Genomic DNA, 72089 nt, shown 5'->3' on the forward strand with positions numbered 1-72089 from the left:
TGTAAATATTTACACGGAATCTCTATCAACACGTAAATATTTACACAGAATCTGTATAAACATGTAAATATTTACACAGAACCTATATAAACATGTAAATATTTACACAGAATCAGTATAAACATGTAAATATTTACACAGAACGTGTATAAACATGTAAATATTTACACAGAACCTGTATAAACATATAAATATTTACACAGAAACTGTATAAACATGTATATATTTATGCAGAATCTGTATAAACATGTAAATATTTACACAGAACCTTTATAAACCTGTAAATTTTTACACAGAATCTGTATAAACCTGTAAATATTTACACAGAATCTGTATAAACCTGCAAATATTTACACAGAATCTGTATAAATCTGTAAATATTTACAAAGAATCTGTAAAAACCAGTAAATATTTACACAGAATCTGTAAAAACCTGTAAATGTTTACAGAGAATCTGTATGAACCTGTAAATGTTTACACAGAATCTGTATGAACATGTAAAGGTTTACAAAGGATCTGTATGAACATGTAAATATTTACACAGAATCTGTATAAACCTGTAAATATTTACATAGAATCTGTATAAACCTGGAAATATTTACACAGATTCTGTAAACACCTGTAAATGTTTACAAAGAATCTGTAAAAACCTGTAAATGTTTACACAGAATCTGTATAAACCTGTAAATGTTTACACAGAATCTGTGTGAACTTGTAAATGTTTACACAGGATCTGTAAGAACATGTAAATGTTTACAAAGGATCTGTATGAACATGTAAATATTTACACAGAATCTGTAAAAACCTCTAAATATTTACACAGAATCTGTATAAACCTGTAAATATTTACACAGAATCAGTAGAAAGATGTAAATATTTACACAGTCAGAATAAAGATGTAAATGTTTACACAGAATCTGTATAAACAAGTAAATATTTACACAGAATCTGTAAAAACCTGTAAAGATTTACACAGAATCTGTATAAAGACGTCTATATTTACACAGAACCTGTATAAACATGTACATATTTACAGAGAATCTGTATAAACATGTAAACATTTACAGTGAATCTGTATAAACATGTAAATATTTACACAGAATCTGTATTAACCTGCAAATACGTACACAGAATCTGTATAAACCTGTAAATATTTACAAAGAATCTGTAAAAACCAGTAAATGTTTACACAGAATCTGTAAAAACCTGTAAATGTTTACAGAGAATCTGTATAAACCTGTAAATGTTTACACAGAATCTGTATGAACATATAAATGTTTCCAAAGGATCTGTATGAACATGTAAATATTTAAACAGAATCTGTATAAACCTGGAAATATTTACACAGAATCTGTATAAACCTGTAAATGTTTAAACAGAATCTGTAAGAACATGTAAATGTTTACACAGGATCTGTATGAACATGTAAATATTTACACAGGATATGTATAAACATTTAAATACACAGAATCTGTATAAACTTGTGAATATTTACATAGAATCGGTATAAACATGGAAATATTTACTCAGTACCTGTATAAACATGTAAATATTTATACAGAATCTGTATGAACATGTAAATATTTACACAGAATCTGTATGAACATGTAAATATTTACACAGAATCTGTATGAACATGTAAATATTTACACAGAATCTGTATAAACCTGTAAATATTTACACAGAATCTGTAAAAATATGTAAATATTTACACAGAATCTGTATAAACATGTAAACATTTACACGGAATCTGTATGAACAGGTAAATATTTACACAGAATCTGTATGAACATGAAAATATTTACACAGAATCTGTATAAACATGTAAATATTTACACAGAATCTGTATCAACATTTAAACATTTACATAGAATATGTATAAACCTGTAAATATTTACACAGAATCTGTAAAAACCTGTAAATGTTTACACAGATTCTGTATACACCTGTAAATATTTACACAGAATCTGTATGAACATGTAAATGTTTACACAGAGTCTTTATGAACAAGTAAATGTTTACATAGGATCTGAATGAACATGTAAATATTTACAAAGGATCTGTATGAACACGTTAATATTTACACAGAATCTGCATGAACATGTAAACATTTACACAGAATCTGTATGAACATGTAAATATTTACAGAGGATCTGTAGAAACCTGTAAATATTTACCCAGAATCTGCAAAAACCAGTAAATCTTTACACAGAATCTGTATAAACATCTAAATATTTATACAGAATATGTATAAACATGTAAATATTTACTCAGAATCTGTATAAACATGTAAATATTTACCGAGAATCTGTATAAACTTGTAAATATTTACATAGAATCTGTATAAACATGTAAATATTTACTCAGTATCTGTATAAATGTAAATATTTTTATAGAATCTGTATGAACATGTAAATATTTACACAGAATCGTTATGAACATATAAAAATGAACACAGAATCTGTAAAAACCTGTAAATATTTACACAGAATCTGTATAAACCTGTAAATATTTACACAGAATCAGTAGAAAGTTGTAAATATTTACACAGAGTCAAAATAAAGATGTAAATATTTACACAGAATCTGTATAAACATGTAAATATTTACACAGAATCTGTAAAAATCTGTAAAGATTTACACAGAATCTGTATAAAGACGTCTATATTTACACAGAACCTGTATAAACATGTACATATTTACACAGAATCTGTATAAACATGTAAACATTTACACGGAATCTGTACAAACATGTAAATATTTACATAGAATCTGTATGAACATGTAAATATTTACACAGAATCTGTATGAACATGTAAATATTTACAAAGAATCTGTATGAACATGTAAATATTTACACAGAATCTGTATAAAGATGTAAATATTTACACAGAATCTGTATAAAGATGTAAATATTTACACAGAATTAGTATAAAGATGTAAATATTTACACAATCTGTATAAACATGTAAATATTTACACAGAATCTGTAAAAAACTGTAAGTCTTTACACCGAATCTGTAAAAACCTGTAAATATTTACACAGAATCTGTGTAAACATTTAAATATTTACACAATCTCTATAAACATGTAAATATTTACACAGAATCTGTATGAACATGTAAATATTTACACAAAATCTGTATGAACATGTAAATATTTACACAGAATCTGTATGAACATGTAAATATTTACACAGAATGTGTATCAACAAATAAAGATTTACACAGAATCCTGTATCAACATGTAAATACACAGAATCTGTATCAACATATAAATATTAACACAGAATCTGTATAAGGAAACATGAAAATATTTACACAGAATCTGTATAAACATGTAAATATTTACACAGAATCTGTAAAAACATGTAAATATTTACACAGAATCTGTATAAACATGTAAATATTTACATAGATTCTGTATAAACACATACATATTTACACAGAATCTGTGAAAACATGTAAATATTTACACAGAATCTTTATAAACCTGTAAATATTTACACAGGATCTGTATAAACCTATAAATATTTACACAGAATCTGAATAAACCTGTAAATATTTACACAGAATCCGTAGAAACCTGTATTTACACAGACTCTGCATAAACACGTAAATATTTACTCAGTATCTGTACAAACATGTAAACATTTATACAGTATCTGTATGATCATCTAAATATTTACACAGTCTGTATAAACATGTAAATATTTACACAGAATCTTTATAAACCTGTAAATATTTACACAGGTTCTGTAAAAATCTATAAATATTTACACAAAATCTGAATAAACTTGTAAATATTTACACAGAATCAGTAAAAACCTCTAAATATTTACACAGGATTTGTATAAACATGTAAATATTTACACAGAATCTGAATGAACATGTAAACATTTACACAGAATCTGTATAAACATGTAAATATTTACACAGCATCAGTATAAAGATGTAAATATTTACAGAGAATTAGTATAAAGATGTATACATTTACCCAATCTGTATAAACATGTAAATATTTACACAGAATCTGTAAAAACCTGTATATATTTACACAGAATCTGTGTAAAGACGTACATATTTACACAGAATCTTTAAGAAGATGTAAATATTTACACAGAATCTGTATGAACAAGTCAATATTTACACAGAATTTGTATGAACATGTAAATATTTACACAGAATCTGTATGAACATGTAAATACACAGAATCTGAATCAACATGTAAATATTTACACAGAATCTGTATAAACATGTAAATATTTACACAGAATCTGTATAAACATGTAAATATTTACAGAATCTGTATAAACATGTAAATACACAGAATCTGTATGAACATGTAAATATTTATACAGAATCTGTATAAACATGTAAATATTTACACAGAATCTTTATAAACCTGTAAATATTTACACAGGATCTGCATAAACGTGTAAATATTTACACAGAATCTGTATAAACTTGTAAATATTTACACAGAATCTTTATAAACCTGTAAATATTTACACAGAATCTGTAAAAACATGTAAATATTTACTTAGAATCTGTATAAACATGTAAATATTTACACAGAATCTGTATAAACATGTAAATATTTACAGAGAATCTTTATAAACCTGTAAATATTTACATAGGATCTGCATAAACATGTAAATATTCATACAGAATTTGTAAGAACATGTAAATATTTAAACAGAATCTGTGTAAACATGAAATATTTACACAGAATCTGTATAAACATGTAAATGTTTTCACAGAATCTGTATGAACATGTAAATATTTACACAAAATCTGTATAAACATGTAAATATTAACACAGAATCTGTAAAAACCTGTAAATATTTACACAGGATCTGTATAAACATGTAAATATTTACACAGGATCTGTATGATCATGTAAATATTTACACAGAATCTGTATGAACATGAAAATATTTACACAGAATCTGTAGAGACATGTAAATATTTATACATATTGTGTACAGACATGTAAATATTTACTCAGATATCTGCATAAACATGTAAATATTTACACAGATATCTGTATAAACATGAAAATATTTACACTGATATCTGTATAAACGTAAATATTTACTGTTTTCTGTATAAACATGTAAATATTTACACAGATATCTGTATAAACATGAAAATATTTACACAGATATCTGTATAAACATGTAAATACACAGAATGTGTAGAAACATGTATTTATACAGATATCTGTATAAATATGTAAATATTTATACAGATTTCTGTATCATCATACAAATATTTATACAGATATCTGTATAAACATGTAAATATTTATACAGATATCTCTAAAAACGTAAATATTTATACAGGTATCTGAATAAACATGTAGTTATTTATACAGATATCTGTATAAACATAAATATACAGATATCTGTATAAACATGTAAATATACAGATATCTGTATAAACATGTAAATATTTATACAGATATCTGTATAAACACGTAAATATTTATACAGATATATGTAAAAACATGTAAATATTTATAAAGATGTCTCTATAAACATGTAAATATTTATAGAGATATCTCTATAAACATGTAAATATTTATAGAGATATCTCTATAAACATGTAATTATTTATACAGATATCTATATAAATAAATATTTATATAGACATCTGTATAAACATATTTATACAGATATCTGTATAAACACATAAATATTATTTATATAGAAATCTGTATAAACATATAAATATTTATATAGATATCTGTATAAACATAAATATATATAGATATTTCTATAAATATATAAATATTATTTTTATAGATATCTCTATAAATGTATAAATATTTACATAGATATCTGTATAAATATATAAATATTATTTATATAGGTATCTGTTTAAATGTGTAAATATTATTTATTTTGATATCTGTTTAAATATATAAATATTATTTATATAGATATCTGTTTAAATCAATAAATATTTATATAGCCTGGCTAATTATTTGTATTTTTAGTAGAGACAGGGTTTTACTGTAATGGCCGGGATGGTCTTGATCTCCTCACCTTGTGATCCTCTTGCCTTGACCTCCCAAAGTGCTGGGATTACAGGCTTGAGCCAAGATACATATTTTTTAAATGAAGAAAAATTTCGAAGGTACTCTGCTTGGTACAATCATCAAATATATAACTTCAGGAATAAAACATAACCACGAAACATATTTATAACTGCATATGGAAAATACAGAGTATAATTTTTTAAATAACATACTTTGAAAGCATTAACTAGTAATTTGAAGAGTTCGCTTTTGACAGGCCAGTATGAACCTACCTTGAATCCAGCAACACAGGTTCCCCATAAGAAAAATCAAAATCAGGGAAAATGAAACCACAAAGGTTCAATCTGCTCTGACCTTCGAAAAACTCAGCACAGACAGTGGCACTTAGGACCAAGGGCATCAGGTCCCTAATCCCATCACCATGGCGATATGGCATAAGCATTCCAGGGTGAAGGCACAATCCACACTGTGAGGTCCAACTGCTGCCTGGCAGACAGGAGTCCTTTTACATGTACAGGAAGGTCATTGAAGTCTCAGTGTTTTGTTTCAAAAACTGAATACAAAGCCCACACATTATTATGCTGTGCTTCTTAAAAGAAGTTATAAGATGGGAAATGGGGCACACACAAATATATATATATGTTATATATATTATATATATTAATTATATATTTAATATGTACAACATATATATAATTCCCTTTTATGTGATACATCTTATATGTAATATATATAATATATACTAATATATAATTATTAAATATACAAAATGACATACAATATACATTGTATTTTATGACGCGTATGTAATATATAGTATATATTATATGTAATATATATTAAATATTTAATATATATCATATATAATATATATTATATATTATATATAATATATAGTATATTATATATGTATAATATAATATATATCGTATATTTTTTTACATATGCTATATATTATATGTAATACATGATATACATGATATATGATATATATGTAATATAAGATATATAACATATATGATATATAGATATATAATATATAATATATGATACATATGATATATAATATGATATATAATATATAATATATAATATATGATATATCATATGTATGATATATATAATATAATATGGTATATATTATGTATAATTTGTTATATTATATATAAGTATATATTATATGATATATAATTGTATAATATATTTAATTATATGTTCTAAATAATAGATCATAATATATTATATATTATATTATATTATTACATATTATATTATATATTTTATTTTATACAATATGTTACATATATAATTTTTAAATATATATTATATTATCAATTATATATAATATATAATATATAATATATATTATAAAAATATATGATATATATTATACATATAATTATATATTATATTTATATTATATATTATATATAATAATACATATATTTTATGTTACATATAATATAATACTTATATATAATTATCTTATATTATATATAATATATGATATAATATAAAATATACACATATATATCATATATGATATATAATATATGTTATACATTATATTATATATAATTATATATTATATTAAATATAATTATATTACATATTTTCATGTATATAATAATGTATATTATATTATACATTATTTAATATATATAATAAATATAATATATAATACATATAATATGACATATGATATATATTATAAATACTATGACATACAATATATATATTCCATATATTATATAATGTATAGTATATATAATATATATTGTGTATATAGAATTTTTTTTTAGACAGAGTCTTGTTCTGTTGCACAGGCTGGAGTGCAATGTCGCCATCTTGGCTCACTGCAACCTCTGCCTCACGGGTTCCAGCGATTGTCCTGCCTCAGCCTCCCAGGTAGCTGGGACGACACCACACTGGGAGTACGCCAGCTGCCACCACGCCTGGCTAATTTTTTGTATTTTTAGTAGAAACAGGGTCTCACTGTATTGGCCACGATGGTCTTGATCTCACCTTGCAAACCTCTTGCCTTGGCCTCCCAAAGTTCTGGGATTACAGGCCTGAGCCAAGATACATATTTTTTAAATGAAGAAAAATTTCAAAGGTTCTCTGCTTGGTACAATAATCAAATATATAAATTGATTAATAAAACATAACCATGAAACATATTTATAACTGCATATGGAAAATACAGAGGACAATTTAAATAGCATATTTTGAAAGCATTAACTAGTAATTTGAAGAATTCACATTTGACAGGCCAGTATGAACATACCTTGAATGCAGCTACACAGGTTCCCCATAAGAAAAATCAAAATCAGGGAAAATGAAACCACAAAGGTTCAATCTGTTCTGACCTTCGAAAAACTCAGCAGAGACAGCGGCACTTAGGACCAAGGGCAGGAGATCCCTAATCCCATCACCATGGCGATAGGGCATAAACATTCCAGGGTGAAGGCACAATCCACATTTTGAGGTCCAACTGCTGCCATGCAGACAGCTGTGCTTTTACATGTACAGGAAGGTCATTGAAGGCTCAGTGTTTTGTTTCAAAAACTGAATCTGAAGCCTACATATTACTATGCTGTGCTTCTTAAAATAAGTTTTGAGATTGGAAATAGGACATCCCCAAATATTTATATATATATATATATGTTTAATTATACATATAAAATATATATAATACATATAATATATATATCATTTCCTTTTACATCCTGCATCCGTATATTATATATAATATATTATATATAATTTAAAATAATATATAATTATATATTGTATTATATATAATTATATACAATTACATATAATTATATATAATATATAATGTATACTATATACAATATAATATATTATATAATATATAATACATATAATGTACATTATATATAATTTATAATATATATCTATTATATATATCATAATAGAATAAATATATTATAATATATAAGATTAATCATATAAGATATAATATATATTATATAAAAGAATAATATATAATATATATTATTTAATATATAATATATTAAATGATATATAATTATAATATATAATATATTATGATATATAATACAGTATAATATAATATAATTATATATCTTATAATATATAATATATAATATGTACATTATATATTATATATCATATTTTATAGAATATATATGTATATTATATATTATATCTTATACATTACATATCATACATAATATATAATATATATCTTATATTATATGTAATATATATCATATCATATATTACATACGAAATATATTATATATTATATATAATATAATCGTATATCACGTATTATATATCATATATTACATGACATATATGTAATATATATTATATATTATATACATTATGTATTATATATAATATATATCATATATAATATATCATATATTATATATTATATATATATTTATAACATTTTATATACAATAAATTATATATATTTCATATAATATAATATATGTCATATATATTATATATAATATATATGTCATATATAATATATATGTCATATATATTATATATAATATATGTAATACGACATAATATATATTATATATATCATATATTATGACATATTATATATGATATATATTATATATTACGTATATCATATATTTTATATATATATACTTTTTTTTAGACAGAGTTTTGTTCTGTTTCACAGGCTGGAGTGCAATGGCGCCATGTTGGCTCACTGCAAACTTTGCCTCACGGGTTCAAGCGATTGTCCTGCCTCAGCCTCCCAGGTAGCTGGGACTACACCACACTTGGACTGCACCAGCTGCCACCACGCCTGGCTAATTTTTTGTAGTTTTAGTAGAGACAGGGTTTCACTGTATTGGCCGGGATGGTCTTGATCTCCTCACCTTGTGATCCTCGTTCTTTGGCCTCCCAAATTGCTGGGATTACAGGCCTGAGCCAAGATCCATATTTTTTAAATGAAGAAAAATTTCAAAGGTACTCTGCTTGGTACAATAACCAAATATGTAAATTGAGGAATAAAACATAACCATGAAACATATTTATAACTGCATATGGAAAGTACAGAGAATAATTTTTTAAATAACAAATTTTGAAAGCATTAACTAATAATTTGAAAAGATCGCATCTGACAGGCCAGTATGAACATACCTCGATTGCAGGAACACAGGTTCCCCTTAAGAAAAATCAAAATCAGGGAAAATGAAACCACCAAAGTTCAATCTGCTCTGACCTTTGAAAAACTCAGCCCAGACAGTGGCACTTAGGACCAAGGGCAGGAGATCTCTAATCCCATCACCATGGCGATAGGGCATAAACATTCCTGGGTGAAGGCACAATCCACATTGTGAGGTCCAACTGCTGCCATGCAGACAGGTGTGCTTTTACATGGACCGGAAGGTCATTGAAGGCTCAGTGTTTTGTTTCAGAAACTGAATCCCAAACCCACACATTATTATGCTGTGCTTCTTAAAATAAATTATGAGATGGGAAATAGGGCACCCCCAAATATAGCCAATAGTGAGAGTTTCAAATTGAAGAAAGGCACAACTGATACGTTGAGAATAAACAGAGATTCCATTCTGTTTTTTCTTTTTCAAGTTTTATGTTAGATTCAGGGTCTTCACGTGCAGGTTTATTACCTGGGTGTAATGTGTGGTGCTGAGGTTTGGGGTGTGAATGATCCCAACACCCAGGTACTGAACATGGTATTCAGCAGTTTTTCAACATTTTCCTTCCTCCCTCCCCCTCCTAGCAGTCCCTAGTGTCTATTTTCACCATCTTCATATCCATGGGTACTCTGAATTTAGCTCCTACTTATAGGAACATGAGGCGTTTGTTTTCTGTTACTACATTAGTTCACTTCCTGGATTCCAGCTGTAGCCATTTTCCCTCAAAGAACATAATTTCATTCTTTTTTGTGGCTGCACAGTATTCCATGATCTATATGTACCACATTTTTATCCAGTCCACTGTTGATGGGCACCTAGGTTGATCCCATGTCTTTGCTAATGTGAATAGTGTTGCAGTAAACATACAAGTGCATATGTCTTTTTGGTGGAATGATTTGTTTTCTTTTGGATACATATTCGGTAATGAGACTGCTGGGTTGAATGTTAGTTCTGTTTTATGTTCTTTGAGAAATCTCCAAATTGCTTTCCACAGTGGCTGAACTAACTTACATTCCCACCAAAGGTGTATAAACATTCCCTTTTCTCCTTATCCTCGCCAGTATCTGCTATTTTTTTTTTTACTTTTTAAAAATAGCCATTCTGACTGGTGTAATATCTCATTGTGGTTTTGATTTGCGTTTCCCTCGTGATTAGTGATGATGAGCATTTTTTTCATGTTTGTTGGCTGCATGTATGTCTCCTTCTGAGAAGTGTCTATGTCTTTTGCCCCTTTTTAAATGGGGTTGTGTTTTGCTTGTTGAATTATGTTCCTTATAGATTCTAAATATTAGACCTTTTTTGGATGCATAGTTTGTGAATAATTTCCCCCATTCTGTAGGTTGTTTACTCTGCTGATGGTTTCCTTTGCTGTGTGGCAGCTCTTTAGTTTAATTAGGTCCCATTTGTCAACTTTTGCTTTTGTTGCAATTTCTTTTGAAGACTTAGTCATGAATTATTTCCCATAGCCCATATCCAGAATGGTACTTTTGTAGTTTTTCTTCCAGGATTATTGTAGTTTGAGGTCTTAAATTTAAATCTTTAATCCAACCTGAGTTAACTTTTGTATATTGTGAAAAGGTGACCCGTTTTTTGTTTTTTTGTTTTTGTTTTTGTTTGTTTTTTGAGAGGTAGTCTTCCTCTGTCACGAGGCTGTAGTGGAGTGGTGCCGTCTCAGCTCACAGCAACCTCCACCTGCTGGGTTGAAGCGATTCTCCTGCCTCAGCTTCCTGAGTCGCTGGGATTACAGGCACGTGCCACCACACCCAGCTAATTTTTGTATTTTTAGTAGAGACAGGGTTTCACCATGTTGGCCGGGCTGGACTCGATCTTCTGACCTTGTGATCCTCCCACATTGGCCTCCCAAAGTGCTGGGATCACAGTCATGAGCCACTGGGCCTGGCCAATAAGGTGCATTATTAACATCAATAAAGCTCAGGAACCAGCTTTCACCATATTTTTGTTTAATTTACAGTTTTTCTCAGAGTCTTTGGAATAGATTCCTCCCTCCATGAGCCAGAGAACTTACCATGTTCACTGCAGTGTCTTTAAATGTAGCAGTAGCAGCTGTGGGTTGAGAACACAAGTCTTCCACTTTTCCTTTTAGAGCCAGCCATTCACGGTGCTCTGTGTTCTTATTCAGCATTGGGTAGGGGCATCTGGGTGCTGGGCATAGCACCAGTGCCCCATGGAGGAGGGAGGCAGGAAGCCCCTTTCTTCCTTCTCTAAAACCTTTTTTCTTTATGTAGCTCCAAGTTTTTAGCCTATATCATTTTCTTCTCTCTGGATAACTTCTTTTAACATTTTGACAGATCTACTGACAGCAAATTTGTGTTTGTCTGAGAAAGTCTTTATTTTTCTTCACTTTGCAAAGATAATTTTGCAGGATACAGAATTTTAGTTTGGTGGAATTTTCTTGCTTGCTTGCATGGGTTCTGAAGAAAAGTTTGATGCAATTTTTATTCTTATTCTAACATGTGTTAGGCCCTGCTAAAGCCCAAGGTGGTTAGACTCTTGTGAAATGGTTTCCCTGGGGCAGGCTTTTGCTAAGGAGAACGGAACACCCAGGGCATATTTCAAAGTAGTTACTTTTCCCCTTCCCTGTGGGAAGCAGGAGGGAATTTTTCTCTGATGTGCATAAGAGCGTCTGGCAGAGCTCTTGGAGGTTCATGAAAGTGTAGGGGCCCCTAAGACTGGGCTCCCTTAACTCCTAATTCTCAAGTTTACGTGCATGGAGCCTCCAGCGATTTGTTGTTTACATGTAAGTCTTCCCACCGTGGTTCTGGCTCCAGTGGCCAGCCTCTGATCCTGTTAGGCTGGGACTCACTGCCTCTCCAATTTGGGGGATAACGGTTTGCCCTGTTAACCTCAAGTCTCTGACGGATCTAAGAAAAGTTGTAATTTTCAGTTTGTTCAAGGTGTTTTTTGTTGTTGTTGTGAGGACAGGAGTGACAGCTTCCAAGCTGGAAAACAGAAGTCACATTTGGGTTTTGTTTCAAGATATTTTTCCAATGACAGAGAATGATGCCACACACGTTTCCATAGATGTCTTTTGATGCAGATGTGCATGCGTTTCTGTTATCCTAAGAGTGAAATACCTGAGTCCTAAATGTGCTCCTTTCTAGAACCTTTATTCAATGCCAAACACAGTATCCCCTCCAGCAGTGATGAGAGTTCTTGTTGCTCCAGATTCTCTCCAACACTTGGTGTTCTATCTTTTACATTTTAGCCGTTTTGGAGGATGTGTTATCCTGTTGTGATGTTAATTTGCATTTACATGAATATTAAAGCTGAACACATTCAAGTTTTGCTTTTATAAATTACACGTTTAAGTGTTTTACCCATTGTTCTTTCTCTTAGTGATTTTTAAGAGCTGTTTACATATTGTTGATGTGAGCCCTCTGTCAGTTCTATGTGTTCATAGATCTGTTTCCACTCTGCAACTTGTCTTGTCACTTTCTTAGTGGTGTCTCTTAATAAACAGAAATTCTTAATTTGAATATAGTCTAATTTATCAATTTATTCCCTTAAAACTATGGCTCATTGTGATCTGTTTAAGAAATCTGTCCCCATTCATGGTCATAAAAATCGGCTGGGCACGGTGGCTCACACCTGTAATCCCAGCACTTTGGGAGGTCAAGGTGGGCAGATCACCTGAGATCAGGAGTTCGAGACCAGCTGGCCAACATGGTGAAACCCTGTCTCTACTAAAAATACAAACATTAGCCAGGTGTGGTGGCAGGTGCCTGTAATCCCAGCTACTCGGGAGGCTGAGGCAGGAGAATCACTTGAGCCCAGGAGGTCAAGGCCGCAATGAGCAGTCATTGTACCACTGCGTTCCAGCCTGGGTGACAGAGCAGGATGCTCTTTCAAAAATAAACATAAAAGTAAATCTGATGAGCTCTAGGATTTCTAATTTGAAGACAGAAGGAATAAACAAAATGAGAAACCAATATACATTCGTTTTGATTAAAGCAGAGGTCAGCCATAACTCTGAACCTAAAAAGGAGGTCACCTGAAGCAGCTGTGAGTGAGCAGGGTAAGATAGGAAGCAGAGAACCGATGCTCATTGCCAGATCTTAGGAAAAAAATAATAAATTAGGATGACATACTTTTGCAAAATTAAAGAAATCCCCTGAGGTGCTAATACAAAATTTCATTTGTGATAGGACTAATAAAGAAATTCAGCTAGTAGTGGGATCTGTCGTGGACTGAGTTTGATTCCAAGATCAGAAGAAGCAGGACCAGTGAGAAATAGCACAGACATATTTGCAAAAGCAGCCCTCCCACGTTAGGAAGAAGGGATACTTTTGCACAGTGAACAGCACTACAACTGCTCATCTCTTTCATGTACTATCACACATGGAATGACTGAGATAATCCTGTGTTCCACACATAGTCCTCCCTGCCCCTAATGAATAGAGAAACCCAATTTCACCTTGGCTATCTCTAGATCAATTACCTGTTAATAGGTCTGCTGTTTTCTTTACCGTTAGTTTCAAGAAGAACTAAATATCCCTGAATGGTATTTCAGTTTCCACTTAATGAAACCTGTCATCTAAAGCCAGACCCTGGCCTCAGCACAAGCTCTAGCGCAGACCCCAGCACCCGCTCTGCCTGGTCCTGCTCTTCTAGGGCCCTTCCCTGGTGGCCGTGTGGTCAGGCTGCACCCAGTCATTTTGGCCTCCACTGTGGACAGCTACGAGAGATGCAACAAGGGTGCTGCCCGAGTTATCGGGACCCTGTTGGGAACTGTCAACAAACACTCAGTGGAGGTCACCAATTGCTTTTCAGTGTCACACAATGAGTCAGATGAAGTGGCTGTTGACATGGAATTTGCTAAGAACATGTATGAACTGCCTAAAAAAGTTTCTCCAAATAAGCTCATCTTGGGGTGGTACGCTGCAGGCCATGACATCACAGAACACTCTGTGCTGATCCATGAGTACTACAGCCGAGAGGCCCCCAACCCCATCCACCTCACTGTGGACACAAGTCTCCAGAACGGCCATATGAGCATCGAAGCCTATGTCAGCACTTTAATGGGTGTCCCTGGGAGGACCGTGGGATTGTTCACACCTCTGACAGTGAAATACGCATACTATGACACTGAATGCATCAGAGTTGACCTGATCATGAAGACCTGCTTTAGCCCCAACAGAGTGGTTGGACTCTCAAGTGACTTGCAGCAAGTAGGAGGGGCATCAGCTCGCATCCAGGATACCCTGAGCATAGTGTTGCAATATGCAGAGGATATACTATCTGGAAAGGTGTCAGCTGACAATACCATCAGGAAGGTGGGCCACTTCCTGATGAGCCTGGTTAACCAAGTACCAAAAATAGTTCCCGATGACTTCGAGACCATGCTCCACAGCAACATCAATGACCTGTTGATGGTGACCTAACTGGCCAACCTCACACAGTCACAGATTGCCCTCAATGAAAAACTTGTAAACCTGTGAAGGGACCCCAAGCAGTACGCTTGCTGGTCTAGGTCTTAACCCCAGGACTCAGAAGTGAAGGAAAAATGGTTTTTTTGTGGTCTTGAGTCACACTGAGACAGTCAACTGTGTGTGACTCTAATAATCATAGCCTACCTTTTGTAAATTAAAAAAAAAAAAAGAAGTTAGTTTCCTCCCTGGGGAATCAATATCTCTAAATGAGGAGAACCCAAAGTTTCACAAAAGGGAAGAAAAAGTTTGCAAGTGCAAATTAGGCATAATAGTGCAGGGAGCCCCCTCCCCTTGACTTTCAGTTTCATGTGTTTTTGTTGTAAGATAAATAACACTACACGGTGGTCACTGACTCTAAGTTTATACCACACACTGTAGGACAACATCCCAACCTCACTATGTGTTGTTTACCAGCTGGGAGCATTAACTGAGTTACATGATTCCATTCCATCATGTCAGATTCTTCTAGGTGATGGGGATTATGTTGTAAATCCAATGAATTGCACAAACATGAGCCTAATACCATATTTTTTTTTTTGCAGTGAAATGAATTCCTTAGTCAAAAACAATGCTGTATAGGATATCATGATGGTGAATAACAAATTATTTAAGTTCACTCATGGTAGTACCAGCAGAACAATTGCAAATGTAAAAGGTGAGTTCGTACCCAGAATAAGTGTCTATTTCGGTGAGAACAAAATACCTGAGGGATGGGTTTCAATGTCATCAATCAGCAAGTTGACTGGGTAGCCCCTGAGGGAAGGCGGTCATATTAGCCTTAGTTGTTCTACATTGGTCCAGATACAATTTGATTATGTAAAGTCGTGAATACCTTCTATCCTTAATATTATGTGCATTTGTCCATGAGCCCATTGAACAAGTATCAGTTGACTAACATCTATTATATAACATGTCATTGTATGCATATGATTACTCCTCTTCAGTGGATTCCCTCTAATAAGAATTTACTTGGGCTGCAAGTATTTTCATACTTCGTGTCTATTTTAAGAAGTCATCTTCGGCTGGGCGTGGTGGCTCACACCTGTAATCCCAGCACTTTGGAAGGCCAAGGTGGGCGGATCACGAGGTCAGGAGATCAAGAACATCGTGGCTAATACAGTGAAATCCAGTCTCTCCTAAAAATATAAAAAATTAGCTGGGCCTGGTGGTGGGCACCTGTAGTCCCAGATACTCAGGAGGCTGAGGTAGGAGAATGGCGTGAACCCAGAAGGTAGAGCTTGCGAGCTTGCAGTGAGCTGAGATCGCGCCACTGCACTCCAGCCTGGGTGACAGAGTGAGACTCTGTCTTGAAAAAAAAAATCCAACTATTCAAAAGTAAAGAAAAAAATATGTCAATCCACCATGTGTCCACTGCACACCATCACAAATTTTAAACCACGCATGAGCTCACATTTTGAATACAAGGATCTTGGGGACAGGGGACACTAAAAGCCCCAAATATGGTCCTGTGTGGCATAATGGTTTTTTGGTAAATGCTACACTGCATACAATGGTGGTCGCTTAAGATAACAGAGCTGAAAAATTCTTACCATCTAGTAACACTGTGGCCATGATGACATCATAGCACAACGCATTACTCATGTGTTTGCAGTGAGGCTGGTATAAGCCAACCCACTATATTTGTCAGTGGCATTAAAGGTTAGCACATCTAATTATGTACCATATGTCATACTTGGTAATGATAATAAATGACCATGTGACTAGTTTATGTACAGTTGCTCCTTGAACAGCATGGATTTGAAATGCACAAGTTCACTTATAGGCAAATTTCCTTCTGCTTCTCCCACCCCTGAGACAACAGGATCAACTTCTCCTCTTCTCTTCCTCAGGCTGCTCAACATGAATATGCAGACAAAGACCTTTATGATGATCCACTTTCACTTAATGAATAGTAAACATATTATCTCCTCCTTATGATTTTCTTAATAGAATTTTCTTTTCTCTTTATTATAAGGATACAGTATATAATTAACAAAGTATGCATTAATTGTTTATTTGATCAGCAAAGCTTGCAGTTAAGAATAGGCTATTAGTAGTTAAGTTTGGGGATAGCCCAGAGTTATATATGGATTTTCAACTGCACAGGAGCTGGTCCCCTAACCCTTGCACTGTTCAAGGATCAACAGTATTTACAACACTATACATTTTATTCATATTTTAGAGTGTAGTACTTCTACTCATTAAAAATAATTAACTATAAAACAGCGTCGGGAAGGTCTTTCAGGAGTTCTTCCAGAAGAAAGCCTTGTTATCATAGAAGATGACAGCTGCATGTATGTTATTGCCCTTGAAGACCCTGAAGACCTTTCACTGGGACAAGATTTGGAGATGGAAGACAGTGATATTGATTATCCTGACCCTTACAGAGCTAAGCTTGTGTGTGTGTTTGTATCTTAGATTTTAACAAAAATGTTTAAAACATAAAAAATAAAAATAAATAAAGCTTATCGAATAAGGATATAAAGTATTTCTGTACAGCTGTTCAATGTGTTTTTGTTTTAAGATGTGTTATTATAAGAATCAAAAAGTTAAAAAAATTAAAAGTTTATAAAGTTACAATAAGCTAAGATGAACTTGTTAAAGAAAGAAAAATTTTAAATACATTTAGTGTAGCCTAAGTGTACAGTGCATATAAAGTCTATAGTTATGTACAGTAATATCCTAGGCCTTCGCATTCACTCACCAAGTACTCACTGACTCATCAGAGCAACTGCCAGTCCTGCAACCTCTGTTCATGCTAAGTGTCCTGTACTGGTGTACCACTCTGTTTAACTTTTGTAATATATATATATATATTTTTCTTTCTTTCTTTCTTTTTGAGAAGGAGTTCTATTTTGTTGCCCAGGCTGGAGTGCAATGGCACGATCTTGGCTTACTGCAACCTCTGCCTCTGGGGTTCAAGTGATTCTCCTGCCTCAGCCTAATGAGTAGCTGGGATTACAGGCCCACGCCAGCACACCCAGCTAATTTTGTATTTTTAGTACAGATGGAGTTTCTCCATGTTGGTCAGGCTGGTCTCGAACTTCTGACCTCAGGTGATCCGCCTGCCTCGGTCTCCCAATGTACTATGTTTTTACTGTATCTTTTCCATGTTTAGATATTACTATTGTGATATAACTGCCTACAGCAGTGGTCCCCAAAGTTTTGACACCACGGACTGGTTTTGTGAAAGATAATTTTTCCACGGAGTGGGGATGGCTTTGGGCTGAAACTGTTCCACTTCAGATCATCAGATCATCAGGCATTAGATTCTATTTTTTCTTTTTTTTTTTTTAGACTGAGTCTCCCACTGTCGCCAGGCTGGAGTGCAGTGGCACTATCTCGGCTCACTGCAACCTCTGCCTCCTGGGTTCAAGTGATTCTCCTGCCTCAGCCCCCCGAGTAGCTGGGACTACAGGCATGCACCACCACACCCAGCTAATTTTTGTATTCTTAGTAGAGACGGGGTTTCCATGGTGGCCAGGAGTGTCTTGACCTTGTGATCCACCTGCCTTGGCCTCCCAGAGTGTTGGGATTACAGGCATGAGCCACAGCACCCAGCCTAGTTAGATTCTTATAAGGAGCACACAACCTAGATCCCTTGTATGTGCAGTTCACAATAGGGTTTGCGCTCCTGTGAAGGTCTAATGCTGCTGCTGATCTGACAGGAGGTGGAGCTGAGGAAGTAATGCTCGGCTGGCCAGCCACTCATCTCCTGCTTTGTGCTCAGTTCCTAACAGGACACGAACCGGTGCTGGCCCATGGCTTGGGTGTTGGGGACTACTTGCCTACTGTATTTAGCACAGTGACATGCTGCACAGGTGTGTAGCCCAAGAGCAACAGGCTGTAAGATATAGCCTAGGTATGTAGTAGGCTACACTGTCTAGGTTTGTATAAACTACATTCTATGGTGTCCGCACAGCCACAAAATCACGTAATGATGCATTTCTTGGAATATATTACCATTAAATGAGATTTACCTGTATTACTGTCATCTCAGGTTTATTGTCTAGTAATTTTAAAAGTATTTGTATATTATTTCCCAGACACATCATCATACTCCGGTGCATATCTCTATTTTATTCCCTAGACCCATTCTTAATTTTTCTACATTCTGCTTTGTTCCTTAGGAGGCTCACCTGAATTGGATACTGCAGAGATCTCCCTTACCCTCATGCTTTTATTGGGGTTCAGCTAATGGAGGGGGTGGCAGAAGATAGGTGAGAGAAGAGTGTGTTTATCCCCCACCTCTGCCCCTGCAGGGTCAGCACAGGCAGACTGTGTCCCTTTGCTGAAGATCACAGCTTCTGTCTGGTGCCTTCTTGGCAAGCTGGCACTGTCTCTAGTCAGGTGACTGCTTGGCCCCTTACTACTTACACTCTTCTGTCTGGTTTCTTTGTATCTTTCCTGCTGTGCTGTAAGTAGTCCCTTTATAAGAATCCATCCACATTACCCAGTTATATAAAGACAAATAGTTGGTCACTGATCTAGTTCACTCCCTGAGAATCAGCCTTCATCAAAGATCCCTAGCAGTCAGACATTCTGTGGGCCGCTCCATTCCTGCTCCCCATTATTCTAGTTGTGTCTTCCTTGTCTCTAGTGCAATCACAAAGCATAAGCGCCTCCACTGTCACTTGTTCTTTGCAACTCTAGGATCACATTATTCCCCTTGAAATCAGAGAACCCGCAATCACCCCAAGCCCACAAAATTCAGCCGTCACAGTACTTTTCAAGCATGCCAGCAGCCCTCCCCAACAAACGAATCCTTAATTTCTTAGAGAAACATCTTCTGGGGCTTCCTGTGGGACACAGTGGGGGTCGGCTTGGCATGTGGATCACACCTGATATTTTTACCCCCACCTCCTACTATTCCTATTCCTTTGTATGCACCTCTCTTTATTATGCTAGGAAAGCTCTGGCAACACAACCTCAAAATAAGCAGGCCAGTGTGGATTCACAGTTTCTGTCAGACAAACTTGAGCACCCCTTCTAACTTCTTGGGCTAAGACTTTAACTTCAGAATCTCTATGTATCCATGTTGATAAACTTAACCTATGTCAAGATTATATTCTGCATGCCTTAGTCAAACACCATGTAAATCTATGCCTCATATATTCTCTAGGCTTTAGCTGATAGGGATTAGCAAAGTAGTGTGGTTGTTTTGGTCTTTAAACAATGTCCATTTTCTACCAGCTTTCCATTGCACTCTTTTTTTTTTTTTTTTTTTTTTTGAGATGGAGTCTTGCTCTGTCGCCCAGGCTGGAGTGCAGTGGTGCAATCTCAGCTCACTGCAAGCTCTGCCTCCTAGGTTCATGCCATTCTCCTGCCTCAGCCTCCCAAGTAGCTGGGATTACAGGCGTGTGCCGCCACGCACAGCTAATTTTTTGTATTTTTAGTAGAGACGGGGTCTCACTGTGTTAGCCAGGATGGTCTCGATCTCCTGACCTCATGATCGGCCCGCCTTGGCCTCCCAAAGTACTAGGATTACAGGCGTGAGCCACCATGCCGGGCCGACTCCATTGCACTCTTACAGACCATGCTGACAAAATTATAACTGCAACAGTCAACTACAATAGCAATTTTACCTCTCATATACCACTTGAAAAAACACATCATTCCCAATAACCACATTTGATGATTTAAGTAATCACGATACCACTGTACACTACAGATGATCAGGTTTCTGTCTCCTCCTGACAAGAAGGTCAGGAATTCATTCCGACTAAAACGGGTCAGCAAACCAGTTCCAGATTCTCATCTGTAAAGATCTACTTCTAGAGGTGTCCACCTGGAGCCTGGTGAACACTGGACATCAAACACCACGTTGACACTATTTTTTCATCTTCAACAAAAACCACACAAACAAGCTTTGGAGAAAGAACTCCCTCCTCTCAATAGATGGTGCTGGGATAAAATGGCTAGCCAGTTGCAGAAGAAAAACAGTGGGCCCCTGTGTCTCACCATGTACAGAAATTAACGCAAGATGAATGAAAGCTGTAAATGCAAGACCTCAAACTATTAAAAGCCTGCAAGGGAACCTAGGAAACACACTTCCTGACAGAGGATTTGGCAGAGCATGGATATGCCTAAGTCCCCAAAAGCAAGTGCAACTAAAAAAATTATTGACAAGTGGGACCTAATATACAAAAGAGCTGCTGAACAGCAGAAGAAATTACCAACAGAGTAAACAGAAAGCCTAAACAATGGGAGAAAATGTCCCCACATATGCATCTCATGAAGTCTGATATCCAGGATCTACCTCAAAAATGTTAAGCAAATAAATCAGCAAAACAAAAACTCAGTGAAGAAAGGGCAAAGGGCATGAAAACACACATCTCAAAGGAAGGTTTATAGCAACCAACGGACAGGACATTTCTCTACCTCAGTAATCATCAGAGAAATGCAAAGCAAAAGGCCCATGAGATAGTATTTCACACTGGTCAGAATGACAATTATGACACAGTCCACAAGAATGAATGCCAGCGAGGCAGAGGAGGAGAGGATGCTGGTCTGCTGTTGGTAGAAATGCAAACTAGTTCAGACACCATGGAAAACGATGTGGGGATTTCTCAATTAACTTTCTCAACATCACCAATCCTCACAAAAATGTCCACAAAAACCACACTAAGAGTCCATCTCATTCCACTCAGAATGAATACTACCAAAAACAAACAAAACACAAATTTTTAAAGGTGACAGCCAGTGTAGACTTACAGAAGAGAAACCTCTTAAATGCTATTGGTGGGGATGTAAATTAGTATACACACTATGAAAAACAGCTAGAGGTTCCTGAAAAAATTCACAGTACAACTACCATGTCAGCTAGAAGCCCCATCACTGGTTCCACAATTAAAGCACTTGAAATCCCCAGGTTGAAGAGAGTTACCTGCCTTCCCATGGGTACTAAAGCACCCCTAACTGTGGCCATGGTACAAAACCAACCTACCTGTCCGTACACAGCTTCAGGGATGAAGAATCTGCCATACAGATACACCACGGAATATGTTTCAGCCATAAAGCTTTGGGAAATCCTGCCATCTGCAGCCACATGAAGAAACCTGGAGAACATCAGGTCCAACAAATGAGACTGGTAGAGAAAGTCCCATGCCACGTGATCTCAGACATGTAGACTGAAAAAAGCTTTATCTCCTAGAAGTATAAAGTTCAATAGGGATTACCAGAGGCTGCTGGGGAGGTGGAGAGGGTCTGGGAAGGAATCAGTAATGGGTACAAAGTTACTCTTAGATGACAGTAATCAATTCTGGTCTTCTATTCTACAGCAGGGTGACTAGCCTTAATACAAATCTATCATATATTTCAAAGTAGCTAGAAGGAAAGATTCTGAATGTTGTTACCACTCAAAAAGTAGTAACTATGAGGTGAAGAGATGCTAAATAACTTGATTTTTTCATTGCTCAACATATACATGTATCGAAATCTTCCTTGTACCCTCTACTTATATACACTTAGTATATGGCAAATAGTGTTTTAAGAAATACAAAGAAACAATGCCAAAATTTATGTGGAAATATGAAACACCCTGAATTTCTAAAGCAATCCTGAGAAATACAAACCATATGGGCTGCATCACATTCCCTGAGTTCTAATTAAACGAAAATCCCTAGTTAACCATTCCATATGTTACTGGCATACACAGAGAAACACAGACCAGTGAGCAAAATGAGGGCACTCAATAATAAACACAAGTTTACACAGAGTGAACACATTTTTCAAAACACCACCAAAACAACACAATGGGGAAGGTTTCCAAAACTAGATATCCATATGCAAAAGAATAATACAGGACTCTTGTGGTACTAAATAATACAGGACTCTTGTGGTACCAAAAAAACACTTTAACTCAAAAGGATTAAAGATTATTCACAAAACTTGTAACCATAAAGCTCTTATAAACACAACCTCGAGTGTGTGTATATTTAGGGAAACTTGGATGTATGCTCACGGTTTGCAAAAAGTGTGGTACTAAACAATACAAAATGTGTGGTACTAAATAATACAGAAATAATTCACAAAACTTGCCACCATAAAGCTCTTATAAACACAACCACGAGTGTGTGTATATTTAGGGAAACTTGGATGTATGCTCACGGTTTGCAAAAAGTAACAAAAATACAAGGGAAAAATCACTGACAATGGACTGCTTTGGCAGTGATTTTGTTTTTTCTTGATTAGTAAACAATAGCACACTAACCAAGAAATTATACACATGTGGGACCGCATCAAACTGAAGAATTTGTGCCCAAAAAAGGAAAGAACGAACAAAATGAAAAGGCATACTAAAACTTATAAGAAAAGTTTGGGCAAACATACAGTGGATAACAGGTTACTTTTGAAAAGGCACAAGCCAGTAACACTAACAGCTGGCAAAAAAAAACAAAACAACAGAGAAATAACCAGACCAAAATTGGGCAAATAACCTGAGTAGATATTTGTGCAAAGAAGACAGAAAACAGATTCAACATTTATAAAAACGTGGTTAACATTACTACTCATGAGAAAAATGTAGATCAAAACCACTCTCAGATCTTATCTCACTCCAACTAGAATGAACATCACAAAAAGATTAAAATATTTAAAAAGAAAATTCCTAGTATGAATTTCCAGAAAGGGGGACTGTTTGTGGAAATGTAAATTGGTATTAACACTATAAAAACAGTTGGGGGTCCTGCAAACAATAGAAAAAAAAAGGAAATACCATACCATCTAGCAGTCCCACTACTGGCTATACATTCAACCTACCTGTTCACCCACAGATAAAGAGATCAAGAAACTCTCATATACATACACTGGGGAATATTCTTCGGCTATCAGAATAATCAAACAGTGTCATTTAGAGCAACCCAGATGAACCTGGAAAACATTATGTTAAATGTGATGAGCTAGGCCTAGAAAGACAAACACTGCATGATACCACTCATGTGAAATCTTAAGATGTTTATCTTAAAGAAGTAGAAAGCACAATATTGGTTACCAGAGTCCGGGAGACAGAAGGGGAATGGAGAAGGATTGGTTATGGAAACAAAGTTATCTTAACATTAAAAGAATAAATCTGAGTGTTCTCCTCAGCCTGGTGACTGGACTTAACCGTATTACATTTTTCTAAAGAGCAAGGAGAATTTTGAATGTTCTCTTTACACAAAAATAATACCTGTATGAGGGAATAGAGATCCTAAGTACCCTGATTTGATCATTACCCAATTTATATGTATAAAAATGTACCCCTAATTATGGCCCTTTATGTTGTAAAAAAATTAACAGAAATAAATACATAGTGCTAAAAATCACAGGGAACCACAAAAGCAATGAATATCTAAAGGAATCTTGAGAAATACAATCAAAGTGAGAACTCACAATCCTTGATATCAAATTAAATTGCCAAGTTGTAGTTATGCAGTAGATATATGGTACTTGCATAAAAAGAAATACCTAGAGCTATGGACAAAAACAGGGAGGACAAAAACAACACAAATATGGACACAGTCAACTGACTTTGATAAAGAACACCACAACGTGGAAGGCAGAGTCTGATCAATGAATAGCTTTGAGAAAAATGATATCCGGATGCAAAAGCGAGAAACAGGACCCTTATTTTACACGATGTATGAAAATCAACCGCCCCCCCCCATCAACTGAAGGCCAAAACAAAATACCATAAACCACAAAATGTTTTTAAAAACATTACTGTGTTTACTTAAGTAAAACACAGGTTGAGCATATATTTTGGGTCACTTGAATCTCTGCTAACCTTTGCAAAGAGGAAAAGAAACAAACACCCTGGAAGAAAAACCTCATTGACAATTAAATGCTTTGTTACTGATGCATATTTTCTAATATGGGTGACCATTATGACACGCATAAAACGCAAAAAAAAAAAACATATGGGACTACATCAACGTGAAAAGTTTCTGCATAGCAAAGAAAACTACTTTCCAAATAAAAAAGCAACCCATAGATTATGCAAAAATTTCAGGCAATCATGTAATTCACGAGGAGTTGTCAACTAACGTGTACACAAAAAAACACTACAAAGTAGAAAAAGAATCCAATCTAATAATTCACAACCTGAAAAGACAATTCTGCACAGATATAAAATTGAACAACAGATAAGAGATAAGGTCCTCAAAATTAACTATTCATTAGAATACTGTAATTCAAAACCACACGCAGATAATCTCACACTTATTGAATATTCCTAGAAAAAATTTTTAAAAATAGGAGGGTCTGGGAGCCGTGGCTCACGTCTGTAATCCCAGCACTTTGGGAAGCCAAGGCGGATGGATCACCTGAGGTCACGAGTTTCAGACCAGCCTGACAAATATCGTGAAACCCCGTCTCTACTAAAAATAAAAATACAAAAATTAGCTGGGCGTGGTGGCGGGCGCCTGTAGTCCCAGCTACACAGGAGGCTGAGACAGGAGAATTCCTTGAAACCGGGAGGTGGAGGTTGCAGTGAACCGAGATGGCGCCACTGCACTCCAGCCTTGGAGACAGAGCGAGACTCCGTCTCAAAATAACAAAAACAAAAACAAATTGGAATGGGGGTTTGGTTTTGGAGAAAGGGGAACTCATACACTGTAGGTGGAAATGAAAATTAGGGTACACACCATGGAAAACAGTTAAATAGCTGGAAACTCCTCAAAGAACTGAAACTACAGATGTCCCCTGCTCTAGTGAGGTCTCTTTCTAAAGGTCCTGAGGCATAAAAAATAACCCTAGGCCCCAGCTCAGAGGCCCGTGGGGCTCGGAGGGACCCAGTCCAGCGCTTCACCGCCGGCCCTGGGCCAGGGCGCTCCTATAGGCTGGACGCGGGTCGGACAGGGGTATAGCCTTCCCGGCGGGGGTGTGGACGTTGCCGAGGCCAGGATCCCACAACCGCCCCGACGCTGACGACTCGGGCCCAGATGCCCACTTAGAAGTCAGGGCCCAAAAGCAGGGAGCGGCCGAGAAGGAGTAGGGAGACCCAGAGGGTTCCAGGTGGGGTTCATCCCCCTCCACTTACCGCCGAGGCCTGCCACCTCCTCCACCAACAAACGGAAGCCACCACATCTTCTCCGAGACTCGCTCTGACCACGCCGCCGATGCTGCCCGGGCCTCGCACGAAGCGCAGTCTCGGCTTCCATCAGGGCCCGCATGCTGGCAGCCTCCCTGGCGCCAGGCTGAAGCACCACCCCCTCTTAAAGGGGCCGCAGCTGGGACTGGGCAGAAGCAGCTTCGGGTTGCACAGGCTGAGCGTCTGCCCAGCCCCAGGGGTGGACGAAAGGCCCCCAGTCTCTCATACTCCCGGGCTCTAGGGCCCTAGAGGTCGCAGAAGCCCCTCCTGTGACCCCAGCCCCTCAATCGGCTCCCTTTGCCTGAGGAGCGCCCGGGACCTGCCCCTGCCCTCCTCGGGACCTCAGCTTCACCATCCGCAAAGAAAGCGGCCTGGCTGGAGCTCTGGGGTCCCTCAAGCTCGGCGCCTCAGGATCCAGGGTGGGCTCCCCTGCCCCTCTGCAGAGGGGGCCCAATAGCCATGGAAAGCTGGGGGCTGGAGGGACAGTCCCGAGGGCAGCAGGACGTCCTTGGCCTCACCGTCTACATTCGTCCTGTGGGAGCCCAGGGGCGTCGCTAGGGCCCAGACTCCTGCGGCCTCACCAGGGCTGCCTGGGTCACCGGGCTCCCCAGGAGGCAGGCAGGGACCCTGGGGTCCAGCGCTGCCCCCACCTCAACTCCATTCTGCGTCAGCATCCGCGAGGGGGTCCTGCGGACTGGACCCAGACCCACTCCTTCCCGGGGAGCGGGACCCGCATCGGTCTCTGTGACACCCACGGGAGGGGCCGTGCTGACCTCTCCCGGGGATCTGGGGGCGAGGTGGGGGAATCTCGGCCACCTCTTGAAGCTCGCTGAGCCCCCCACCCCAGAGAGCGCTCAGGAGCAAAGGAAAGGACAGAGAGCCCACACATTTTCTATCTTTCATTTCCGTTTTTTATTTTTTCCCCCCTCCAAAATGAAAGACGTGTGTAGCTTTGTCCCCTGTACACCATCCATTCCCCAGGGCCGCTGTGCAGATCCAGCCCGCTGGTTGCCTCTAGGGTCCTGGGCGCCCGGCGGTCCGCATGCAGCCCGGGGACTGCCCAGGTGAGGTCTGCGGCCGCCACAGCGCTGAGGTCCCGCCTGGCCGGGGCGCACGGGCCGCTGGGGATGCTGGCTGCGAGGCTCTGGGGAGGTGGAGCGGGAGGTTGCCCCAGGCCCTGGCTGCAGAGCTCTTGATGTCACGCCTGACACCCTCCATCCACCGCCTCGGGGCAGCGGTTCAGATCCCCGGCAGAGGCAAGAAGTCGATCACTTCGTTCTTCATTCGTTGGAAAAATGGAAAAGCACATTATAATCCCTGGAACAACCACTTCAGAGATAGAGCAAAAAATTAAAATAGGATTGTAAATGACACACTGAAATAAGTTTATTTTAAAAATGGTAGTCAATGGAAAAACAGGATCAGAAGACAGGAGAGACAGGGAAAACAAATAAGTTATCTGACTGAAACAGAATTAGAAACTAACAACAGTAAGAAATATTGGACATCTGAAAATATGTGAAAATTTAACAACCCACCTCTAAATCATTGGATCAAAAAAAAATCACAAGATAAATTGGAAAATATTTTGAGCTGCACTCCAGTTTGGGTAACAGACTGAGACCTTGTTTCTAAGAAAACAAAACAAACTTCAAAAAGCTATAAAATTAAATGCCAATTTTCCCCTTTACCCAAACTCTCCGTGGCTCTCCTTTGCCCTCAGAGTCAAGCCCATGCTTCTCACTGTGGGCTCCAGGACCTAGGTGGCCTGACCAGTGCACACCCTATCACAATCTCCTCCTCTGCCCACTTGCTCATGCTGTCCAGTCACACACACTCTTTATTTTTCCAAATGCCAAGCTCCTGATCACCGCTGGGCCTTTGCCACTGCAGTTCCGCCTGCCAGGACCAGTCTTTCCCTAGACCTTCCCATTCCTGCCTCTTCCTGGCTTGGCTGCCTCTTTCTGGTGCTTCAGGTCTCAGATCAAATGTCACCTCTTCAGAGAGGACTTCATTGAAATCTCTGCCCAGCACAGCCCGTATCAAGGTCAACACTTTTCTCTTTTTAGACTTAGGTTTTGATATAAAGAAGTTTCATAAAAATGACTTGGGCAGCTATCATCTGTTTAAAAGGTCTGACTTTGTTGAAATAATGTGGGCTTTCCTGTTCTTTGAGTTTTGATAAAACAACTGTAAAACCATCTGCCTTTTTAAAAAAAATTGAGATTGATGTATACTTTCTGTTATTACTATTTTTTTACATTCTGTCTCCCAGGCTGGAACACAGTTGCTCATAGGTCATTACAGCCTCAAATTACCTTGCCTTTGTAACAGTAGGTCCTCAATCACCTTTCTCATCCACAGATGTTGGTTTACTTAAGCTTTCTAATTACTTGGAGGTCAGCTTAGCTCAGTGGTTAGCACAAGTTGCTAATAAATGCTCGAGTATGAGGGTGCAAAGAAAGGGGTAGGGAGGTGCAAGACTCTTGGCTTCAAATGCCCAGTCCCCTACTCATCTGCTCAGGCCCCTGTCTAGCCTCTGTATCTAAGCCAAACTACACGCCTCCTCCCCTGAGAAGCCCTCTTGGATTTCTCCTGTCCCGTCTTCCCTGCTCTATCCTCAGGTGAGTGGATCCACCCATCTGCCTCTGTGCTGGGCAGATGCCACTGCTCTCTGCTTTCTGGCTGGACAAGGCAAGGGGGCAGGTGTGTGTGTAAAAGTCCCCCTAAACCTTGGCCTTTGCCTCATGCCTGGCACATTCAACCTTTGCTGACACCTCCACAGAAATACCAACCTCACCAACATCTGCAGAATGGGCCGCCAGTGTCTGTCTGGAGCTTGGGTGGGATTTTCACTTGACTACAAATACACACACATATACCCTAGGCTTCCAGGTCTGCATTCCTTGGCTGGCTCTTCACACTTGAGTCTAAGACAGGTCAATGGTTAGTGGCTGGATTTGCAAGCATGTGTGTTTCTGGGCAGGATATCAGCTGGGGCAGTCTGAGAGGAAGCTGTCAAGGGAAGCTAAAGAGGAGGGAGTCAGTCACGTCTCTCTTCACCTGTTGCACTCTCTAAATTTTACTGTCCACTCCTAGGCCTGATCTAGAGGGCTGTCTAGTCTAGGGGAGACAAAGTTGGATGTAGCTACTGCCAGCCCCATGGGGTCAGAACTACAGGGGAAGGATGGGGACTGTGGGATTCCAGAGGAACAACAGGGAGGGCTTCTTGGAGGAATGCTTGTTCTTGAGCTGAGTTTTTTTTTCTCTGTAGCTCAGTCTGAAATGCAGTGGCACAATCACTGCTCACTGCAGCCTTGACCTTCCGTGCTCAATTGATCCTCCTACTTCAGGGTGGGACTACAGGCACATGCCACCACACACAGCTAATTTTTGTATTTTTTGTAGAGATGGGGTTACATCATGTTGTTCAGGCTGGTCTCAAACTCCTGGGTTCAAGTAATCCTCCTGTCTTGGCCTCTCAGAGTGCTGGAATTGCAGGCATGAACCACCTCATCTGACCTGAGCTGAGTTCTGAAGTGTGAATAGGAGTTGGCTAGGTGAAGAAGGGAGAAAAGGACCTTCTAGACAGAAATATTTGTCAAAGATAGAAAGAAGTAGGCAGGAGCTGATTAGGGCAAGGTGTTTGAATGTCAGGCTGGATGCAGAAATTTTCTCACAAGGCCAATGTGGAACCATGGAGAATGTGTGAGCAAGGGAGGCCATGATTAGAGCTTGATCTCTCAGGGGCAGAGTGGGGGACAGCTTTGTTCTTTGGTGATGGGATCAGGAGAGTTCCAGTGTCATGGGGGGTCAGGAGAGTTAAGCCCTGCATCAACTCATCTGCACCTGTCACCTCGCACCAGAGTTGGTGGGGGACCTCCTGATGTTCTGGAGGCCAAATAAGCCGTGGGATCCAGTGACTTACAGTGTGAGGTACAGACCAGCACAGAGAGGGTACCGCCCCAGGCTCTGCTCAGATGGACACAGCCCTGACCTCATCTCCAGCCTCCTGCCATCTCCACCCCAGCCCTGATAGTCCTGCTTTCCATGGTAGCCATGAGCTGCGTGTTAAAATGATAAATCAGCCCCATCCCTTCTCTCCTCAAAACCCTCTCATAGCTCATCTTTGCTCTTAGACTAAAACCCAGAGCCTCCTGCAGCTCAGAAGGCCCAGTGTGGCCCAGCCTCTGTGGCCTCTTGCCCTCCCCACCCACTCCAACCTCACTGCTGTTTCTCTCCCCCTTGGGATCCTTATACCTGCTGTTTGTTCTGCATGGAATTCACTTCCTGTCTCAGCTCTAGGACATCAGTCCAGAAAGGCCCCCAACTTCCTGCCTCTCGGGGTTTCCCTGTCACGTGACCTCTGCACTAGCCATAGTGTCCCTATAACTAAAATTGAGACAGATTGAGAAAGGGCTTAGTTGAGCCTTCTATGCTCAAGAGACTCAGGCCCAAGATCAGCCCCAGTCCCTGCTCTCATGAGACCACATGCATAGGGGTCATTTGGGGGATTATCTTGGCTCTGGGTCCTGTGGGATGGTGTCACCTCCAGCCTCCAGGGACTCATCCTAGCCATGGGAATGTGTCCAATTCCTGCCCAGGATTAAAATTAGCCCTGGAGATTACATTTAGTAAGTCAAGCTGGAGATCAGGGGCTGGAGCCCACAGCCTGGGCTCTGCAGAGCTGTGGCGGCTCAGAGACTCAGCCCAGAGAACATGGAGGTATGCTTAGGGTCACACAGTGGGCCACAAGTGCCACCTGAGATGTCAGATACTTGTGGGCCTGGGACACCTGGATGATGAAGGGTCCAGCATGGGCTGGAGCAGTGCCAGGGGTTGGGGTTCTGAGAAGCATCTGTGGCCACTCCCAGAGAATGACCTGAATTTCCTGAGAGTTTGTTGCCAGGCCTTGTGGTGGGCGCTTGGCATTTCATGCCTGCCATAGAGGTCTGTTACCTGTCCCATTCACAGAACAGCACACAGAGGCCTAGAAATCAGCCTCCTATGCTGAGAGCCACCTCAAGGGTCATAGAAGAGGCTGGGACCCAAGCATAGGCCCATGTGACTCTGGGGAGTCACTCATCTGAAGCCTTAAGTCATCTGTGACATGGCAGAGGCTGGGAGGTATTCACACGGTTGGCAGAGTGGGGATGTCCCCTGGGGGTCTCAGGGGCCTGGGATGGCATGCCTGCTGCGGAACGGGCAACATGATTTCTTTCTATGGAGGAACCTTGCATGGGGGTGCCGGAGAAAGCCTTGTCCCTGCCGTGGCCCAGCAGCCTCCTGCTTCTGAGACCCCCACCGGGGGATCCAAGATTCCTTGAGGTGGGGTCCAGGGTTTCTCCTGAGTCACCAAGTGGACCCCTGGACCTAAACTCTGGTCTGAGGGCTCCAAGCCAGAGTCTTTCCAGGGAATCCCTGTACTCTCCCACTGGAACAAGGTGGGTTTCCATCATTCTCTTTTCAAAAACAAAAAAAAAATTAGCAGAAATAATTCACTGGTGGTTGGGGGGAATTGGAAGATTCAGATAATCAAAGAGTTAAAACAGGCTGGGCGTGGTGGTTCATGCCTCTAACCCCAGCACTTTGGGAGGCTGAGGCAGGCTGATCACCTGAGGTTGGGAGTTCCAGACTAGCCTGACCAACATGTAGAAACCCAGTCTCTACTAAAAATACGTAATTAGCCAGGTGTGGTGGTGCATGCCTGTAGTCCCAACTACTTGGGAGGTTGAGGCAGCATAATTGCTTGAACCTGGGAGGTGCAGGTTGCAGTGAGCCAAGGTTGTGCCATTGAACTCCAGCCTGGGGGACAGAGAGAGACTCCATCTAAAAAGAAAAAAAAATTGGAAAAGTTGTTGGGAATATAATCCACACAAAATTATCCTCAATCACATTAGAGTGGCCAACATGCCAATTCAAGAAATTTAGAGTACCTTTGTGAAGTACTATACAGGACAACAATCCCCAAAACACAGTTATCAGATTCTCCAAGGTCAACATGAAAATAAAAGCCTTAACGGAGTTAGAGGAAAGGGTCAGGTCACTTTCAAAGGGAACTCTATTAGGCTAACAGTAGACCTATCAGCAGAAACCTTACAATCCTTAAAATCTTAGGAGCCTATTTTCAGCATCCTTAAAGAAAATAAATTCCAACCAATAATTTCATATCCTGCCAAACTAAGCTTCATAAGCAAAGAAGAAATAAAATCCTTTCCCGGCAAGCAAATGCTAAGAGAATTTGTTACCATTACACTAGCCTTACAAGAGGTTCTTTAGGGAAATGAAAAATAAAACCTGCTAACATAAAACACACTTAAATACATAGCCCAAAGACCATGTAAAGCAACTACACAGTTGAATCTACAAAACAACCAGCTAACAAAACAATGACAAGATACAAATCTCACATATCGATATTAACCTTGAATGTAAATGGTCCAAACACCCCACTTAAGAGGGACAGAGTGGTAAGTTGGAAGACTCAACCATATACTGTCTTCAAGACACCTATCTAATATGTAATGCCATCCATGGGATGAAAGGAAAGGGTTGGGGAAAGATCTCTCATACAAATGAAAAACAAAGAGACCAGAGGTTGCTATTGCTATGTCATATAAAACAGACTTTAAACCAACAACAGTAAAAAAAAAAAAAAAAGGCATTACATAATGATGAAGCATTTAGTTCAACAAGAAGACATAAAAATCCTGAAAATATACGCATCCAACATTAGGGCACTCTGATTCATAAAACAAATACTTCTAAACCTGCAAAAAGACTTAGACAGCCACACAATAATAGTGGGGGCGAGTTACTGGGTGCAGCACACCAACATGGCACGTGTATACATATGTAACTAACCTGCACGTTGTGCACATGTACCCTAAAATTTAAAGTATAATTAAAAAAAAATAGTGGGGGATTTGAACATCCCACTGACAGCTTTAGACAGATCAATCATTGTGATGAAAACTAACAAAGAAATTCTCTTTTTTAAAATGTATTATTATTATTATTATTATTATACTTTAAGTTTTAGGGTACATGTGCACAACGTGCAGGTTTGTTACATATGTATACATGTGGCATGTTGGTGTGCTGCACCCATTAACTTGTGATTTAGCATTAGGTATATCTCCTAATGCTATCCCTCCCCACTCCCCCCACCCCACAACAGTCCCCAGTGTGTGATGTTCCCCTTCCTGTGTCCATCTGTTCTCATTGTTCAATTCCCACCTATGAGTGAGAACATGTGGTGTTTGGTTTTTTGTCCTTACAATAGTTTGCTGAGAATGATGGTTTCCACCTTCATCCATGTCGCTATAAAGGACATGAACTCATCATTTTTTATGGCTGCATAGTATTCCATGGTGTATATGTGCCACATTTCCTTCACCCAGTCTATCATTGTTGGACATTTGGGTTGGTTCCAAGTCTTTGCTATTGTGAATACTGCCACAATTAACATACGTGTGCATGTGTCTTTATAGCAGCATGATTTATAATCCTTTGTGTATATATCCAGTAATGGGATGGCTGGGTCAAATGGTATTTCTAGTTCTAGATCCCTGAGGAATGGCCACACTGACTTCCACCATGGTAGAACTAGTTTACAGTCCCACCAACAGTGTAAAAGTGTTCCTATTTCTCCACATCCTCTCCAGCACCTGTTGTTTCCTGACTTTTTAATGATTGCCATTCTAAGTGGTGTGAGATGGTATCTCATTGTGGTTTTGATTTGCATTTCTCTGATGGCCAGTGATGATGAGCATTTTTTCATGTGTTTTTTGGCTGCATAAATGTCTTCTTTTGAGAAGTGTCTGTTCATATCCTTTGCCCACTTGTTGATGGGGTTGTTTGTTTTTTCTTGTAAATTTGTTGGAGTTCATTGTAGATTCTGGATATTAGCCTTTTGTCAGATGAGTAGGTTGCAAAAATTTTCTCCCATTCTGTAGGTTGCTTGTTCACTCTGATGGTGGTTTCTTTTGCTGTGCAGAAGCTCTTTAGTTTAATTAGATCCCATTTGTCAATTTTGGCTTTTGTTGCCATTGCTTTTGGTGTTTTAGACATGAAGTCCTTGCCCATGCCTATGTCCTGAATGGTATTGCCTAGGTTTTCTTCTAGGGTTTTTATGGTTTTAGGTCTAACATGTAAGTCTTTAATCCATCTTGAATTAATTTTTGTATAAGGTGTAAGGAAGGGATCCAGTTTCAGCTTTCTACATACGGCTAGCCAGTTTTCTCTGCACCATTTATTAAATAGGGAATCCTTTCCCCGTTGCTTGTTTTTGTCAGGTTTGTCAAAGATAAGATGGTTGTAGATATGCGGCATTAATTCTGAGGGCTCTGTTCTGTTCCATTGGATTATATCTCTGTTTTGGTACCAGTACCATGCTGTTTTGGTTACTGTAGCCTTGTAGTATAGTTTGAAGTCAGGTAGTGTGATGCTTCCAGCTTTGTTCTTTTGGCTTAAGATTGACGTGGCTCTTCTTTGGTTCCATATGAACTTTAAAGTAGTTTTTTCCAATTCTGTGAAGAAAGTCATTGGTAGCTTGATGGGGATGGCATTGAATCTATAAATTACCTTGGGCAGTATGGCCATTTTCATGATATTGATTCTTCCTACCCATGAGCATGGAATGTTCTTCCATTTGTTTGTATCCTCTTTTATTTCATTGAGCAGTAGTTCATAGTTATCCTTGAAGAGGTCCTTCACGTCCCTTGTAAGTTGGATTCCTAGGTATTTTATTCTCTTTGAAGCAATTGTGAATGGGAATTCACTCATGATTTGCCTCACTGTTTGTCTGTTATTGGTGTATAAGAATGCTTGTGATTTTTGTACATTGATTTTGTATCCTGAGACTTTGCTGAAGTTGTTTATCAGTTTAAGGAGATTTTGGGCTGAGACGATGGGGTTTTCTAGATATATAATCATGTCATCTGCAAACAGGGACAATTTGACTTCCTCTTTTCCTAATTGAATGCCCTTTATTTCTTTCTCCTGCCTGATTGCCCTGGCCAGAACTTGCAACACTCTGTTGAATAAGAGTGGTGAGAGAGGGCATCCCTGTCTTGTGCCAGTTTTCAAAGGGAATGCTTCCAGTTTTTGTCCATTCAGTATGATATTGGCTGTGGGTTTGTCACAGATAGCTCTTATTATTTTGAGATACATCCCATCAATAACTAATTTATTGAGAGTTTTTAGCATGAAGGGTTGTTGAATTTTGTCAAAGGCCTTTTCTGCATCTATTGAGATAATCATGTGGTTTTTTCATTGGTTCTGTATATATGCTGGATTATGTGTGTTGATTTGCTTACGCTGAACCAGCCTTGCATCCCAGGGATGAAGCCAACTTGATCTTGGTGGATAAGCTTTTTGATGTGATGCTGGATTTGGTTTGCCAGTATTTTATTGAGGATTTTTGCATCGATGTTCATCAGGGATATTGGTCTAAAATTCTCTTTTTTTGTTGTGTCTCTGTCAGGCTTTGGTATCAGGATGATGCTGGCCTCATAAAATGAGTTAGGGAGGATTCCCTCTTTTTCTATTGATTGGAATAGTTTCAGAAGGAATGGTACCAGCTCCTCTTTGTACCTCTGGTAAAATTAGGCTGTGAATCCATCTGGTCCTGGACATTTTTTGGTTGGTAGGCTATTAATTATTGCCTCAATTTCAGAGCCTGTTATTGGTCTATTCAAGGATTCAAGTTCTTCCTTGTTTAGTCTTGTGAGGGTGTATGTGTCGAGGAATTTATCCATTTCTTCTAGATTTTCTAGTTTATTGCATAGAGGTGTTTATAGTATTCTCTGATGGTAGTTTGTATTTCTGTGGGATTGGTGGTGATATCCCCTTTATCATTTTTTATTGTGTTTATTTGATTCTTCTCTCTTTCCTTCTTTATTAGTGTTGCTAGTGGTCTATCTATTTTGTCGATCTTTGCAAAAAACCAGCTCCTGGATTCATTGATTTTTTGAAGGCTTTTTGTGTCTCTATTTCCTTCAGTTCTGCTCTGATCTTAGTTAATTCTTGCCTTCTGCTAGCTTTTGAATGTGTTTGCTCTTGCTTCTCTAGTTCTTTTAATTGTGATGTTAGGGTATCGATTTTAGATCTTTCCTGATCTCTCTTGTGGGCATTTAGTGCTATAAATTTCCCTCTACACACTGCTCTATATGTGTCCCAGAGATTCTGGTATGTTGTGTCTTTGTTCTCTTTGGTTTCAAACAATATCTTTATTTCTGCCTTCATTTCATTATGTACCCAGTAGTCATTCAGGAGCATGTTGTTCAGTTTCCATGTAGTTGGGCAGTTTTGAGTGAGTTTCTTAATCCTGAGTTCTAATTTGATTGCACTGTTGTCTGAGAGACAGTTTGTTGTGATTTCTGTTCTTTTACATTTGGTGAGTAGTGCTTTACTTCCAACTATGTGGTCAATTTAAGTATAAGTGAGATGGGGTGCTGAGAAGAATGTATATTCTGTTGATTTGGGGTACAGAGTTCTGTAGATGTCTCTTAGGTCCACTTGGTGCAGAGCTGAGTTCAAATCATGGATATCCTTGTTAACTTTCTGTCTCGTTGATCTGTCTAATGTTGACAATGGGGTGTTAAAGTCACCCATTATTATTGTGCGGGAGTCTAAGTCTCTTTGTACATCTCTAAGGATTGGCTTTGTGAATCTGTGTGCTCCTGTATTGGGTGCATATATATTTAGGATTGTTAGCTCTTCTTGTTGAATTGATCCCTTTACCATTATGTAATGGCCTTCTATGTCTCTTTTGATCTTTGTTGGCTTAAAGTCTGTTTTTCCTGAGACTAGGATTGCAACCCCTGCTTTTTTTTGTTTTCCATTTGCTTGGTAGATCTTCCTCCATCCCTTTATTTTGAACCTATATGTGTCTCTGCATGTCAGATGGGCCTCCTGAATACAGCACACTGATGGGTCTTGACTCTTTATCCAATTTGCCAGTCTGTGTCTTTTAATTGGAACATATAGCCCATTTACATTTAAGGTTAATATTGTTATATGTGAATTTGATCCTGTCATTATGATGTTAGCTGGTTATTTTGCCCATTAGTTGATGCAGTTTCTTCCTAGCATCGATGGTCTTTACAATTTGGCATGTTTTTGCAGTGGCTGGTACTGGTTGTTCTTTCTGTGTTTACTGCTTCCTTCAGGAGCTCTTGTAGGGCAGGCCTGGTGGTGACAAAATCTCTCAGCATTTGCTTGTCTATAAAGGATTTTCTTTCTCCTTCACTTATGAAGCTTAGTTTGGCTGGATATGAAGTTCTGTGTTGAAAATTCTTTTCATTAAGAATGTTGAATATTGGCCCCCACTCTCTTCTGGCTTGTAGAGTTTCTGCTGAGAGATCCGCTGTTAGTCGGATGGGCTTCCCTTTGTGGGTAACCCGACCTTTCCCTCTGGCTGCCCTTAAACTTTTTTCCTTCATTTCAACCTTGGTGAATCTGACAATTCTGTGTCTCAGGGTTGCTCTTCTCATAGAGTATCTTTGTGGTGTTCTCTGTATTTCCCGAATTTGAATGTCGGCCTGCCTTTCTAAGTTGTGGAAGTTTTCCTGGATAATATCCTGAAGAGTGTTTTCCAGCTTAGTTCCATTCTCCCTGTCAATTTCAGGTACACCAATCATAAGTAGATTTGGTCTTTTCACATAGCCCCATATTTCTTGGAGGCTTTGTCCATTTCTTTTTACTCTTTTTTCTCTAAACTTCTCTTCTCACTTCATTTCATTCATTTGACCTTCAATCGCTGATCCCCTTTCTTCCACTTGATCAAATCGGCTACTGAAGCTTGTGCACGCATCACGTAGTTCTTGTGCCATTGTTTTCACCTCCATTTGGTCATTTAAGGTCTTCTCTATGCCGTTTATTACAGTTAGCCATTCATCTAATCTTTTTTCAAGGTTTTTAGCTTCCTTGCGATGGGTTCGAACATCCTCCTTTAGCTTGGAGAAGTTTGTTATTACCAACCTTCTGAAGCCTACTTCTGTCAATTCATCAAAGTCATTCTCCTTCCAGCTTTGTTCCATTGCTGTAGAGGAGCTGCGACACTTTGGAGGAGAAGAGGTGCAGTGGTTTTTAGACGTTTCAGCTTCTCTGCTCTGGTTTCTCTCCATCTTTGTCATTTTATCTCCCTTTGGTCTTTGATGATGGTGACCTACAGATGGGGTTTTGGCGTGGATGTCCTTTTTGTTGATGTTGATGCTATTGCTTTTGTTTGTTAGTTTTCCTTCTAACAGATTCCTCAGCTGCAGGTCTGTTGGAGTTTGCTGGAGGTCCACTCCAGACCCTGTTTGCCTGGGTATCACTGGCAGAGGCTTCAGAACAGCAAATATTGCAGAAGAGCAAATGTTGCTGCCTGATCCTTCCTCTGGAAGCTCTGTCTCAGAGGGGCACCTGGCTGTATGAGGTGTCAGTTGACCCCTACTGGGAGGTGTCTCTCAGTTAGGCTACTTGGGGGTCAGGGACACACTTGAGGAGGCAGTCTGTCCATTCTCAGAGATTAAACTCCATTCTGTGGGAACCACTGCTCTCTTCAGAGCTGTCAGACAGGGAAGTTTAAGGCTGTAGAAACTTCTGCTGTAGAAAGTTTCTGCTGCCTTTTGTTCAGCTATGCCCTGCCCCTAGAGGTGGAGTCTACAGAGGCAGGCAGTCCTCGTTGAGTTGTGGTGGGCTCCACCCAGTTCAAGCTTCCCAGTGGCTTTGTTTACCTAGTCAAGCCTCAGCAATGGCGGATGCCCCTCCCCCAGCCTGTCCGCTGCCTCCCAGTTCGATCTCAGACCGCTGCGCTAGCAGTGAGCAAGGCTCCATGGGCGTGTGATCCTCCGAGCCATGTGCAGTATATAATCTCCTGGTGTGCCATTTGCCAAGACTGTTGGAAAAGCACAGTATTAGGGTGGAAGTGTCCCAATTTTCTAGGTACCATCTGTCATGGCTTCCCTTGGCTAGGAAAGGGAAATCCCCCAACCCCTTGTACTTCCTGGATGAGGTGATGCCCCAGCCTGTTTCAGCTCACCCTCTCCGTGGGCTACACCCACTGTCCAACCAGTTCCATGTACTTCAGTTGGAAATGCAGAAATCATCTGTCTTCTGTGTTGATAGTGCTGGAAGCTGTAGACCAGAGCTGTTCCTATTTGGCCATCTTGGTGCCTCCCCATGTTTTTTTTTCTGATTTCAACTTGACAGCAGAACTCAACCATGCTGATGGTGCAGATGCATGTTGGTGGGAACTTTTCATTGTTTGATTCTGACATTTATGATAAATGGATTCACTTACTAAAGTTTTGTAGAGAGAGTAATAACCATGTAATCACCTAGATCATATTTTCTTTATAAAATCAAACATACCTGGTGGTTTTAGAGCAATATTTTTTACCTCAGTCACTTGTGTTTATTAGACAAGAATACTAAGTGTCAAGATGTTTGCATTGCCTTTCATATTTTTATTTAGGGGACAGTGTAATGATAAATGACTTTGAATATATAACCAGACACAACTTCATCCCCCCCAAATCTGTGCTAATTTACTGTTTTTTATATTTCATGCATGAAGCTAAATTGTTTTTACCCATGGATTAAAGCAAAATGATACAATGATACCTGAATCCTTGCCAAATAACATGAAATGGCAACTGCAAAATTGTTCTGCAAAATTTTACAAGGTATTATGGTATTGAGGATATCCCAAGAAAACTTGAGAGGCATTATCTTTCTCATTGGAGACTGACATTCCTGTATCAAGTAAAGTCTCAGGAAAAAGAACCATGTGTGACTATCTTAATGCAACCTCTTGGTTGAAATAAAATGATTAAAAGTAGTGTTTATCTTGTTGATAACTGAGAGGCAAATATTAAAAATTTTGTTCTGAGATGAAGAGAGTTCACATGATAAGTCTCTGGGATGTGAACTAAACTGGGAAAGCACCAGGACCATTTCTAAGACATACAGTTAATTTGGGTTTGGATAAATAGAATAATGTTCCCCACTCCCTAAAAAAGATATTTACATCCAAGTTCTTAGATACTGGAAATACATTACAATTCATGGCAAAGAGAATATAAGGTTGCAAATGGGATCAAAATTGCTGATATGCTGATGAAAAATAAGAAGACTATTATGAATTATCATGGTGGGCCCAGTAGAATCATAAGCATCAAAAACCATGGAAGAGTGAAGAATAAACCATATCAAAGTGATTGATCGTGAGAAAGACTCAATTGGATATATTTTTAATTGTTTGCTTTAGTGAGTCTTTCCACTTTAGCATATATTTTATTCAATTCAACTGTGCAAATGTGATTCATTTTATATGCCTGTTACTGAATTGGGTGCTAAAAATAAAATGAGAGAACACAAAATAACAAAAATTGATTTCTAAAGATGGAGGGCAAAGGGCATTAGGAATATAGATAGTGTGCACCCTATACAGGCATGATTGTAAATGTATTCATTATATAGAGAGAGTAATAATTATATATTTATAATTATATATATATATATAATTATTTGGCTTAGAAAAGAGTGCAGGGGGTACATTATCAAGAATTTAGCATCAAGGTTAATCAAGAATAAGTGAGTAAAATAAAAATAATAATGATGGTAATAATTTCAAACACTGAAGAAAGAACATTGATGATATGAAGTCATTTTTTTTCAGATCTACAAAATATGTTTCTTCTATGCCATTAGGATGAACACAGTTTTCACTTATGTTATCTTTTAAAAATGCCTTTAGTTGTCAAGCTAGCATTAGAATCTCAGCCAACATCTTCCATCTTCTCTTCCACAATTTTACATTCTTTCAGGATCACAGGCCTAAGACCCATGACCTGGTCACCTGTCATTTGGCCTTTGTCACCTGTGGACAAAGTAATGCTCTTCACTGCAATGGAGTTTTTGTCTCCAGACATGTTTGAGTCACTGAATTTTCAGAATAACTTTAGACGTAAAGCTTTCTTTCTTTCTTTTTTTTTTTTTTTGGAGACGGAGTCTCGCTCTGTTGCCCAGGCTGGAGTGCAGTGGTGCGATCTCAGCTCACTGCAGGCTCCACCTCCCGGGTTCACGCCATTCTCCTGCCTCAGTCTCCCAAGTGGCTGGGACTACAGGCCACCACGCCCGGCTAATTTTTTTTTGTATTTTTTAGTAGAGACGGGGTTTCACCGTGTTAGCCAGGATGGTCTCGATCTCCTGACCTCGTGATCCACCCGCCTCGGCCTCCCAAAGTGCTGGGATTACAGGCATGAGCCACCGCGCCCGGCCTAAAGCTTTCTTCTATTTGCACAAGGTGATGAGGGGCCTCTCCATCTGCACCACCTGCCTCCTGAGCACGCTCCAGGCCATTACCATCAGCCCCAGCACCTCCTGGTTGGTGAGATTTAAACATAAATTTACAAAATGCGATACCCTGGGCTTATCCGTTTTTTGGTTTAGCAATTTGTCTTTCAGTAGTGACATGATAATCTACACTGTAGGTTATTCCAATGACCCAGATGATTTTGAATATCAGCAAATATTGCACATTTTTCCCAATGAATGTCCTCATCGGGGCGCTATTTCTTATGCTGTCATTATCCAGAGATGCCTTCTTCATAGGAATCACGCTGCTCTCAAGTGTATACATGGTCATTCTTTTGTCCAAGCATCAGAGGCACTCCCAGCACTTTCACAGCAGCAGCCTTATATTAAGGACCTCTCTAGTGAAAATGGCCGCCAAGACCATCCTGATGCTGGTGAATTTCTTTGTGCTGATGTACTCAGTGGACTTCATCCTCTCATCATCCACAATGCTGTTATGGGTAATTGGCCCTGTCACCTATGGTGTCCACAAGTTTGTGGTCAATGCCTATGCCACTGTCAGTCCTCTGGTGCTAATCAGATCTGATAAAAGAATCATCAATATTCTGCAAAAGTTTCAATGGAAGTGCCATCTATTTTTAACAAGTTGGTGATAAAATTTTCTAAAAATTATTTCTTTGTAATCAATTAAATTATACAAAAAGCACATAATTTTCTTTCTGATTTAAATAAAACATGTGAATTGTACTTTTATAATATCTCAATATCTTTTAATTTTTTGGTGCCAAGAACTGTGTGCTTTCCTCAGTTCAATGTCCACTATGATTTTGTATTCTCAAGGTCTGTCTCTCACCCCTTCATTTTAATTTTACCTTCATACAGGAAAATGTTATTTTCTTCTTGAGTACACTCTTATGCAGCTCCTATTGGCAAGCAAATCTCTTAGTTTTAATTTTTGAAATTATTTTAATTTTTCTTATTTATTGAAGATATTTAGCTATATTCAAATTCTAGCTTGAATAAAAAATTTTTTAAGCATAATTTTAAAATTTGTTTTTAATTGAAAATAACATTGTGTAAGTTTATTATGTATGTTTTGAATTACATATAGATTATAAAATGATTAAATCTAGCGAAGTAACAAATGCATGATCTAAAAGTTATTGTTTTTTTGTGGTGAAAACACTTAACATCAACTACCTTTTCATTTTTCAGGACTGCAATATATGATGATTAAGTATGACTGCCGTGCTGCATAACAGATCTTGTAAAATATATTTCTTCTATCTAATAATAATTATGTTTCCTTTGGCCAACATCTTTCCATCCTGTCCTCCCCACTAACCACCGCAGGCTCTGGTAACCACCATTCTACTCTCTACTTCTAAGAGATAAGCTTGTTTAGATTCCACATTTAATAAATTCCTGTGTTATTTGTCTCTCTATGTCTGGCTTATTTCACTTAACATAATGTCCTTCAGGTTCATCTATGTTGTCTTAAATGGCAGAATTTTATTCTGCCATTAATTTTATTATGCCATATATTTGTGGCCAAATAGCATTTCATTATGTTTACATACCATGTTGTCTTATCCATTTATTCTTTGATGGGCACTGTGATTGATTCCATATCTTGGCCATTGTCAATAGTGCTGTAATAAACATGGGAGTGTAGCTATCTCTTTAACATACTGATTTTATTTCTTTTGGCTATATGCCCAGTTGTGGAATTGCTGGAACATACAGTAGTTCCATTTTAGGTTGAGAAACTTCCATACTTGTTTTTCATAGTGGCTGTATTAATTTGTATTCAAACCAACAGTTTATAAGAGTTCCCTTTATTCCACATCCTTGCCAACACTTGTTCTCTTTTGTCATTTCGATTATGGCCATTCTACTTAAGATAAGGTAATGTCTGGTATTGTTTTGATTTGCATCTCCCTGGAGGTGATAAATGCCAAGACAGAGAAACTGGGAGATACAAGAGGACAGAAACGACTCAGTGATAGACACCATGGAGTCTCATCCACAATCGGCACACTCTGATCCTCTAACCAAATCACAAGCCACAGTTCAACTACTCCTTTTAAAGAAAAATGAGAAAAAAATCTCTAAAATCAAGGACAGGCAAGGAGAGTGTCCCCCTTTGGGCACCCCAGCTGGTTTTATGTGTGATAATTATAGCACCTCTTCTTGCAAACATTTATGTAAAGGGAGGATTTTACTAAGGACGACCAACATTTAAGGTTCCCAAAGTGAAGAACTTTAAATATTCCCAAACTGGTCTTCTGGTATGCTAAATTAGAGAAGTTAGGTTTCTGCATCAAGGAAAATAAATGAGTTTTGTATTTTAGCTGGCACCTAAAAACATCCAAAAGTAGAAATGATAAACTTATTTCTTTCCAGAAAGGTAACAACAAAATATTTGAAACTACCTCAGAATTAAAGAAAAGTAGCAAAATCAGCTTCTAAAATCAGGAAGCTGCCAGAAACTGTCTCTTCTTTTTCTTCTCCTAAACCTCTGCTTTCTAAACTTCCTTGCCTGGATGATTTCATTTTTTTTCTCTTTCTCCTCCCTGTATTCCTTCTTAAACCACAAAGGGTCCAGAAATGGCTACAGGAGAAGACAAAATAGTAGTCATTTCTTTTAAAACAAAACCCACAGGAAGAGTGGGTTCAAACATAAGATATACACCTTACACCAAGTCAAAATTAAGTGCTCTGATGTTTGGATTTCCTGATCTGACTCAAGACACCTTAGGTTTGCCAAGGAATTCCAAATAATGCTTAAGACCTATGATTCAGGGTTTTCAAACCAATATCAGCTAACTGATTTACTAGTCCTCCAAAACAAAGCCAAAGAATGCTACAAAGTAGTGAATTAGAAACAGCTTTAGCAGATTTTAACAAACTAAAGTGCAAATGGGAGAGAGAAGTGTAGGGAGTTTTGCAACTGCCTCTGTGGGAATTTACCACAGCTATTCCCCCTAATCCTATAGACTAGGCAAAATACAACAATGTAATATATACCCCGGCAAAACCATACCTGATTATTATATCACATTTATTTTTATTTTTTGTGGGTATACAGTAGTTGTGTGTATAAATGGGGTACATGAGATACTTTGATACAGGCATGCAACGTGTAACAATCACAGCATGGTAAATGGGGTATCCATCTCCTCAAGCATTTACTCTGTATTACAAAAATTGAATTATATGATTTCAGTTATTTTAAAAGGTACAACTAAATTATTATTGATTATAATAATTGTCAATTATTGACAATTGCAGTGTTGTGGTATCAAGTACTACTGTTGTGCTACCAGTACAAACTGTGTTATCAGTACAAATACTACTGTTGTGCTATTAGCACAAATACCCTGTTGTGCAATCAAATAGTACCTCTACCTCTTATTCATTCTTTTTAACTATTTCTTGTACCCATTAGCCATCCTCACTTCCCTCCATGGCCCTACCAAACTGCCCCCTTACTATGCTTCTCAGCCTCTGGTAACCATCCTTCTACTCTCTATCTCCGTTGAGTTCAACTCAATGGGATCCTTAGCGCCCATAAATAAGTGAGAACATGCAAAGTTTGTCTTTCTGTGCCTGGCTTATTTCATTTAACATAATAACCCTCATCCATGTTGTTAAAAATGACAGAATCTCATTCTTTCTTTCTGGCTCCACTGTGTATACATACTACATTTTCTTTATCCATTCATCTGTTGATTGACACTTACGTTGCTTCCAAATCTTGGCTATTTTCAACAATGCTGCAACAAACATGGGAATGTAGACATCTCTTCAACATACTGAGTTCCTTTCTTGTGAGTATATACTTAGCAGTGAAATTGCTGGATTATATGGAAGCTCTAGTTTAGTTTTATGAGGAACCTCCAAGCTGTTTCCATAGTGGTTGTACTAATTTACATTTCCACCAACAGTGTACCAGGCTTCCCATTTCTCCACATTTTCACTAGCATTTGCTGTTGCCTGACTTTTGGACAAAATTCATTTTAACTGGGATAAGATGATATCTCATTGTAGTTTTGATTTGCATGTTTCTGATAATATAACTGCTTGCAATTCATATGCCTTCTTTTAAGACATGTTTATTGAAATATTTTGCCCATTTTAAAGATCAGATTACTAGATTTTTTTCCTATACAGTAGTTCGAGCTGCTTATCTGTTCTAGTTATTAATCCTTTGTCAGGTGAATAGTTTGCAAATATGTTCTCCTATTCTGTGGGTTGTCTCCTCACTTTATTGATCATTTCCTTTGACATGCAGAAGATTTTTAACTTGATGTAACTTCATTTGTCCATTTTTGCTTTGGTTGCCTGTGCTTGTGGGGTATTACTCAAGACATTTTTGCCAAGACCTGGAGAGACTTTCCCCAATGTTTTCTTGCAGTAGTTCTTTAATTCGAGGTCTTAGATTTAAGTATTTAATCCATTTTGATCTGAATTTTGTATTTGGCAAGAGTTGGGGTTATAATTTCATTCTTTTGCATGTAGATATCCAGTTTTCCAAGCATGATTTATTGAAGAGATTGTCTTTTCCCTAATTTAAGTTCTTGGCACCTTTGTTGAAAATGAGTTCAGTGAAAATGTATAACATTTTTTTCTGGGTTATCTGTTCAATTCCATTGGTTTATGTGTCTATTTTTATGCCAGTACCAGGCTGCTAGAGTTACTATAGCTTTGTAATATAATTTGGAGTCAGTTAATGTGATTCCTGCATTTAATCTGTGAATTGCTTTGGGTAATATAGACATTTTAACATACTAACACTATCAATCCATGAACATGGAATATCTTTCAATTTTTGTGTCTTCAATTTATTTTATGATTGTGTTATAGTTTTTGTTGTAGAAATCCTTTACTTCTTTGGTTGATTTCTATGTATTTAGTTCTATTTGTGGCTATGATAAATGGTATTTCTTTTTAAATTCTTTTTCAGATTGTTCACTCTTGGCATATAGAAATGCTACTGATTCCTGCCGGGTGCGGTGGCTCACGCCTGTAATCCCAGCACTTTGGGAAGGTGAGGTGGGCAGATCACAAGGTCAGGAGATTGAGACCATACTGGCTAACACGATGAAACCCCATCTCTACTAAAAATACAAAAAAAGTTAGCCAGGCGTGATGGTGGGTGCCTGTAGCCCCAGCTCCTCGGGAGGCTGAGGCAGGAGAACGGTGTGAACCCAGGAGGCGGAGCTTGCAGTGAGCCAAGATTGCACCACTACACTCCAGCCTGGGTGACAGAGCGAGACTCTGTCTCAAAAAAAAAAAAAAAAAAAAAAAAAGCTACTGATTTTTATATATTGATTTGTATCCAGAAACTCTACTGAATTTATCAGTTCTAGTAGTTTTTGTGGAGTCTTCAGGTTTTTTACAAATATAAGATTATATCATCTGCAAAACAAGGATAATTTGTCTTCTTCCCTTTAGATGCCCTTTATTTCTCTCTCTTGTCTGATTGCTTTTGCTAGGACTTCCAGTACTATGGAGAATAAAAGTGGTGAAAGTGGGCATCCTGGTCATGTTCCAGATCTTAGAGAAGAGGATTTCAGTGTTTCCCTTGTCAGTATGATACTAGCTGTGGGTATGTCATATATGGCTTTCATTATGTTAATAATGTTCTTTCTCTACCCAGGTTTTTGAGGGTTTTTAATCATGATGGGATGTTGAATTTTATCAAATGCTTTTTTAAAATGCCTTAATTTAAATGATTATATAATCTTTTCCTTCATTTTGTTGATGTGATGTATCATTTGGATTTATTTGCAACCATTCTTGCATCCTTGTGATAAATCACACATGATCATGAAGAATGATATTTTTAATGTATTGCTTAAAGGTTTGCTAGCATTTTGTTGAGGATATTTGCATCAATATTAGTTGGAGATATTGTAGTTTTCTTTTTTTAAAGTGTCTTTAATTTTGGTATAAAGGTAATTCTGGTGTTATAGAATGAGTTTGGAAGTATTCCCCATCTCTATTTTGTGGAATAGTTTCGGTAGGATTGGTGTTAGTTCTTTAAATGTTTGTTAGAATTCAGTAGTGAAGCCATAGAATACTGGGGCTTTTCTTTACTGGGAGACTTTTTATTACAGCTTTGATCTCATTATTTGTTATTGGTCTGTTCATGTTTTGTATTTCTTTGTGTTTCAATTTTGGTGTGTTTCTTGGCCCTAGTCTGGTCCACTCAGACCTGCTCCATGCTCACCATCAGGCAGCTGGTAGTCCTTCTTGAAGAGTGAGTGCAGCAGGGACCAGTGGTTGGGCTGAAGCCCCTTCACCTCATGCGGACTCTCCAATACTCATTGAACTTCATGGTGAGGGACAGAGGACCCACCCTGGCTCTCAGCGGGAGAGCAGGGAATTCTTGTTCAAGGAAGCCCCTGGGGCAGCCGCAGGAGGCAGCCCTTGGGAAAAAGCGCCCAAGGCCCCCCTCAACCGGCCATCCTGCCTCCTCTGCAGGACCTTCTCTTTCCCTCTTTCCCTCCCTCCTGAGGTGAAAAGGAGGGGAGGAGACCACGGAGCCCACTGTGTCAGGGAAACCTGGCCCTTCCTTTTGAGCGTCCAGGGGACTCGCATGGGTCTCGCCCCTTCTCCAGGACCTGGAAGCTTCTCTCTCTGAAGAGCCCTGAGTTCCAGTCTCAAGTGTCTCATTCCCCATTGCCTCCTGCTTCTTCTTTCATCCCCACCACCACCACCTGGGGCTCACACTCCCTGCCTTTGGGCTTCAAATGTTGTACTACGTGCTTGACCCACTAGCCTGCTTAATCTTCAAAATCGCTCTATCAAAAAGACATTTTAGGCTGGGCATTGTGGCTGAAGCCTGTAATCCCAGCACTTTGGGAGACCCAGATGGGCTGATTACTTGAGTGTATGAGTTACAGACCAGCCTGGGAAACATAACAAGATCGTGTCTCTACAAAAATAGAAAAAAATTAGTGGAGTGCTGTGGCACATGTCTGCAATCCCAACTACTTGGGAGGCTGAGGTGGGAAGATTGCTTGAGCCTGGGATGTCGAGGCTGCAGTGAGCTGAGATCACGTCACTGCACTCCAGGCTGGGCAACAGACTGAGACCCTGTCTCAAAATAAAAATAAAAATAATTTTAAAAGCGAAATTGCCAAAATCATTCATTTAACCAATAAGATGAGCACCTACCTATCAGGGACAATAAAAGTTTAAAGGCGCCAACAATTATGAAGGCAGTATTGAATTCACTTGAAATATGAAGAACACCACATTGGGTGAATTTAGATAGGAAGGCCAAGGAGATATTCCTAGGAATATCATTATATATGGAAAACACTGAAAAAAGACACTGCAGTGTTTGAGAAAATAATGGCCATAGAAAGAGATTTCATGGACCTTCCAGCTTATGAAAAAATCAACTGAAATTGCTCGACATTAGGTTAGAACATTAAAAAGGAAAAATAAGCCATTATAGAAGGAGAGAATTGGAATAGGGGACAGGAATGACCCATTTCCCAGTCTCTGCCTAGAACAGGGCTGGGGAAAAATCTGTGGTCATCACATTCACCATTGCATAAACACATATTCTTTCTATATGTCAGCAAGGAGCAAGTGCTACCAAGACAAGGCAAGGAAAAGGAATAGAGAATATTGCTGGGTGCTTTTCTGTAGGGTGATCAGGAAAGGCCTCACTGAAAAAGAGACATTAGAGCAGAGCAAGTGAGAGAGAGAGAGTCATAGAGAGATCTGTGGGAAGAGCATTCCACGTGAGGGCAACAGACACTGCAAAGGCCCTCAGGCAGGGAGTGCTTGGCATGTCTGAGGAGCCAGAAAAAAGCCAGTGGGGCTGGAATGGAGTGAGTGAGGAGTAATAGGGGCAGAACACATATGGCCTTGGAGATCATGGCTCTAGGTGTTTTGTTTTATTTTCCAATTTTTAAAATTGTGTTAAAATACACATAACATAAGCATCTGGGATCCCGCAGGACGCTGGCCCCAAACGGGCCAATTTGTCCCGTCTCTGTGGGATTTCTTGGTTCTAGAAGATCAGATTTGTTCTGGGTCATCCAAATCTGTCTGTATCCCAGCCTCCACTGTCTGCTCTTACCTCCCTAGGTGCTGGCTCAGGTACTGGGCAAACATTACCAGGAATATATACATTGTGTGGAATTTCTTAGCTTCCATTTCAACAAAGTTGAAACTTGGGGGAAATGATTTGCCAAGGGTTACAACTTGGGGAAAATGATGATAGTTTGCTTTACAAATTGCTCTAGTTACCCAATAAAAGTATGGCATGCGTACCCAGGCACAGTGGAATTCGAGGTAAACAGCAGAACAGATGCATGCTCAGGTACATTTGAGTTGGAGATAAACAGCAAAACAGATGCGTGCTCAGGTACACTTGAATTCGAGGTGAACAGCAGTATGCATGTGTGCCCAGCTACACTTGAATTCAAGATAAACAGCAGAAAAGATGCGTGCCCAGTTACACTTGAATTTGAGATAAACAGCAGTATGGATGCATGCTCAGGTACACTTGAATTCAAGGTGAACGGCAGCACGATGTGTGCCCAGCTACACTTGAGTTTGAGGTAAACATCAGCACGACGCATGCCCAGATACACTTGAATTCGAGATAAACAGCAGAACAGATGTGTGCTCAGCTACACTTGAATTCAAGGTAAACAGCAGAACAGATGCGTGCTTAGGTACACGTGACTTCAAGGTGAACAGCAGCACGAAGCATGCCCAGATAACACTTGAATTCGAGATAAACAGGAGAACAGATGTGTGCTCAGCTACACTTGAATTCGAGGTGAACAGCAGTATGCATGCATGCCCAGATACACTTGAATTCAAAGTAAACAGCAGCCCAGGTACACTTGAATTCAAGGTAAACAGCTGTATGCATGTGTGCCCAGCTACACTTGAATTTGAGATCAACAGCAATATTGAATTTTCTACCAAAAATGCATATGCTCTATCTCTGAATAAATGTGCAAGAAATGAAAGTTCTACATGCTCAACAACTCTTTGCTTCCATTTCCTTACAGTCACGAAGCCACACCTGCCTGGAGCTACTAATCTATTTCGTGAGCATCAGAACCCTCTTGCTCATTTGGGGAATCCATCTCCCTGCAGTTGACCTGTGGACCTCCAGCATCCCTGGGCAGCGTGAGGACCCTAAACCCTGTAGTTCAGTTTATGACACGCATGCTTGGAGGAATTTCCCTCCATAAGGCTGCTGTGAACTCCCACGCCAGGAGAAATTAAAATTTGTAATACAGCGGAGATCCCTGAATGAGCTTTTCTCCCTGATACATGTCAGTGAACTCAGCTTGTCTTTGGAAATCTGGAAACCTCCTTTTCTCAGTTCAGGCTGCCTGCATCATGCTGGTTTGCTTCCTGCAACAAAACAGATCATCCAGACACCTCTCTGTTTTCCTTCGAATATTCCCCACGCTACCACGCCATTCGTGGGCAGGACCTCAGTGCCTGAGGTCAGAATAGAGACACCTCTGACATCCCATGGCTGTACCTGCAAATAACCCTTCCTCGGCAGTCGCTGAAGCCACACCTTTACACAGCTGTCTGTTGTCTTACAGTGGCATAAGCATAAAACAGACTTTTTTTTTGACATGTATTATAGCACCTGCTGGCTTTATTTCCCTCCCTTATACCATAATATTGCTTGTTGATTTGTATCAACGGATTTGCATCTTCTGCCCGCCACACACACACACACACACAGAGACACATCCACCCCACTCCCCCCACTAGTGACTAGGTACACTTGAATTCGAAGTAAATAGCACACACAAGAGATATGTCCAGCACGTGATTCTCACAGGCCTGATTTCACAGCGGTGCTGGAGGCAAACCTCGCATCCTCCAACCTGTGCAGACCGCATCATGACAAATTGTATAAATATGTGCAAATTGTCCAAATGATGTCATGTGTGCCCCGGCCTGCTCTCCAAGCGGGCAGAACGCTTCAGCGGAAGGTCAGGGCAGGCCTTGCTCTGAATTCAATTGAGGTAATTGCATTCAATTTGCTTAAATGTATCACAGAGAAAAGCCCTGTCTGTTGATCTCAATCATATTAAGAAGTTTATTTTCCGCCGGGGCTGGACTCCACGGCCTCACGGAGAGGAAGCCTTCTCTCGGTTATGTCCTTCTTTCTCCTGCTTGATTCCAGGTCCTGGGGGCAGCCCTGGGAATGCCAGAGAGGGCCCCCCGCCCCCGCCACAAGAAATACCTTATGGCTCTCTCCCTAGCCACCTGCAGGGCTCGGAATGGCTGCAAATAAGCATGAGGATTTCTGTGCTTAGGAAATAGTTTGCCAGCTCTTTGCAGGTGTGGTTTGACGACGCCAGTGAGTGAACAGAGCCTGAGGTTTCACCCCAAAGGATCGTTCTGTGGTTTGCCTACCATGATTCAACAGCCCAGGATCTGCTCGGCACAGACAACCTGAAGTGTAAAGAGGCTCCTGAGAGCCGGGTCCTAGCTCAGCCCCAGACACCCCCCCTGCACCGACCCCATGAGCCCCCAAAAGTCATCTCTACCAGAGGATCTCCTCATTTCTGAGAAGAGGGAAGCAGGGCCTATGCGTTTTGAGGTTGCCTCTGGCTCCAACGCGGTGTCACGCAATGCCAGCCTCATGAGGGTGAGAGTCCTCTGAATGGCCCATGCTCTCTTGTGACAATGCCACTTGTCTGTGAAGGAGAAGGCCAAGCTGACTCACACGCTGAGTGCCCCAAGGATGGAGGGGGTCCCCGGAGTGGGTACCGCACCTCCCTCTTTGCAGACAAGGAGGGGGCGACTCTGAGACCCACAGGGATGTACCAGAGAGTGCGTGTTAGGCAGAACCGAACCTCCCCAGGAAGGGAGGGAAAAGCAGGTGGCTGATATCTGCAGGGTCCTCTTGTACCTGAAACTCCAAAACTTTACACTATTTTCAGAATAACAGCAGCAGCAGATACAAAAGAACTCATGAGGGTTATGTCTTATAAAATAACAGAAAATATCTTAGGCAGACTGGGGAGTTTCTGTCTATCTATTACCCATCTATCATCTATCAACCTATTGATCTATTTATATATAATCTATCTAACATCTATCATCTATCTATCAATCATCTATCATCTACTATATATCCATCATCTATCATCCATCCATCCATCTATGTATTTATCTATTGAATCTATAATCTATGTATCAATTGTCTATCTACCTATCATCTATCCCTGTAGCTATCTATCGAGTTACCTATCTACCTATCTATCCATCTAATGTATTATGTAATCTATGTATTTATCTATTGAATCTATAATCTATGTATCAATTGTCTATCTACCTATCATCTATCCCTGTAGCTATCTATCCAGCTATCTATACATCTATCTATCCATCCATCTAATGTATTATCTATGTATTTATCTATTGAATCTATAACCTATGTATCAACTATCCACCTATTATCTATCTGTCTGGCTAGCTAGCTGTCTATCTACCTATCATCTCTCTACTATCTATCTATCATCTACTATATATCCATCATCTATCATCCATCCATCTATGCATCCATCCATCTATCCATCTATCTATATATGTATTTATCTATTGACTCTATAACTTATGTATCAATTATCTACCTATCATCTATCCCTGTAGCTATCAACTTACCTAATTACCTATCTAATGTATTATCTAATCTATGTATTTCTCTATTGAATCTATAATCTATGTATCAATTATCTACCTATCATCTATCTGTTTGGCTAGCTAGCCGTCTATCTACCTATCATCTCTCTACTATCATCTACTATATATCCATCATCTATCTATCATCCATCCATCTATGCATCCATCCATCTATCCATGTATCTATATATGTATTTATCTATTGAATCTATAATCTGTGTATCAATTATCTATCTACCTATTCTATTTATCTATCATCTATCCCTGTAGCTATCTATCAACTTACCTATCTACCTATCTATCTAATGTATTATCTAATCTATGTATTTATCTATTGAATCTATAATCTATGTATCAATTATCTACCTATCATCTATCTGTCTGGCTAGCTAGCCGTCTATCTACCTATCATCTCTCTACTATCTATCTATCATCTATTATATATCCATCCTCTATCATCCATCCATCAATCTATCCATCTATCTATATATGTATTTATCTATTGAATCTATAACCTGTGTATCAATTATCTACCTATCACCTATCCCTGTAGCTATCTACCTACCTACCTATTGATCTATCTATCCATCTAATGTATTATCTATTTATCTATTGAATCTATAATCTATGTATCAATTATCTACCTATCATCTATCCATCTAGCTAGCTGTCTATCTACCTATCATCTCTCTAGTATCTATCGTCTACTATATATCCATCATCTATTATCCATCCATCCATCTATCTATATATGCATTTATCTATTGAATCTGTAACCTATGTATCAATTATCTATCTACCTATCATCTATCCCTGTAACCATCTATCCACCTATCTATCTAATGCCTTATCTATCTGTTGAATCTATAATCTATGTGTCACTTATCTACCTATCATCTCTCCATCTAGCTAGCTAGCTGTCTATCCACCTACCATCTCTCTACTATCTATAGTCTACTATATATGCATCATCTATCTATTATCCATCCATCTATCCATCTATCTATATATGCATTTATCTATTGAATCTGTAACCTATGTAACAATTATCTATCTACCTATCATCTATCCCTGTAGCTATCTATTCATCTATCCATCTAATGCATTATCTATCTATCTGTTGAATCTATAATCTGTGTATCACTTATCTATCATCTCTCCATCTAGCTAGCTAGCTATCTACCTACCGTCTCTACTATCTATAGTCTACTATATATCCATCATCTATCTATTATCCATCCATCTACCCATCTATCTATATATGTATTTATCTGTTGAATCTATCATCTATGTATCAATTATCCATCTACCTATCATCTATCCATCTAGCTAGCTAGCTGTCTATCAGCTCTCTACTATTTATCATCTACTATATATCCATCCTCTATTATCCATCCATTTATCTATATATTTATGTATCAAATCTATAATCTATGTATCAGTTGTGTACCTATCATCTATCCCTGTATCTATCTATTTGCCTATCATCCCTCTACTATCTGCCTATCTAGCTCTCTATCATCTATGCATCTATCCAGTTATCTCTCTATATGTCTGTCATATATTTATCTACCTATCTCTATCATTTATGTAATCTAACTCACCTATTCCTATGTATTAATAATATATCTGTTATCTATCTATCATTTATGTATTTACCTAGGTCTATCATTTAATTGTCCTAATTTATGTCTTTTCTATTAATTATATACCTACCATCTATCTCGTTTTAACAGTTATCTATTTCTATCTAGTTTAACCTATTTAGTTTATTTCTTTCCATCTGTAATAGAATATGTCTATTGTCTATCTATATATCCTTTTTTGCTTTTTTTGAGACAGAGTCTTATTCTGCCACCCAAGCTGGAATGCAGTGGCATGATCTCAGCTCACTGCAACCTCCACCTCCCGGGTTCAAGTGATTCTCTTGCCTCAGCCTCCCGAGTAGCTGGGACTACAGGCCCAGCCAATTTTTTACAGACCACCACGCCCAGCCAATTTTTGTATTTTTAGTAGAGACGGGTTTTCATCATGTTGGCCAGGCTTGTCTCAAACTCCTGACCTCAGGTGATCTGCCCGCCTCGGCCTCCCAAAGTGCTGGGATTAGCGGCGTGAGCCACCGCGCCCAGTCTGTCTATATACCTTTCTCTCTCTCTCTCTCCACACACACACGCACACACATAATTGTTTTTGTAAGCGTCTGGAGAATACGTCTAATCATCTAATCTCCCATTTCAATTTGGGATCCATTACTTCCACAGTCAACACTATCCAATTAGCAATAGCCACTTAAACACTTCAGGCATCTTGGAATGTCTATTTTTCTAAGCCAAGATCTAAAACCTTGGATGTCAGATTTTCCAGATCTCCTGTTTTGGGGACTGGTGTGAAAACGTCATTCGATGACAGGCCGACCCAGGTGGCCCCTGCCTTAACATCAAACGCCATCAAACTCTCCGAACACGCTTCTGGCTCCAGGCAGGTGCCGTTTTTCTCCCCACAGAAAGGTCAGCTAGAGTCACCCTTAAAATAATGCACTTGTATATTTTTTATTGTGCGGACAAGAAATTGGGAACAGGTTCAGGCTGCTCAGAAAAACGTGTTAAGTTTATTTTTGAACAGAGGTTTATTAAAAAAAAAAAGCCAAGGAAAGTCATGCATGGTTTTGAGCTTCTGCCTCGCAGTACCTGGTAGATGCTGGTGTTGCAAAGTGGACACAGCAATTTGATCCCTTCCCTGGGTCACCAGGGAAACCTGTGCCCCACACTTGTCTCAGCTGTAGATGTGTAAAAGCGGCTGAGATGGTTTCTTCTAGAAGTGAGTTAAAAAGGACTGTAAGGGGCCGGGCGCGGTGGCTCATGCCTGTAATCCCAGCCCTTTGGGAGGCCGAGGCGGACAGATCACAAGGTCAGGAGATAGAGACCATCCTGGCTAACACGGTGAAACCCCATCTCTACTAAAATACAAAAAAAAAAAAAAAAAAATTAGCCGGGCGTGGTGGCGGGCACCTATAGTCCCAGCTACTCAGGAGGCTGAGGCAGGAGAATGGAGTGAACCCGGGAGGTGGAGGTTGCAGTCAGCCAAGATCGCGCCACTGCACTCCAGCCTGGGTGACAGAGTGAGACTCCATCTCAAAAAAAGGAATTAAAAAGAAGAAAAAAAGGGCGACACAGTGGCTCACGCCTGTAATCCCAGCACTTTGGGAGGCCGAGGCGGGCAGATCATGAGGTCAGGAGATCGAGACCATCCTGACTAACACAGTGAAACCCTGTCTCTACTAAAATACAAAAAAACATTAGCCGGGCGTGGTGGTGGGAGTCTGTAGTCCCAGCTATTCAGGAGGCTGAGGCAGGAGAATGGCATGAACCCAGGAGGTGGAGGTTGCAGTGAGCCGAGATCGCGCCACTGCACTCCAGCCTGGGCGACAGAGCGAGACTCCATCTAAACAACAACAACAACAACAACAACAACAACAAAAAAAAGGACTGTAAAACCACTTGTCCTAACCATCCTGGTTTGTGGATCTTGTTGATCCCTGGGCAACCCAGTGTGGGGCTGTGACTCACAAATTTCCCTAATGTGGGGCCCTGATTGTATAATCAACACGCTCGCGTCTGAAGTTAACTGGGATGCTGGTTTCCCGCAGACACCTTCCAGGGAGAAAAAGCCGAGATGCTGCTGGCTGCATGGGTCCCCCATGGAGTCACTTAAGAAAAGTAAAGAGACCGGGTGCGGTGACTCACACCTGTCATCCCAGCATTTTGGGAGGCTGAGGCGGGCACATCACCAGAGGTCAGAAGTTCAAGACCAGCCTGACCAACGTGGTGAAACCCCGTCTCTACTAAAAATACAAAAATTAGCCGGGCGTGGTAGTGGGCGCTTGTAGTCCCAGCTACTCAGGAGGCTGAGGCAGGAGACTAGCTTGAACCTGGGAGGCGGAGGTTGCAGTGAGCCGAGATCATGCCACTGCACTCCAGCCTGGGCAACAGAGTGAGACTTTGTCTCAAAAAAAAATAAATACATACATAAAAAATAAATAAAAATTAAAATAAAATAAGAGGAGCTGCACAGTGGCTCAGGACTGTAATCCCAGGACTTTGGGAGGCAGAGGCAGGCAGATTGCCTGAGCTCAGAAGTTCGAGACCAGCCTGACCAACGTGGTGAAACCCTGTCTCTACTAAAAATACAAAAATTAGCCGTGCGTAGTAGCAAGTGCCTGTAATCCTAGCTACTGGGAGGCTGAGGCAGGAGAATTGCTTGAACCCAGGAGGTGGAGGTTGCAGTGAGCCGAGATCATGCCAATGCACTCAAGCCTGGGCAACAGAGCAAGACTTCATCTCAAAATAATAATAATAAATAAATACTTAAAAAATAAATAAAAATTAAATTAAAACTAAAAAAAAAAAGAGGGGCAGCACAGTGGCTCAGGCATGTAATCCCAGGACTTTGGGAGTCGGAGGAAGGAAGATTGCCTGAGCTCATGAGTTTGAGACCAGCCTGGGCAACATGATGAAGCCCCTGTCTCTATAAAAAGTACAAAAGTGAGCTGTGCATGGTGGTGCATGCCTGTAGTCCTAGCTACCTGGGAAGCTGAGGTGGGAAGATCGTTTAAGCCCAGTAGACAGAGGTTGTAGTAAGCTGAGATGATACCACTTCACTCCAGCCTGGGTGATATAGCCAGACCTTGTGTCAAAAAAATAAAAAACAAAAACAAAATAACATAACATAACGTGAATTAAAAAAGGGGTGATCAGGCCATGGTGGCATCTTTCTCATGAATGGGCTTGAGGTCCTTAGGAAAGAGGCTTCCTGGCCGGACACGGTGGCTCATGCCTGTAATCCCAGCATTTTGGGAGGCCGAGGTGGGTGGATCATGAGGTCAGGGGTTCAAGATCAGCCTGGCCAACATGGTGAAACCCCATCTCCGCTAAAAATACAAAAATTAGCCGGATGTGGTGGCAGGCACCTGTAATCCCAGCTACTCAGGAGGCTGAGGCAGAAGAATTGTTTCAACCTGGGAGGTGGAGGTTGCAGTGAGCCGAGGTCACACCACTGTGCTCCAGCCTGGGTGATAGATCAAGACTCCTTCTCGAAAAAAAGAGAGAAAGAAAGAAAGAAAAAGAAAGAAAGAAAGAGAGAGAAATAAAGAAAGAAAGAAAGAAAGAAAGAAAGAAAGAAAGAAAGAAAGACAGTAAGAGACAGGCTTCCTGTAACATTCAGTTCCCTTGGTCTTCCACCTTTACCATGTAAGGACAAGGTGTGTCTTCCTTCTGGAAGATTTAGCAGGAAGGTGCCATCTTGGAGGCAGATAATAGCACTCATCAGATATAGAATCTGCTGGTGCCTTGGTCTTCATGTAAGGACAAGGTGTTTCTTCCTTCTGGAGTATTCATCAGGAAGGCGCCATCGTGGAGGCAAAGAACAGCCCTCATCAGATATGGAATCTGCTGGTGCCTTGGTCTTCATGTAAAGACAAGGTGTTTCTTCCTTCTGGAAGATTCATCAGGAAGGTGCCATCTTGGAGGCAAAGAACAGCCCTCATCAGATATGGAATCTTCTGGTGCCTTGGTCTTCATCTAAGGACAAGGGGTTTCTTCCTTCTGGAAGATTCAGCAGGAATGTGCCATCTTGGAGTCAAAGAACAGCCCTCATCAGATATGGAATCTGCTGGTGCCTCCATCTTGGACTTCTCCTCCTTCAGAACCAGGAGTAAATACATCTCTGCTCTTTATAAACCACACAGTCTTAGGGACTCTGTTCTAGCAGTGAAAACAAATCCAGGCAGATGCAGATACATGATTTACATGGACTCAATGGCTAATAGAGATGACGTTCACCTGGAAACTCCACAGATGGGACCTTGACTAGCTAAGTCTAGGCTGACTGGAGAGTTCCTATCTGTCTATTACCTATCTATCATCTATCAATCAATTGCTCTATCTACTATCTATCTATGTATCTATATATCTAACATCTTTCTATCAATCATCTATCATCTATATATCAATCATCTATCATTTATCTATATATTCATCTATCTACCTATCATCAATCTATCATCTATGTATCTAACATCTATCATCTTTCTATCAATCATCTATCAATCATCTATCAACTATAAATCATCTATCATCTATCTATATATTCATCATCTATCATCTATCAATCAATCATCTATGTATCTATCTATCCACCTACCTATCTATCAATAAATATTGATAGATAGGTAGGGGGATAGATAAACAGCCCTGATGAGGGCTCTTCTTTGCCTCCAAGATGGCGCCTTCCTGATGAATCTTCCAGAAGAAACACCTTGTCTTTACGTGAAGGCCACCTATCTATCTATGTCTGTGTCTATCCATTCATCCATCTATCCATTCATCTATCTAATATATTCTCTGTGTATTTATATATTAAATCTATAATCTATGTATCAATTATCTATCTGTCATCTATCTATCTGTCTAGCTAGCTGTCTATCTGCCTATCCTCTCTCTACTACCAGGAGTTCATCGGTGGGTCTTGATCCTCTCATGTAGTAAGTATCATCACAGCTTAGAATCTCACGTCTTCACCATCACCTCCTCTCTGTCCTATATAATTAGTTCCAAGGGTCTTAATTAGGCACTTATGTAACCCAGCACTGCTTATTGCAAAAGTTGAATCTCCAATGAAAGGTTCTTAGCCTCCATGGAGATCCTGAGATTCTCTGCTTGGCTGTTCCCAACTTCCATGTCAACCTGGGGCTTGGGGCAACCCCTTCTCCATCTGGCATCTTGCCTCCTCCTTGGTGGCCTTGGCCAAGACTCTGTACTCCCTGCCTGCCCGAGTCTCCATAAGCAAGGTTGCACTGCTTATTTAGACCTCAGATCTGTGGAGCTGACTGAGTTTCTGCATGCCTTAGAAGATGAGCTTTGAGGCTGGGCGCCGGTGCCTTACATCTGTAATCCCAGCACTTTGGGAGGCCGAAGCAGGTGGATCGCCTGAGGTCAGGAGTTCAACACCAGCTTGGCAACATGGTGAAACCCCATCTTTACTAAAGATACAAAAAATTAGCTGGGGGTGGTGGCAGGTGCCTGTAATCCCAGCTACTCGGGAGGCTGAGGCAGGAGAACTGCTTGAACCCGGGAGGCGGAGCTTGCGGTGAGCTGAGATCACGCCATTGCGCTCCAGCCTGGGCGACAGAGCGAGTCTCCATCACAAAAAAAAAAAAAAAAAAGAAGAAGATGAGCTTTGAAGGATTCATGGAAAACTGTAAAAGCTGCAATGCTTGATCGCATTTACAGATGCTTTTCCTTTGCAGGCTTAACCTTTGTTTGGGTAAACACGCTAATTGTTTTAAACATGATTTGAAAGGTCTGTTTTGCTTCACGAATGTTGAGGAATGAATCCAAGGGCTGAGGCTTGCCAAACTCCTCAGGAAACCATCGACCCTGGGTTATTGCTGTGACAGCTTGGAATCCCAGAACCCACAGGAACTCCAAGCACCTGTCACCCTCCTTACCGGTGCCCATTGAGGAGGGTGGCAAGGTGTTCCAATGACCATCACAGGTGGCATCTCACTTTCATCTTAGTGGGCTGCCGAGGGTAGTGGCATCCTTGTAAATCCTAGCACTTTCTATGAAACGCAAAAAGTTAAGAGTTTGGGGACCGGGGACAGCATGGCTGAACAACTCTTAATTTTATGTATATATGTATGTATGTATTGGAGATGGAGTCTCCCTCTGTCTCCCAGGCTGGAGTGCAGTGGCACAATCTTGGCTCACTGCAACCTCTGCCTCCCAGGTTCAGGTGATTCTCATGCCTTAACCTCCTGAGTAGCTGTGACTACAGGCACCCACCACCATGCCTGGCTAATTTTGGTATTTTTAGTAGAGACAGGTTTTCACCGTGTTGGTCAGCCTCGTCTCGAACTCCTGACCCCAGGTGATATGCCCGCCTTGGCCTCCCAAAGTGTTGGGATGACAGGTGTGAGCCACTGTGCTCGTCCAACCCTTGAATTTAGGCTCAGAAGTTGCCATTTCCTCTGTTTTGCAACTTATTCTCTGAATACTCACTGAAAAATCACCCACCTTCTAGAAAGTTCTGATGTCTCTTCTGTAAAATGCCTGCCTCTCATTGTCTGAGGATCAAGCTGCATTTTAAAACAAAAGCACTATGTAAAAATTGCATATTTCTCTCCATAAAATAAAGGTAGGAGGATCACTGGAGCCCAGGAGTTTGAGACCAGCCTGGGCAATACAGTGAGGCCCCATCTCTCCAATTTTTTTTTCTTTTTTTTTGAGACGGAGTCTTGCTCTGTCGCCCAGGCTGGAGGGCAGTGGCATGATCTCAGCTCACTGCAAGCTCCACCTCCCGGGTTTATGCCATTCTCCTGCCTCAGCCTCCCCAGTAGCTGGGACTACAGCTGTCCACCACCACAACCGGCTAATTGTTTGTATTTTTAGGAGAGACGGGGTTCCACTGTGTTAGCCAAGATGGTCTCGAACTCCTGACCCCGTGATCCGCCCGCCTCGGCCTCCCAAACTGCTGTGATTACAGGCGTGAGCCACTGTGCCCGGCCCTGATTTTTTTTTTAATGAATGGGACATGGTGGTGTGTTCCTGTGGTCCCAGCCACTTGGGAGGCTGAGATGAGAGGATTGCTTGAGCCCAGGAGTTTGAGACCAGCCTGGGCAACATAGCAAGACCCCATCTCTGCAAATTTTTTTTAAAATTAATGGTGCATGGTGGTGTTCTGGGTTTGAGACCAGCCTGGGCAAGATAGCAAGACCCCATCTCTACAAATTTTTTTTTAATTAATGGGGCATGGTGGTGCTCTGGGCAACATAGTGAGACCCCCTCTCTCCAAAACATGTTTAAAAATTAACAGGGCATGGTGGCACGCTCCTGTGGTCCCAGCTACTTGGGAGGCTGAGGTGGGAAGATGGCTTGAGTCCAGCAGCTTGAGGTTGCAGTGAGCTATGATTGCTCCGTTGCACTCCAGTCTGGGTGACAGAGCAAGATTGTCTCTCAAGAAAAGAAAGAGAGAAACAGCTGTGGACAAAGGCAGGATGCCCCTCTGCAAAGACAAAGTCAAGGGATGGGGTCACAGTGAGGCAGATGGAGAGGAAGACAGGAGAGATCCTTCCCACTGTGGGTGGCTGGTGCTTCCTCCTCTCCTCCCTCCCTGACTCCAGCTCCCCACCTCCCTGATTTTTGGAGAACTCGACAATGAGTTGCCAAAATGACATCTTCCTCAACTCTGGCACTGACCTTCCGCAAAACCACCAGTGTCATCCCTTTTCTTCCAAAAGATGCCCTGGAATTGGAGCAGAGAGAAAATATCTTCCAGGAGAGCTGTCTCTCTCTGTGTCTCTCTCCCCTCTCTCTCTCCCCTGTCTCTCTCTCTCTGTCTCTCTCTCTCCTATCTCTGTCTCTCTCTCTCCCCTCTCCCATCTCTCTCTCTCCTCTCTCTCTCCCCTCTCTGTCTCTCTCTCTCTCCTCTCTCTCTCCCTCTCTGTCTCTCTCTCTCCCCGTCTCTGTCTCTCTCTCTCCTCCCTCTCTCCCATCTCTCTCTCTCCCATCTCTCTGTCTCTGGGTCTCTCTCTCCCCTCCCTCTCCCATGTCTCTCTCTCCCCTCCCTCTCCCGTCTCTCTCTCTCTCCCCCCTGTCTCTCTCTCTCTCCCCCCTCCCCTCTGTCTCTTTCTCTCCCCCCTCCCCTCTCTCTTTCTCTCTCTCCCCTCTCTCTTTCCCCCTCTGTCTCTCTCTCTCCCCTCTCTCTCCCCATCTCTCTCTCTCTCCCCTCTCTGTCTCTCTATCTCTCTCTTCCCTGTCTCTCTCTCTCTCCCCTGCCTCTCTCTCTCTCCCCTGTCTCTCTCTCTCTCTCTCTCTCTCCAACCAGAGCAGCTGTGGGATCGCCCGTCACAAGAGGCCACATAACTTCCCTTCTTCAGTTTCCAGCAATCAGCTGGGAAAATTGTCCCAAATGTGGGAGTGCCAAGCGGGGTGCAGGGTTAGGGCTGGGACACAGGCCACAGCAAGGTTACTGTCTGGCTGCAATTACGTGCACGCTGCGGGAATCCGGGCGTGCCTTGGGGAGCTGTTGCACTGCGGTTCTTTATAATTGCACGCTCGGAAAATACTCACCCTGCAACGGCTCGGGGCCTTCCCGGTTCAGCCTCTGCCCACGTGTTCCCCAAGGAGGAACAGCCTAGTCTTGGCGGGTTTGGAGCATCTCCACTGTGTTTATTAATTATTTATTGTTGTTTATTTATTTTTGAGATGGAGTCTCATTCTCTTGCCCAGGCTGGAGTGTAGTGGTGCGATCTCGGCTCACTGCAACCTCCACCTCCCAGGTTCAAGCCATTCTCCTGCCTCAGCCCCCCGAGTAGCTGGGGTCACAGGTGCCCACCACCACGCCAGGCTAATTTTTGTATTTTTAGTAGAGACGGGGTTTCACCATGTTCAGGCTGGTCTTGAACTCCTGACCTCAGATGATCCACCCGCCTTGGGCTCTCAAAGTGCTGGGATTACAGGCATGAGCTACCTCGCCCGGCCCTTCGTTGTGCTGGGTTTTAAAATCATCCCAAAGAGACCCTGTGGGTCAGTTATAGAGACAGTGGCTGGTGCTTTTTGAGGGGGATTCTGCAATTTAAAAGTCCAGAGGGTACCCTGAGGGCAGATCACCTGAGGTCATGAGTTCCAGACCAGCCTGGCCAACATGGTGAAACCCCTTCTCTACGAAAAATATAAAAATTAGCCGGGCGTGGTGGTGGACGCCTGTCATCCCGGCTACTTGGGAGGCTGAGGCAGGAGAATCGCTTGAACCCAGGAGGCAGATGTTGCACTGAGCCGAGATCGCTCCACTGCACTCCAGCCTAGGCGAGAGAGCAAGACTCTGTTTCAAAAATAAATAAATAGGCCAGGCGCCAGTGGCTCACGCCTGTCACCCCAGCACTTTGGGAGGCTGAGGCGGGTGGATCACGAGGTCAGGAGATCGAGACCATCCTGGCTAACATGGTGAAACCCCATCTCTATTAAAAAAATACAAAAAATTAGCCAGGTGTGGTGGCAGGTGCCTGTCAATCCAGCTACTCGGGAGGCTGAGGCAGGAAAATCGCTTGAACCCATGAGGCGAAGGTTGCAGTGAGCCGAGATCGTGCCACTGCACTCCAGCCTGGGTGACAGAGCAAGACTTAGACACACACACACACACATGCATACACACACAGGAGACTTAGACACACAAACACACACACACACACACACACACAAGTCCTGAGGATATTTCTTCCCACGGAAAGCTACCTGTTCATTTCTGCGCGTCTTGTGCCCTTAAAGTAAAGGTGGTGTCTTATCCTCAGCTGTCTCTGTGCACAGGGCCAGAGGAAGGAGTCTTGAGTTTCTTGGAAACAGTACCTGGCTGTAGTGCGGCTTAATCTCTGTCTCTTAAGCTGACCAGCCAGGTGAATTTGCCCCAAGTCACATTGGAAAAAGCTGGGCCTCTCTGCTCAGCAAACTGGGAGAGAAAAATTACAACCAGATTGGGTGCGCCCATTACTCCGATGGCAAACACTGAAAAAAAATGCCTTAAGTTATTTATTTATCTCGTTATTGACGTATTGGTGTGAATTATATCACTGAAGTACTTTGAAATATGTAGCTTTGCCATGGAATACGCTATAAGGAAGAAAGAAATCATGTCCTTTGTGGCAACCTGGATGCAGCTGGGGAATATTATCCTAAGATCATTATCACAGGAACACAGAAACAAATCCTGCATGTTCTCAACTTATAAGTGGGAGCTAAGTGTTGGATATACGTGGATATAAACATGGGAACAACAGAAACTGGGGGACTAGCAGAAGAGAGGGAGGGAGGGAGGAAGGGAGGGAGGCTAGGGTTGAAAACCTCAAATAGCCACGAAGCCTTATTGAGCAACTGCAAAGTGTCTGGCATGTTTGGCCGGGTGAGGTGGCTCACACCTGTAATCCCAGCACTTTAAGAGGCTGTAGCAGGTGGAAGGTTTGAGCCCAAGAGCTTGAGACCGGCAACATGGTAAGACATCATCTTTACAAATTTTTTGTTTTTAAATTAGCTAGGTGTGCTGGTGCACACCTGTAATCCCAGCTACTTGGGAAGCTGAGGGGTGAGGATTGCTCCAACCCAGGAGCCGGAGGTTGCAGTGAGCTGAGATTCCACCACTGCACTCCAGCCTGGGCAACAAAGTGAGAGTCTGTCTCAAAAAAAAAAAAAAAAAGAAGAAGAAGAAAGAAAGAAAACAAAAAAGAAAAAAAAAAGAAAAGAAAAGAAAAGAAAGGCAAGGCAGGGCAGGGCAGGGCAACCTCCTGGTTACTATGCTCAGTATCAGGGCGAGGGGATCACTTGTACCCCAAACCCGAACATCACACAATATTCCCATGTAACAAACCTCCTACTCAGGAGACCGAGGCAGGAGAATCGCTTGAACCCGGGAGGCGGGAGATCACACCACTGTACTCCAGCCTGGGCAACAAGAGAGAGATTTTGTCTCAAAAAATAAATAAATAAATAAATGAAATTCCAACATTATTATATACAAATATATATGCAGCTTTCCAAGGACAAATGGACTGTTCTAAAAAAAAAAAAGAAAAAGGCCACCACGGTGGGTGATGCCTGTAATCCCAGCACTTTGGGTTGGGAGGCCGAGGCAGGTGGATCACGAGGTCAGGAGATCAAGACCATCCTGGCTAACATCGTGAAACCCTGTCTCTACTGAAAAAAAGATACAAAAAAATTATCCGGGCGTTGTTGCAGATGCCTGTCAACCCAGCTACTCAGGAGGCTGAGGCAGGAGAATCGCTTGAACCTGGGAGGTGGAGGTTGCCGTTAGCCGAGATCACACCACTGCACTCCAGCCTGGTTGACAAGAGTGAGATTTTGTCTCAAAAAATAAATAAATAAATAAATGAAATTCCAACATTATTATATACAAATATATATGCAGCTTTTCAGGGACAAATGGACTGTTCTAAAAAAAAAAAAAAAAAAAAAAAGGCTGGGCACAGTGGCTCACGCCTGTCATCCCAGCACTTTGGGAGGCAGAGGCGGGTGGATCACGAGGTCAGGAGATCGAGACTATCCTGGCTAACACGGTGAAACTCCATCTCTACTAAAAATACAAAAAATTAGCTGGGCGTGGTGGCGGGTGCCTGTAGTCCCAGCTACTCGGGAGGCTGAGGCAGGAGAATGGTGTGAACCCGGGGGGGCGGATGTTGCAGTGAGCCGAGATCGCACTACTGCACTCCAGCCTGGGTGATAGAGCAAGACTCCGTCTCGGGGAAAAAAAAAAAAAGCTTAAGTGTTAAACAACAACAATGCTTAAGTGTTAAACAACAACAACAAAAAAGGAAACCATTAGAGGATTCTGTCAGTGATTCATGGAGACTGGCTTGGTGAATGCCGTTGAAAAGAAGGGCCGTCCTCCCAGACTCCAGGTGATAGACAGGTGGACGCCTAAGAGGAAAGCATTTATTTTCCATGTTTAAATCATTATTAAACAAGACACATACTGCAAAACACTTCTTGGAAGGGAGCAACGTGAATGAGCCATGGGCTGCCTGAAGAGTCCCAGATGTAAACCATTACATTATCTGAGGATTAAAGTGTGTTCACATTTCCAGTTTTGCCCATCAGGAAGGCATGTGATTTGAAAGTATAATTGGCCGATGTCATTTTTGGGGAAATGCACAGCGTGCTGTGGACGTATTAACTTACTGGAAAGAATGTATGGGGCGTGTAGCCTCCTTGCAGGATTCTGGGACATGGGGTGAAGTCCCCACTATCTATGGGCACCCACAGGTGTGTGGTACCCCACCCACCAGAGGCTCCAGCATGATTTACCCACCAGAGGCTCCAGCATGATTTACCCACCAGAGGCTCCAGCATGATTTACCCACCAGAGGCTCTAGCATGATTTACCCACCAGAAGCTTCAGCATGATTTACCCACCAGAAGCTTCAGCATGATCCACCCACCAGAGGCTCCAACATGGTCCACCCACCAGAAGCTCCAGCATAATTTACCCACCAGAAGCTCCACCATGGTCCACCCACCAGAAGCTCCAGAATGGTCCACCCATCAGAAGCTCCAGCATAATTTACCTCCAAGAAGCTCCCACCATGGCCTACTCACCAGAAGCTCCAGCAAGTTCCACCTACCAGAAGCTCCAGCATGGTCCATCCACCAGAAGCTCCAGCATGGTCCATCCACCAGAAGCTCCAGCATGATCCACCCACCAGAAGCTCCAGCATGGTCCACCCACCAGAAGCTCCAGCATGATTTACCCATGAGAAGCTCCAGCATGGTCCACCCACCAGAAGCTCCAGCATGATTTACCCACAAGAAGCTCCAGCATAATTTATCCACCAGAAGCTCCACCGTGATCTACTCAACAGAAGCTCCAGCATGATTTACCCACCAGAAGCTCCAGGATGATTTACCCCACCAGAAGCTCCAGCATGCTCCACCCACCAGAAGCTCCACCATGGCCTATCCACCAGAAGCTCCACTATGGTCCACCTACCAGAAACTCCAGCATGCTTCACCCACCAGAAGCTCAGCATGGTCCATCTACCAGAAGCTCCAGGATGATTTACCCCACCAGAAGCTCCAGCATGCTCCACCCACCAGAAGCTCCACCATGGCCTATCCACCAGAAGCTCCACTATGGTCCACCTACCAGAAACTCCAGCATGCTTCACCCACCAGAAGCTCAGCATGGTCCATCTACCAGAAGCTCCACCATGGTCTACCCACCAGAAGTTCCACCATGGTCCACCTACCAGAAGCTCCAGTATGGTCCACCCACCAGAAGCCCCAGCATGGTCCACCCACCAGAAGCTCCAGCATGGTCCACCTACCAGAAGCTCCAGCATGATTTACCCATGAGAAGCTCCAGCATAATTTATCCACCAGAAGCTCCACCATGGTCTACTCACCAGAAGCTCCAGCATTATTTACCCACCAGAAGCTCCACCATGGTCCACCCACCAGAAGATTCAGCATCGTCCACCCACCAGAAGCTCCAGCATCGCCCACCCACCAGAAGCTCCAGCATGGTCCACCCACCAGAAGCTCCAGCTTCTTCTAAAAAGCTGATGCTGTTTGCCGTATTTGCTTTCTTTTTCTGGGAGGTGGAGGTTGCAGTGAGCCAAGATTGTACCACTGTACTCTGGCCTGAGCAACAAAGGCAGAGACTCCATCTCAAACAAACATACAAACACAACAAAAACAAAAAAACAAACAAACAAAAACACTTTTATTTTAGGTCCAGGGGCACCTGTGTGGGTTTGTTATATAGGTAAACTCATGTCATAGGGGTTTGTTGTACAGATTATTTTGTCACCCAGGTACAAACTTTGTACACAATAAGTTATTTTTTTCTGATCCATTCCCTCCTCCCAACCTGCACCCTTAAAGAAAATGTGCCACATATGCATGGAATACTATGCAGCCATAAAAAAGGATGAGCTCATATCCTTTGCAGGAACACAGCTGGAGCTATGGTATGCTTAGCAAACCAATGCAGGAACAGAAAACTAAATACCACACATTTTCATTTAAAAGTGGGAGCCAGCCGGGTGTGGTGGCTCACACTTGTAACTCCATCACATTGGGAGGCCAGGGTGGGTGGATCACTTAAGGTCAGGGGTTTGAGACCAGCCTGGCCAACATGATGAAACCTCATTTCTCCTAAAAATACAAAAATTAGCTGGGCATGGTGGCACGTGCCTATAATCCTAGACACTCGGGGGGCACTGAGGCAGAAGACTCACTTGAACCCGGGTGGTGAAGGTTGCAGTGAGCCGAGATCGCACCACTGTACTCCAGCCTGGGCGGCAGAGTGGGACTCAGTCTCAAAATAAATAAATAAATTTAAAAATAAAGATCCTATCATGAAAGAGCGTTACCAGCCGGGCACAGTGGCTCATGCCTGTAATCCCAGCACTCTGGGAGGCCGAGGAGGGCAGATCATTTGAGGACAGGAGTTCTAGACCAGCCTGACCAATATGGTGAAGTCCCGTCTCTACTGAAAATACAAAAGTTAGCCAGGAGTGCTGGCAGACACCTGTAATCCCAGTGACCCAGGAGGTTGAGGCAGGAGAATCACTTGAACTCGGGAGGTGGAGAGTACAGTGAGCCGATATCTTGCCACTGCAGTCCAGCCTGGGTGACAGAGTGAGACTCTGTCTCAAAAAAAAAAATTAATTAATTAAAAATAAAAGTGAGAGCTAAATGATGAGAACCTATGGACAAGAGACATTGATTTTTTTTTCCTGGTGTTACCCACATCATGAAGAATATTGTTTTTTCACCCCACTGATGCTTGGAACCACTTGTCAAGCAGTTTTCTCATATTGTTTTATTTAAATAGAAGGAAGAAGGGAAGACCCTGACCTTCCAGGGTACCTGGGGAGGTAAGAAGTAATCTATGTAACAGGAATGGGGAAAGAGAGCAGGTAGGTAGAGAGACGAGTTTTTTTTTTTTTTTTTTTTGGAGATGGAGTCTCACTCTGTCACCCAGGCTGGAGTGATCTCTGATCACTGCAACCTACACCTCCCGGGTTCAAGCAATTCTCCTGCCTCAGCCTCCCAAGTAGTTGGGATTACAAACATACAAACACAACAAAAACAAACAAACAAACAAACAAAAACACTTTTATTTAGGTCCAGGGGTACATGTGTGGGTTTGTTATATAGCTAAACTCATGTCATAGGGGTTTGTTGTACAGATTATTTTGTCACCCAGGTACAAAGCTTTGTACACAATAAGTTATTTTTTTCTGATCCTTTCCCTCCTCCCAACCTGCACCCTTAAAGAAAATGTGCCACATATGCATGGAATACTATGCAGCCATAAAAAAGGATGACCACTATGCCTGGTTAATTTTTGTATTTTTAGTAGAGACAGGGTTTCATCATGTTGGCCAGGCTGGTCTCGATCCCCTGACCTCGTGATCCACCAGCCTTGGCCCCCAAAGTGCTGGGATTACAGGCATGTGCCACTGCGCCTGGACAGTTGACTGCTTTTGTAATCAAGAAACCTTGTGATATATAAATAGCCACTTTCCAAAAAAAAAAAAATCACCAGAATACCTCCAGTATTGACAAGCTGTGGGGTGTTGAGAGAATTCGAGATTGTCTTAGCAGCCTGGGACCTTTCCGTAGTCCTGAACAGAACAGTGGACGATGATCTCATTGTTGAATCAGGAGGATGTGCTCCTATTCACAACAGCAAAGACTTGGAACCAACCCAAATGCCCATCAGTGATAAACTGGATAAAGAAAATGTGGCACATAGACACCATGGAATACTATGCAGCCATAAAAGGATGCATTCATGTCCTTTGCAGGGACATGGATGAAGCTGGAAGCCATCATTCTCAGCAAACTAACACAGGAACAGAAAACCAAACACCGCATGTTCTCACTCATAAGAGGGAGTTGAACAATGAGAACACATGGACACAGAGAGGGGAACATAACACACTGGGGCCTGTCTGGGGGTTGGGGGAAAGGGGAGGGACAGCATTAGGACAAATATATAATGCGGGCAGGACTTAAAACCTAGATGATGGGTTGATAGGTGCAGCAAACCACCATGGCACATGTATACCTATGTAACAAACCTGCACGTTCTGCAAATGTAAACCATAACTTGAAGTGAAGAAGGAGAAGGAGAAGGAGGAGAAGGAGAAGGAGAAGAAGAAGAAGAAGAAGAAGAAGAAGAAGAAGAAGAAGAAGAGGAGGAGAAGGAGGAGGAGGAGAAGAAGGAGGAGGAGGAGAAGGAGGAGGAAGGGGAAGGGGAAAAAGAAGAAGGAGAAGGAGAGGAGGAAGAAGAGGAAGAGGGAGAAGAGGGAGAAGAAGGAGAAGAAGGAGAAGGAGAGGAGGAAGAGGAAGAAGAGGAAGAAGAAGAAGAAAGAGAAGGAGAAGGAGAAGGAGAAAAGGAGGAGGAGGAGTGGGAGGAGCAGGAGGAGAAGAAGAAGGAGGGCGTGTTCACATGGAAATTTGCTTCTAGCACCCAGTGGTTAAAAGGCACGCAAAACCTGTAATCACAGAGAGGGTGGTGATGACGGTTTTTAAACATGTCATTCATTTGGAAGAAAACACTTGTGTCTTTACTTGTCTAGATGTAATGCCAAGTACCCACACTTCCTGTACAGACAGAACTTCATTTACTATTTATTCAATTTCCTCAAAGAGCAGGGTGAAATAGTTCCCTTTTCTATTTGGGGGAAATGGGTTATTATTTACGGGGGTTTTGTTAAGAGAATTGTAAATGATTTCTTCCCTGTCATCTGTCC

General features: G+C 40.6%; 1 protein-coding gene and 1 pseudogene across 1 annotated transcript; both read left to right on the forward strand.

The window, feature by feature from the left end:
• The first annotated feature begins 14733 nt into the window (after positions 1 to 14733).
• LOC107971355 (eukaryotic translation initiation factor 3 subunit F-like) lies at positions 14734 to 15809 on the forward strand. Its single transcript, XM_054666843.2, has one exon. It carries the CDS (start codon positions 15055 to 15057, stop codon positions 15628 to 15630), a length of 576 nt encoding a protein of 191 aa, XP_054522818.1. The 5' UTR covers positions 14734 to 15054; the 3' UTR covers positions 15631 to 15809.
• Positions 15810 to 41472: 25663 nt separating this feature from the next.
• Positions 41473 to 42711, forward strand: LOC107972606 (putative vomeronasal receptor-like protein 4; annotated as a pseudogene).
• Positions 42712 to 72089: the final 29378 nt, after the last annotated feature.

The sequence above is a fragment of the Pan troglodytes genome, chromosome 16 (genome assembly GCF_028858775.2).
Source record: "Pan troglodytes isolate AG18354 chromosome 16, NHGRI_mPanTro3-v2.0_pri, whole genome shotgun sequence".
Taxonomy (NCBI): domain Eukaryota; kingdom Metazoa; phylum Chordata; class Mammalia; order Primates; family Hominidae; genus Pan; species Pan troglodytes.

Bases quoted from the DNA above. Each gene is read 5' to 3' on its own strand.
- LOC107971355 (XM_054666843.2), top strand. From the start codon at position 15,055: ATGGAATTTGCTAAGAACATGTATGAACTGCCTAAAAAAGTTTCTCCA.